Genomic DNA, 65590 nt, shown 5'->3' on the forward strand with positions numbered 1-65590 from the left:
TGCAGATGGCCTCTCCCACACCCCAGGACCTGGAAAGGCTGCAGGCAACTCTTAGGGAACTCACTGGCAGAGGCAGCTCTCACGCAGCAGGGATCTGCAGCCTCCAAGCCTCAAAGGGAAGTGAAAGGAGGAAGGGGTAGCCAGGGGTGGGGTATGGAAGGTGACTGGGTGGCCACTGGACAGACAGGCAAGCCAGTTGGAGGAGGAGGCCCTCAGAGGCGGGACAGCCACCCTGAGTGGGTGTACTTAAGCCATGAGACACGCTCCTCCTCCAAGCCCTTATCAGAAATATATTATGTGGAATGGAACAGATAATTAAGCACACCTTCAAGGGTCCTGATACTAGTTATTCATGAATTGTGAATAATCGCTCAGGTGAGAGTTCAAAGTTAGCTATATGCTAGCCTCCGTCCAAGCACCAGATCTGAGCAGTTGCCTTCTAAGAGCTGCTTCAAGCTGGACCTTCTCTTCCTCATAGAATTGTTTTGCTCCTTGCGCTCAAGAGCATCACAGCTGCTTGTTTTGAACTGAATACTTATCTCCCCTTTGTCAATCTTACTAGCAATTCATTTTAATTCATTTTAAATGTTTACTTAATTTATACCCAAGTTTTGATTTGATTTTTAATGTCTAGGTCCCTTTATTATTATTTTTCCAAATACCTGTTTTAGTTTAAGTAGTAGAAGAAGAAGAGTTGGTTCTTATATGCCACTTTTCTCTACCCAAAGGAGTCTCAAAGGGGCTTACAATCGCCTTCCCTTTCCTCTCCCCACAACAGACATCCTGTGGGGTGGGTGAGGCTGAGAGAGCCCTTATATGATTGCCCGGTCAGAACAGTTTTCTCAGTGCCATGGCGAGCCCAAGGTCACCCAGCTGGCTGCATGTGGGGGAGCGCAGAATCGTACCCGGCATGCCAGATTAGAAGTCCACATTCCTAACCACTACACCAAACTGGCTCTCTCCAAGTAGCTTGGAACCCCTACTACATACCTGGATGGTTGCTAGTATCATCATGCCATTAAGTTTGAAATTTGAAAAATGAATACTTGTGCCTATGCAATAGTATAGTGGTTCCTATAAGCAACAGACATTTGAAATCCCCCTCCAATGCACTGCATGATTTATGTATTTTAAAATGTTAGATTTTTTTTTACGGGGGATGGACACCTTATAATTTTGGTTGAAGTCAGCCATCTTCCATGGCAGGGATGTTTCCACAAGTGTCCCACAAAGCATGTCATCGACATAGGGAACATGGACCCAAGGATCTTGGAAGCAGTGGATGGACCAGGCCTAGTAAATCCCATGCTTAAATCCCTATTCAACAGAGAAGTTGGATTGGTACCTCTTTCAGCCTCACCTATTGCTCGGGATTGTTAATGATTAAACAGGGGAGGGGAGAGCCATGGAAGCAGCCTGGAGTTCCTTGAAGGAAGGGGAGGATAGAAGTAATCTTGTTAAAAAAAGGACTCCAAACTCACTTACATGTAGGAAATTTGAGGTGCTTATTTCCTATATACAGGCAAGGGAAACATTACAAGGAACTACACCACCTCTTCATCCTTGAGGGGTAGAATTTTACTATCCATTTCTGTATTAATGAGTAGATCCGTTTGGTTACTCAACTCAATCCTGGCTTGTGCTGTGTGCATCCGTTCTGTTTTTGTTTCTGATGGACAAGTTTTGCACTGTTTCTAAAACGTCTTAGAGCAGAGGCAACAGTGTTCAGGCTGCGGGGAACCAGACATCCCTCAGACTACTATCTCTTGCTCCAGCTTTTATGATTAACTTGTTTGGTGGGCTGGATGAAGATAATGTGCTCATAATCTATTCTAGAACAGCTCTAGAGAAGAATCAAAGCTCCTAGGTTTGCAACAGCACAAGGAAGCTTCAGCACAATCTAGGACTGATTTCCTGCCCCAGGAATTCTTACGAAGGGACTTGGGGCATCCAATCCACATGCCTCCTTACCAGCCTTTCTCAACTTTTAACTGTTGAGAAACCCCCTGAAACATTCGTCAGGCTTCAAGAACCCCCGGAAGTGGTGCAATTGCACAAAATATGGTTGGTGTACACACCCACCCAGAGCCCCTCCCCTCAACACCCCCTCCAGGCCCATCACTGACCATTTGGGGGGGGGAGGCAACATGACCATATGTGGCCATATCGCCTGATAAATGTTTGATATATATATATACCCTTTCGGAAAACCCTTCCAGGACTGTCAAGAAGCCTCAGGTTTTCATGAAACCTTGGTTGAGAAAGCCTGCACTCGACAGTCTGTTCCTAGTCAAGGCTCCTATTGTCTCCAGCTCCAGTACTGCTTCGGCTGCAGGAAAATGAGCATTACACATACTGCACAATGGGAGTCACTTGCTGCTTAGCACTTTCTAGCACAGCAGGTTGCAAATTCACACATGGTACATTTCCCTCAGCAGTTTTTGGTTGCCTAAGCTGTGATTCAACTTGAATGTAACTTTGAAGCGGAAGAAGGGATGGTTTTTATATCCCAGTTTTCACTGCCCAAACAAGTCTTAAAGCAGCCTACAATCACCTTCCCTTCCTCTCCCCACAACAGGCATCCTGTGAGGTAGGTGAGGCTGAGAGAGCTCTGATATTACTGTCCTGTGGAAACAAAACTAACAGGACTGACTAGCCCAAGGTCACCCAGCTGGCTGCATGTGGAAGAGTGGGGAATCAAACCCGGCTCTCCAGTTTAGAAGCTGCTTCTCTTAACCACTACACCACACTCATTTGCGATTTCTGGAAGTCATCCAAGTATACTTTTCAGTATTAGCAATCAACACTGTCAACCCTAAATATAAAACGAAGTTGGTGGGGATTTTAAGCAAGTTTTCTTACCCTGAAGCATAATTTTTAATTTGGGAGGGGAATCAAGATAATGTAGCACAGATGCTATGGCTTGGGGATTTCAGAAGACAAAGTCACATTACTGACATATCAAGAATAGCAAGCTGATAATTTAAAAAAAACTGTCATTTTCTTTAGAAGAATCCCTTGAAAGCTACATTTCAAAAGAAAATGAGAAAAGTGTCAAAATTCTAGTTTGCCAAATGTGTGCAAGAAGGGTTAATGTCCTTATTCAGAAACTAATGAAAGGCCATTTTGTTGCATTCAGATTAGTCACAAGCAGGCTATAGACTGCTGAAAGATGTTTGAAAGAGAGCGTTATATGCACGGTACATATGTCCATCCCACTTTTGTCTGGCAAACAGGTGAGGCAAGGTTTTATAGCATTCTATAAACTTGATCTGAGGCAGCAACTGAGTGTGTGCGTGCCCCCATTATGGGAAGCTGCATTTCCCAAAGTCTTAGCTTGTTTTGGGTATGCTCCTTACTAACAGGACCAAAAGCTGAGGCAGGGGGAAAGAGAGGAACTCCATTTCCCTATAAAGGAGACTCCAGTTTCAACAGCTTGAATTACTCTTGGCATGTAAGCGGATCTCTGAGGATCAAGCACAGAAACAAGTGGATTAGAATTACATCTACTCAGGGTAATTTTTTATTCAATATATTAAATATATATATTAATAATTGAAAAGTCACATACTGGAAATTGGAAAGCGGGGGATAGACAAATATAAATGTCAAAAAAAATTGATGGACTTTACAATACAAAGTTTATATACACAGAAAGACAGAGGGTGTCCTGCAGGCATCGGCCACTGCACAATCGCTAGGCCCAAGAGCCCCTTTCCCCCTCCCGTGCTAACCTCTGCTCTTCATTCACCTGTATTTACAAGACTGCTGTTCTCATATTTATATATAGATATATACACAACTTTTACAAAAAAAGAATCCGACGAAAACTCGACTGCAATTGACAAAAGCAGCAGGTGGGCAGGAAACCATCCAATGGACGGGGGCTTATTTACGACATAACCACCCCCATTGCAACAAGTGCCCCCGGATGCAAGGGGTTTCCATGCGGGGGGTGTGTGTGTGCGCGCTTGGTGGGGGGCGGTGATGAAATCCCAACTCCTGCATCGGGGAGTGAAGTCTCAGCCAGGCTTGACCCAGGGCTGGCGACTTGTGGGTTGGAAAATGAAATGAGAAGGCAACTCTTTGCATGTTGAGTTCCTTGCCTGCAAAGCATTCCAGAGAGGCGACTGGTGCAGTTGTATGGAATTTTAGTGCTATATTGCACAAGAAGCCACTAGCAGGCCACAAGGAAAGGCAGCATCAATTAGGGATATTGTGCATGTAACTCTAGAAGGCACACTGAGATTTCCCCCCACGGTTTAAAAAAAAGTTGTCCCAAGTTCAGAGAGAACTTCATGACGATTCTGAATGTCCCAGGAGCCTCTACGTTTAAGGGGGGGAAGGGGGGCACTGGGTCTTCCATGGTCTTCAGTCCTTAACTACTGGCGTTCACCAAAGCTCTTCCAATGTCTCTGGGAAATGTTCCTGCAGCCTCCCTTCCAAACAGTGGATGGCAAGGAATTTCTTCTGCCAGTTGCTCTTTACCAAGGGAGAGGGATGCAGTAGAGAAGGAAAAATCTTCTGTCTCCCCTAAGGGAGCACCCAGGGCATGGCAGCATCCCCAGTCGAGTCCTCAGAAAGGCAAAGTGTCCATGAATATTTTATCCACGATGGGAGGTGGGGGCACCAAGTCCTCCAGCTTTAGGTAGAAGATGCGCTGGAGGCCTTGGGTACAGAGGGTGCGGAGTTCCGGGAGTTTGCCCAGCAACTTGGAGAGGCAGTTTGGGTGCACCTGCTCATTGGTGGTAGAAGTCACATGGTCTTTAAGGCAGCTGACAATGCGGTTCTGGAGGTCCTCAACCTTCTTGAGCTCTTTTAGCCCATGTCGGTCTGGTTTGGAGATGGAGCAGAGAGGAAACAGAAAAACAGAGGAGATGAGTCATTAGAAGGAAACCACCAAGTTCTTAAAGAAACTTATATACTGGGAACAGCATGTGACACTCTGTGCCAGTGATTCAGAAGCCAGTATGGGGACCACAACAGGTGCTGCCCAGAACAGATATATGCCATACAAGCCCCTGGAACACACCATCGTCTAACTCAGAAGTCACGTTTGAGAACTAATAAGGAGTACATAACCTCAGAATGGCACCTCCATATCACAAGAACAGCAGTGCATACGTGATTTCCTCTAGCAACTAACACTGCCAAATCAAGTTGCTCTCTGGAAATCAGTCAAATATTTGCCACCAATATTTATGCTCATCTTTGTCTCTCGTGGCCCTTCCTTGCATACCCCGGGAATTGCTGATTGCTAGTGTGGGATGGTAGGTGAATTTTCAGTGTTTGTCTCTTGTGTCCTTTCCTTGCATACCCTGGGAATTACTGATCACCACTGTGTGATGGTAGGTGAATTTCCCCCAGGCCAGGCTGAATTCTGGAGATTTTTGGTGGGGGGGATTCTCTTGGGCATGAAACTGGGGTCACTGTAGGTGGGCAGGTAGTTCTGAGTTCCCGCACTGTGCAGGGGGTTGGACCAGATGACCCTGGAGGTCCCTTCCGATTCTATGATTCTATGACCATTTCCTCAGTATCTGGGGAGCATCATGAATTACAAGCATACAGCTTCTAGACATCTTTAAAAAGCATGGTGCCAAAGGTATTCAATATGTGGGTCTACAGTAAGCAGAAGACAGAATGTCTTGGCTCCTGCCTCACACCTGTACTTCCCGCTTCATCCATCCCAGAAGCCCATGTGTCCACCTACCTGTGATTATGACAAGCGCAGCAAGGCAGGAAAAGGAGGGTACATCAATGTTCATGCGATGGAGGCTCTGGGAGAATTCTATAATGGAATCTATCCATTCCCCAAAGCCCCGGACGCATTGCATGCGATGCAGCACCACTCCATTGCAGAAGATCAGCTTGCCCTCTTCTGGCTTGGACCTGTGAGAGAAAGAGAGGAAGTTTGTCTTTAAAAGAATCCACACTGTCAAAAGACCACAAGGGATAAGTAAGAAATGTATGCACTCAGCCAACAGGGAGTAAATCTATTGCATTGTTCTGGTGGTAACAAGGTTGTGCCATGGGCAACCTATATGTCTTGGGGGCTAGGACTGTGATGCTTGGTCTTCTCCTTAGCACTGTTGCTGGTCTCAACAAGCAGGACATCTAACTGCTGCCACTTCCCTGAAAGCTTTTGGTTCCAAGGACAGAACTCAGACCAGTGACAGAAATTACCTGGACAGCCTCCATCTTTCTCATAGAAAGCTTCATAGCTCAGCAAAGATTTGAGCCTGGGAGTCCCAGGGTGATGTCTGAAGCTATGCTAACACTTACTCTGGGTCTATGGGGGGGGGGGGAGAACAACAATTCCTGCCTTCCATGAAGTAGTTCTCACTGTTTTCTTAGGGTGTTTTCTAATTCTGTAATTATGGTCTTTGACACGGTTTACTGGATGTCTTATGCTATCTGAATTTAAAAAAAATGCAATCCATCTCAAAACCCAGCAAGAAAGGTGAGCTATAGATGTAGTAAATAGATACATAATTTCTCTCGGTCTCACCAATACAGGCTCCTTTCTGCTTTTCTCACCAGTTTTTCAGAACCAGCATTATAAACCTCCTCCCCGGACCCCAAGACAACATGAAGGTTCTTTACTTCCGGAGATGCAAGAGAGATTCAGAGAAATCTCAAGCCACTAATGCTGTTCTCCTACTTGGCAGAGTAAACCTACTGTCCTATTAGAGACCAGAGGTTTGGAGGTACAGAGCAGAGCTTCAAACTAGAATCTCTCATGCCCACAGAAATATATTTCATATAGCTGTAATCTTACTGGCCTTGTCTTACCAACCTAGAACTGGATGCTTCTAGAACAAGCAGGACTATAATGGAACAAATCCTGCCTCCCTTTGCAACTAATATATTTAAGGTATACCCCAAAAATCGAGGCTACACTCCCGCCATTTTTAATTTACAGCCACAATTGACCATCCTCTATCATTCATACAGCCAGATGGATGCATCCAGCTACCATTTGCCTTGGGTCAAAAGATCTCTTCCAGAAACCAAAAAAGCTCTGACCATTGGTTTCATGCTGCAGTCGCCGCAGGCTACCTGTATGCTAGTCGGAGAATGAAGAGTTCGAGGAACGCAGACTCCAGAAGCAGGTCCTGATCCTCTTTTGGAAGTTCTAGGAAACCCTGGATCTTCTCTGCCCATTTCCGGATCACATCCATTGAGCCTGTCAATAGGTCATAGAACTGCTGCACATCCACACAGTCTTCCTTCTCAAACTGGTAGGAGACACTTTCCTGGAACTGAGAGGGCAAAATATTGGAACATATTGGAACAAGAAGAGTGGGGTTTCTTTCCTTTTCACAAAACAGGAAGAGTTGCAACTACAATAGCTCTTTCATGGTTTGTACTTTCACAAAAGAAGAGTTAAGAATTTAGTCAAGACTGCATATTCGGACAGTGAAGTTGTACAGACAAACAAAAGCTCACTTCTGGATTCTCAGGCATCGTTGTGTTCTCTGAACAGTTGTATAGGTTGGGTGTATATTAATGAGTGTTACAAAAAAATTGGGACTAGGTGGCCTTTCAATTCTATGATTCTATTCAACATAAATATACATGTTGCTTTCTCAGCCTCACCTACCTCACAGGGTGTCTGTTGTGGGGAGAGGAAAGGGAAGGAGATTGTAAGCCGCTTTGAGACTCCTTTGGGTAGAGAAAAGTGGCATATAAGAACCAACTCTTCTTCTAGATGAGAGTCACGGCTACCTAACTGCACTGATTCACAACTGTAGAACATGGCTGCTTCAACATGATTGGGACACTATGTACAAGATCCAAAGAGATCTAGTTAAGGGCTTAAAAATCAGTTCTGGTTACATGCTGCTGAATGGCTCACACCAAAGAGAAGAGGAGTCTGCTAACCAAAGCTTCATTAAAATACAGAGTGCTCCACAACTGGGGGAGGGGGAGTTCTCTGAGGAGTGAAATTTCCCCCCATAGCTCTTCACATCATTAAAAGTTGGGCAGACGATCAATGTTCCAATAAAAAATTTCAGTGGTGCTAGCCGTGCCTGCAGGCCACTGGCTGAGCATGGAAAAGAATGTGCATGGAGAAAGGAATCTTGGCTATAAATGTAAAGAAAAGCTACCAAAACTCTTGGGTGACCTAGTGAAAGTGACAGGCAGTAGAACTTGGACAGACAGAAGGAAGTGCACAATACTAAATCAAACGTATGTTTGCCTTCAGTTACAATGTCAGACAGCAGCACAGATGGGAACTGGAAAAGTCTGTAAGGCAGGTCTACTCGTGGGTTTAAGCAGTGACCGCTAAAGGGAGCCTTGCCGTTCAGACACCTCCAGATGTCAGAGGCTGAGACAGACCATGTTTAAGAGGTTCCTAGAGGCATCTGAAAACAAGCTGTTTGAAACAGAGCCCTGGACTAAATGGATCTTGGCCAGACCCAGCAGAGCAGTCCTTCAGTCACCCATCCCTGTTTTATGACCAGAGAGTCCATCCTAGACAGTCTGTGCTGGCCTCCTTCATTGAACCTCGCAGCTGACACAGGCCACACAGCCTGTGCTGTCCACATGGCCAGTGTTCCACGGCCAGTCCAGAATGTTCTGAAGTGAAAAGGAATCCTCTTTCCTTAGGATACTTCTTGGACTACCAGTTGTGAGCTACAGCGCTGAACTGGAGGCAAAAAGCCACCTGTCTGGTTGTGCATCTGGGACTGGCATTAGAATTTGGGCTAAGGACATTCAGCAAGTTGCCCCTGCCAGCATACCACGCCCCATCTCTTAGCATATCACTACTGAGCTGGCTCACCAATAAATGTTAAAATACATCGCAGGTCCAATAAAAGTCAGCAATAAAACCCAATAACCTCCATGGAAACCCTCATCAGACCATATAAAACCATCACCGAGTCAGCAGCTTTTGACAGAACCTTGGAACTGGGACAGAGAGCCCAGAATGCTTCCCCAGACCTCTCTCTGCCCTCCCCATCACCCGCTGCAAGGCCACAGACGGCAAAAACGGAGGCAAGTACCTTGGAATAATCCAGTTTAGTGGCACTGGGGATGGAATCTATGTGCGCTCTCACAAGAGAGGAGATGAGGCTGACTGGGGAAGAGTCTTGCGCTTGTTTGGGTTTGGAGGGCAGCCGGCCCCGACGGCCTTTCAAGCTGTCTGTCCGCACCACTGAGGAAAGAGGGGGAGAAGGGGGAGAGGTGAGAACACGAGTTTCAGAAATGCAACAGCTACTGACAAGATTAGTGGTGAAAGCCTTCCCGAGGAGCTTGGTCTGACTCCTAGCCCAGAAAAGCAACTGCTGACAGAATTAACGCTAAGCGTTCTGAGAAACATGCATGGCGGCACTGGGCGCCTTGGTGTTCCGCACTTTGTGAACGCATTAGGAAGTGTGGAATCTGATCCTGGGCACACACAATCCAGCAACCCCAAGTGCAGCGTTGTACTCCGAGAGGAAGCCACAGCAAAAGACAGCAACAGAGGCTGATTCTTCTCCTCTCCAACTGGCCAGGCCTCCTCTAAAGACAGGCCAGAGGGACAGCCTGTCCCTGGATGGGAAGAACACATCTCTCTCCTTAGAGCGATGACACTTGTGCTCTCTCTGTCTCTCCACTTCTTTGGAGCATCTGAGCAGGCTGGAAATAGCTCTTTGTGCCGAAATAGGTAAACAAGCCTCGCAGGCAGAATACAATAGTGACAGCTACACTAGCACCTGTTGTAGCCTAGTAGCCTATATCAACCTATCTCAATTTTTTTACCACCGAGAAACCTCTGGAACATTCTTCAGGCTTCAAGAAACCCCAGAAGGGGCACAATCATGCCGAATGTGGTTGGGAAGCATAACTGGAAGGGGTGGGTCGGTCGGCATGACCATATGTGGTCACATCATGATACATTTTAAACAATTTTCGAAAAGATACATAAAAATTACCTCCCACCCATCTAGGAAACCTTTCCAGAGATGCCAAGAAACCCCAGGGTTTCATGAGATCCTGGTTGAGAGATTCGTCTTAGCTGTGTGTGAGCATGTATCTGACACACAGTCTAGCCACATCACTTTGCTCAGCTGAGCATCAGCACAGGGTAATGCTCAGAAGAGCCATTTCTTGCATTTAAATCTTAGCTCTTTCTTCAAGGAAGCTTGGGGTGGTATTCATGAATGGGAGAGTCCCATTGACAGTTAAGCAGAACCAATGCAAACCATTAAAGCTTCCCTTACCCTCTCTTGTTTCCAGCAACCTCCAATTGACTAAGTATCAAAGATCAGGTTTAAGTGTTTTAGGGACCATCACTGTAGGGTTTGGTCCAGAGGACTGTGAGTTTAACTCATGAAGTGGATTTCTTTCCTCCCCCTTCCTGTTGTAGCCCCCCTCCAAAGTAGCTCCTAGAAGTTATAGACCTTCAAAACATGGAATACAATGAACAGGACCTACGGTGGGAAGGAAGGGGGAAACAGCAGCCAAAACACCATTCTCCATGCTAATGGAAGTTTGTTCCTGCTCAAGGAAGACAGACTTTGGATACTTTTAAACCCCCTTATATTTCAGGGCCCATACACCTAATCAGAATTATTAGTCACTTCTTGATTATCTCACCACACACAGAGAATTCATGGCTGGAGACCAGAACGCCCCACTATTTAATGTTTATGGCTGAGAAGTGAATCCAGCTTACTGATTTGTCGGCACCAAAGCAGGAAAAGGTGGAGACTGCAAATAACTTAACACAGGCTTTCATGGGTGTGGTCTTTTTTGCAGACCAGTGTTGTAATATCACTTTATTAGTCACCAAAATCCTTCATTCTTAAAATGCATCCAAGGGAATGAGCACCTACCCCTGGACAGAGGCTAGTCATCACAAACAGGATGGGACATGCCTTACCTTCTTTGACCATTCCCACGGCAAGGCACTTCTGGAAGCGACAGAACTGGCACCGGTTTCTCCGTCGCTTATCCACAGGGCAGTCTTTGTTGGCTAGGCAGATGTACTTGGCATTCTTCTGTACTGTGCGCTAGGGAAGAGAATTAAGGGGCGGATGTCACCCTCGTGCAGAGATAATGCAGTCCGTTTTCAACCTTGACGGTGGCAGGAACAAAGGCCTGCCTGCCAGCAACTGATTTATTGCAACATTCCCACAACCTGTGGTTTTGAGTGTCATAAGGGCCCTGTCCCAAGGGCATGGCAGAAGACATCTCATATTCCACGTGGGCGCACTTTCCAGCCACAGCTGAGCCGAAACATTTCCGCAGGTGGGTAATGTTACTGTAATGCCACAGAAATGTGGGGATGAAAGTCAGAAGAGGGACTGAACAAGCTGTGGCACCGGACAGCCCGAAGCACCCTGGACCAAGACCTCCAATTGCCTCAGCTCAACTAGAAAGTGTTAAGGGAGAGGTGGCACACGCTCTGTCTGAGTAGCTGTCACCCAGTGTGCACTAGTAAACTACGAAGACCTGGATCCAGGTTAGCACTTCTCCAAGCACTTCTGCCTACAGAGTGCAATAATCCCACAAAAAATACCCAGCCCTGTGAAGTTACATTTCTAATACTTCAGAAAAGTGAGGTATTTCTTAACTATTAGAATATCATGGTTTTCTCCATCAGAACTGCATTCTAATTCCTAGTATGTATCAGGTATCTCTTCTGGAAACACGCAGGTGCAGAACCCTCACAAGTCACCGAACACATATTAAGGGAACATGTTTGAGTGGCTGGATTCAAAATCCCACCCATACCCATCTTATGTCAAATCTCACACCCAGATCCCCAGATTCAGAATGCAAGCTGGGAGAACCTGTGCTGCAACCTGCCTCTCCAGAAGCCACGGCAAGATAGGCCCCTGCATGCTCAGACCACCCACTGGGCCTGATGCCCATGACAGGCCACTACTTCTGCCTGCTTTGCGGGAGCAGGCCAGCAATGGGCAAGAAAGACACACAGGTCACCTGGGAAAGAATGGCTGGGCTGCTTCCCTGAGTGCCAAAAGCTCAATATGGGTCTCAACCATTCCATTTTGTTCCCATGAGCGGGTTCGTAAGATTCACAGAATCAAAGTGGATCAGAAAGACTCAAAAATTTCACTACTGGCACATGCGCATGACTGCATCAAAGCCGTTCATCACAACCCTGTTGACTGTGGCCACGTGAAGGGGACTATGATCTCTCAATACACCTCTCTGGATTGTCTGGATGATGCTTGCAGCACAGGTTTGCAGCAAGCTTATCAGTTTCTGAAAGTTCAGCTGTTACGTTTACATGCAAGACCTCGCCATCTGATACAGGCAGGGGTCCAAAAATATTAATTTGGCTTCCCAACCCACCACTGTTGGTGCTCACTAACAGCTCCCCTCCCCAAGTCCTCTACCTTGGGGGACTCCAGTACTCTGTGAAAGAGAGTAGTCCGTTTGCTGCCATCTGCAAGCTGCAGGGCAGGTGTGTGTGTGTGTATGTGGGGTGTGTGTATGACTAGAGGCGCTGGATTCCAGTCACCGGGATCTACAAGAAGAGAGGAAGTTGCCAGTTCTATTTGGGGACAGCCTCCTGCAGAATTCTCACATGTGCATCAAGGAATAGTCTAAGAAAGGGGCATTTTCCACCTTGCCAAGGTCCATCAGTTTATAGTCTGGTTGGAAGATCTCTCTTTCCTTTTATGTGGCCTTTCCAAGTTTCTGCTTTAAGCTAAACAGCAAGTGGAGTGGAGCTACAGCACCTGTGGGCCAACATGCTTCATGGCAAACCAGCAGCCTGCCACATCTGTCAGGGAGATACCACAAAGAAATGCTTTTCTGGCACAAAACAAATGGACAAGGAGCCATTTTGATCAAGCAGCAACCAGAGTGTGGGATTGCTGTGTGCCACGAGAACCACCCATCTGTACTAATGAAAGAATCATTTCTGGGCACTGCCAGCTTGGATGATTTTGAAGATTTAAGTTTTGAGGGAAGGAAGAGTCCAATCTTTAGTGGGCTCCCCCCCCACTCAAAGATGTCCTTGCCAGACACTCATTATGAAGGGAATAATATCTCCCACAATGACTGCCTTTATTAGGCAAATTCAAGTGGAGTACCATGTTGGTCTGAAATAGCTCAACAATATTTGACCCAGGTGCCTTGTCCGAGGAAGTGAACACGCACACGAAAACTCACTCATGCCTTGAATAAATCTTTGTTGGTCTTAAAGGTGCCACTGGACCCAAATTTTGTTTTATTAGGCATCCCTATAGCCGTCAACAGCAGAACCTCCCTCCCCAGCAGACCTTGAAGCCTCAGAAGTTTTGGCCTAGGCTGCTGACAGCTGTGCACCTCATGGTACCCCTTCCCTGCAGAACTCCTGAGGCAGAACCAGGGAGTTCTGGGTGCAACATAAGAAGTGTAAGAAACCTGCTTACCTTGAAAAAACCCTTGCAGCCTTCACACGTCCGGACTCCATAGTGCTGACACGAGGCATTGTCCCCGCACACAGCACAGCGCCCCTCGTTGGAACCAGGACTCCGAGCCTTCGTTGGAGAGAGCGAATTGTCCATCAGGCTAGGGCTGTCCAGGGCGGGGGAGGCCTGGCTAAGTGGCAAAGGGGAGAAACTCACTGAAGGGGAGGTCTGTGGGAGCGAGAAGACGTCTCCATCCACCAGGTGTTGGTGGGCTGCTGACTGCATCTTCAGGGGACTCTGAGGGGGGATGGCAGGGCTGTGAGCAGAGGGGCCAAAGGAGAAGTAGGAAGGGTGGGCAGAACCGGATTTTGGAGGCTCCGTTGTCGTTGCTCCTGTCACCCACGGCCTCATGCCCTCGTACGTGTGAGGGGGGGAATAGGCCCCGAAAGAGTTTTCCCAAGGCGGCCCCTGGGATGTCTGGAAGGTTGGTGTGGAAGGAGAGGGGACGGAGCAGGGGCTGCCGTAATAGTCTGAGCCGCTCGAGGACAGGGTCTCATCCAGCTGGCTGCTGAAAGAGCCAGGGTAACAGCCGTACACTTGGAAATCCTCCAGCTTGAAGGATGCGGTGGTAGGGTTTGCCGCTGGGATCTGGTAGAGGAAAGCGTCGAATTCGCCGGTGTAATTGTCCATGAATGTGCTGAAGCTGGGCAGAGAGGTGGTGGCAGCAGTGATCTCCGTGTTCATCAGGTCCATGGTGGATTTGCCAAGCTCAGGGGTCAAGAGGTCTGCCGGGTAGCGTTCACAGGGTCCTCCGCTCTGAAGCAAGGTCCCATATTGAGTTTGGATACAGGGCATCTCTAGGAAAGGGAGGGAGGAAAACAGGCCAGTTATTGGATATTCGGTCATAAGATCCTCCAGTAAGGATGCTAGCAGAGCTGGTGGTTATAACCCAGAGATGGGTATCACTGATCACAGTTTATTTATATGCCACCTTTCCTCTTGGTTCAAGGGAAGAAGCTGTCCTTTAGATCAGTGGTCCCGAACCTCTGGTCCGGGGACCGGTCTGTGGATCAGTCGGTATCGAGCCATGGCTCCTCCTCCTCCTCCTCCCTGGCTGCTGCCCCAGGGGCTGCCCTGCCACTCTGCCACTGGCTCACCTTTGGTGCTCTCCAGCGGCCGCCATAGCTGGGGCTCCCCCTCAGCGTGGCACTGTGCAGCTGCTGCTGGCAGCGCCCCCCAGTGGGCAGCGGGAAAGCAAGTGGAACAGGGGCTCAGCTGGTGGTGGTGACATCCCTCGGCAAAAGACTACCTCCCCCCCAGGCCTCAGTAAAATTGTCAAGCGTTGACTGGTCCCCGGTGATTAAAAGGTTGGGGACCACTGCTTTAGATATTAGTAAGGAAAGAAGTGGCAAAGGGTACCCTACCCATGATCATTTTGATGTCAAACAAAACCATGCACAAAGAAATCATCTGAAGTTCCCATCACAATTGTTAATAGTTTCCATTGCTACTTTCCAAATAAGTGAGTTCATTTATGCTATTTAAAAAATCTTTTTATGAACAGTAACTTAGACAGATTAGTTAGATCAGCCTTTCTCAACTTCTTCATCATTGAGAAACCCCTAAAACATTCTTAAGACTTCAAGAAAAGCCGGAAGTGGTGCGAATATGGTTGGGAAGCATAGCTGTGTACATGCCTAGCAAGGACCCTTCCCCTCCCCACCTCCTCTAGGCCCATCAATGGCCATTTTGGGAGGGGTGGGTGGGTTGACATAGCCACATATGGTCAGAGCACCCAATAAATATATTTAAAAATATATTTAAAAATTAACTCCTCATCCATTCAGGAAACCTTTCCATGGCCAACAAGAAACCCCAGGGTTTCATGAAATCCCAGTTGAGAAAGCTTGCGTTAGATGATGGCTGCTATAGTGAAGCTGGTGTGCAACCAGCGTCGTACTGTGGTCAGAGACTTGCACTAGAATCTGGAACACCCAGAATGACTACTCTGTTAAGAAATCTTGCTATGCAACCTTGGGCTCACTGCATAGCCTCATCCTAACCTGCCCCACAGGGCTGTTAGGAGGATAAAGTGGAAGAGAGAAGAATGAACTAAGCCAAGCTGGGAGAAAGGCAGGGTATAAATGAAGTCAATTAAGGAAGCAGAAACTGAAAAATTACAAGGGCAATGGAAAAGAGAAGAGCAATGGAAGAGCAATACAGTTGACTTGAGCTTCATTTCATGGGGATGTGAACAGGCCAAAGAACCAAGTATAAATTCAGGGCAGACCAGATTGCAAAGGAGGGTGGATGTAGCAATACCCAAACAGGTATAAAAACAGCCAAGTCTCCCCAAGAACCTGTCCTGCTTCTATAACTCAGACTGCCCATTTTCAAGGCAAAATTCCTGAAAGCCAGATCCTCAGTTTGGATTAATTCCAGATTTTGCTTTAAATTATGCATACAACAAGAAGCTTACAGTTTACAGAAGACATATACTTAGTAAGAGTTGGGGCTAAATTGCTCATAGAACCACACTATTTTCATCACATGAGAATGTGTATAAACTGCAGATTAGATGGGTGCTCCTGTATCCCTGACACCACCCTCCTGGGGACCAGGGCATTCATATTATTTTATTGTAGTGACGCCTCATAAGGACATCATGCGCACAGAGCAACAGGGGAAGCGCTACCATGTTCTTTCCTGAATGGCCACCGGAAGGGAACAGCCCTGAGCTTTAACCCTCTCCGTGCTTTCCATGCAAGATACACCGAGGAATGATACCAAGAAGAACAACTGTCAGGTCACACCTTGGCCCAAAGCACTCCATATTTAGCTTTTTAAAAAGGCCTTCTGGAACGAGCAGCTTCCATCTCCTGAGACTTGGCAAGGCAGCACAAGAAGCTAACAAGCAACGCCACAAACAAGCTTCAGTCATCGAGACAGTGGCCCATAACTGGCTCTCAGGGAATGCCATGGATTTTAGCCACTAATGTCGCCCTGTAAAAGGGGAGACGTAACCAGAGTCTTGGGCTGAGCTGAAAGCCAAGACAGTAGTAACTCTTGTGGCAAGATGATAATGTCATTCATGTTACAGGCCTTTAAAGGCTAGGTTCTATTAGTTGAGGAGCTGCTGCTTTAACAGGCAGTAAAAGACGGGGAATGACAAGATGCACAAAATCCAAGCCAACTTGGCAGAGCCCGGCCACTGGAGAAAAGCTAGGGATACTCTTCTTTGTGCCACCGAGTGCGTGATTCCATCTTCAGCTCCCCGTGCCTTTGGTAGGGAAGACCCCCACTTTAGACCTACTGTCATAGCAGAATAATCAAACCCCACAAAAGTTTGGACCGGGATGCATCGCTGCTCCAGGCACAGATTAGCCAACTAGCGGCTAGCCAATCTAGTTTGTGACGGGGAGAGAAAGGGGGTAGGGTGGCCTCTGGGGAAGGGCGAGCGAGAAATATAAAAAAGAAATAAAGTCACCACGTCCCAAAGGCAGAATTGGGCTTTGCTCCCCAGCATCAGATGGCGCTTAGCCACTGCAGCAGAGCAGGGGGGATGGAAAACAGCTGGAGGAGCCCTAGACAACAGGGATGCCTCTATTGCAGAAACAGGGAGAAACAAGCAGATGTATGGCTTCCTTCTGTGCTCTTCTACATCTCAGCTATTACCACAAAAAATCCAAGGATTTTGCAGCAATGACCCCCCCTCCAAAATATTTTGGAAATGTCAAGTGCCTCATTTGCTCCATCCTTCTTTCTCCTTCCAAGAGAAAAATCCCCACAGCCTATTGCTCAGTGACCCCAATACTTTTGCTATCAGGGACAAATGTTCTGCCTGCCCATTGGGCGGGCTGGCCCAAGCCCATTCCTCTCCCGAAGGACAGCCACCTGATCTTTCTACTTTGGCATCGTGGTGCATCAGTTACACATGTCTGTTCCCACTGCTCTGTTGGCCAGTTATTCCACATTTCTTAAATCGGAACTCGGAGCTTAATTGTTAAAGCTTGTAGGAACTGCAGCTAACAGATGCTCTTCCTTGTGACATGGTATTTATTAGCTCTTTCCCTGGAGGAAGGCCTTGTCTGCAAATGCAAAGGGGCCATCTCTGGGAGTGGTGTAAATCCAGCTGGCTTCTTGATACCAGCCAGTGATCTAATCTCAGGATTGCCACTCAAGATTCAGTGGAAGAGTTCTGGCAGCTACGGAGCATCCACTACTAGTACTTGTCAGACATACAGGAACTCCCTCTTGTTCTGACCATCCCAGGAGAGATTCAAAACAAAACAAAGATAAATGGCTTGGCTGCTAGTAGAAACTCTGCTTCTGCCTCAGAACAGGTATCAAAGAAGAGCCGAGGGAATTGGGTCCAAAGCAGATACTCACTCTTAAGATCCCTAGAGCTGAAAAGCAGCAGGGATCCATGCAGGGAAACAGAATATGGTTGGACCCCACAGAGCTGTCAAACACAGAGAAGGACCCCATAGAATCACTGAACACAGACACGACAGAATTGTCAAAACCAGGCATGATTCCTGATGCTCTGAAGGCAAGCATGAACTGGGCTACCAGAAGGGACAGGTTCACTCTTCCTACTGTACTCTACAGCAGGGATAGTCAACCTGTGGTCCTCCAGATGTCCATGGACTACAATTCCCACGAGCCCCTACCAGCGGTTGCTGGGAATTGTAGTCCATGGGAATTGTAGTCCATGGACAACTGGAGGACCACAGGTTGACTATCCCTGCTCTACTGAAGTCAGTACCTGGAGCTACACACGCTTTTTTGGGAGGGCTTACAAATTTTTGCTTACTAGCAACCTTGCCTGCAGCATAACTTGCTCTTGGGAATAGAATAGACACGCTGAAGACAGAACAGTGTTGTCACTTACTGCAATTGTAGCTATGCCTTTAACTGTTTGCTATGCAAACATCTGTATCTCTGTTCTATGGGGAAAAACGTTTTCCCTGCAGAAAAGCAAGCCAAGCTGTTTTCTTTCCCTATCAGTTGGCAAACCCACTTGCAAAGGATTGAATTCAGACTAGTAAAATTACAAGCCAGTGTATGACCACTCCTGGAGTAGCATTTCCTCCCAAAAAACAGGTCCTTGCTGCATTTCTACTGGTGACATGCATGCCCCTGCACAGTGGTTTTCAGACAGAGGTACCCAAGTATGTAAATATGGAAATCTAAATTTGCAACAGTCAGCATTTCAACTGTACCCACAAACTGGTTTTGCTCAATACTCAACGGAATACAACAGGCCCTCTCTGGTGCACCTAGGAATCCATCTACCTGTTGCATGCTGCATATAAGCAGTCAGTTATGGAGGGTTATTACTTGTACCTGCTTGTTCCAAAGACCATATAATGGAGATACACAAGAGTCAGCATGAGGCCTTTTGCAGCAAGGAACTTATGACATCTGGAAGCCCAGTTTTGTGCAGAGGCCTTTAAGGAGCTTTCTACGGCTTCCTACCCTCTGCACTTCCTACAGTCCTCCAAGTCACGCAAGAATGGCAATGACACAGCGTTGCTCTTAACGCTACATTCATCTCGCCAGCTACCCCTTTGAGATACTTTTTAAACTCAAATGGCCTCCAGAATGCTCATCAAGAGCTAGAGATGCACTGCCATCTCTTAGGTCTGGAGAGAGACTTGCACAGGGAAGTTATCCACATTTGGGCTGCTTACTCTGCAATGGGAGTAGGGATGTCTTTTTATTTTTGAGCAGGAGTGGCCAAGCTGCGACTCCCCAGATGTCCATGGACTACAGTTACCATTAGCTTCTGCCAACTGGCCATGCTGGCAGGGGCTCATGGTAATTGCAGTCCATGGACATCTGGAGAGCCACAGTTTGGCTACCCCTGCTTTATAAAAGGTAAAGGTATCCCCTGTGCAAGCACTGGGTCATGTCTGACCCTTGGGGTGACGCCCTCCAGCGTTTTCATGGCAGACTCAATACGGGGTGGTTTGCCAGTGCCTTCCCCAGTCATCACCGTTTATCCCCCAGCAAGCTGGGTACTCATTTTACCGACCTCGGAAGGATGGAAGGCTGAGTCAACCTTGAGCCGGCTGCTGGGATTGAACTCCCAGCCTCATGGGCAAAGCTTTCAGACGGCTGCCTTACCACTCTGCGCCACAAGAGGCTCATACCCCTGCTTTATAGCCTCGCTCAAATGCTAGTTTTCCTTCTTCTTCTTGTAAAAATGTTGAATTCTTGAAGGACAACTGGAGCAATCCTCGTGATTTCAGTTTAGTTTCTCTAGAGTTAGGGCCTGAAGTATTTCTGCCCACAGGATCTATCAGGGGTGGCCAAACTGTGGCTCTCCAGTCGTCCATGGACTACAGTTACCATGAGCCCCTGCTAGTATAGTCCATGGGCCTCTGGAATGCCACAGTCTGGCCACAACCAATCTATATATTCAGCCTGGGTCATCCTGCTTCCTCTGTCTATGCCATGCAGAACTGACATGGGTCTGGCCAGTGGCCAATCAAGCACAGTATTTTTCTGACAGTGGCCAAAGCAGCCAGATGTTTCAGTGGGTACTATTCACTGTGGCTCACATAGTACCAAAACGCCCAGCCTTTTGGCATCAGGCAGTGCTCAACAGCACCCCCTGCTGGAGAATCAGAACAGCAAAGATGGACCCATTTTAATGTACTGGAGCAAGTTTCAGGGTTTTTAAAAGGAAAATCCTTAACTCCGTGAGCAAGAATACAAGCTGCTGCTCAGATTACTGTGCCCTGTGCACTTTCACAGAGACAAAGAGCTTACAGCAGAGACCAACAAGTTATTATTGTCTGTGTGAAAAAGCAGGACCTTTACCTCCACATTTATGGGGATAAGAGATTTCTCAGTGAAAGGCAATTTCTTACCTGTTTAGCATAGAAAGCAACGGCTAATTTACCACTGAAAATAATTACTTGTGTTCATGCCAGATTGAAAGGAGTTTGTGTGCTGGCTATGTCCAAGTCCAAACCTGTTTTGCTAGACAGAGGCAGAATGGCCATCTTCCCCCACCCAGCAGGTCTCCTGTGCTGTTAGCAGCTGCGTGACAGGTAGCTATCAAACAGGTTCAGCTATCTTTAGCACACAGATAGAGCCATGGGGAAGGCTTCACTGACTGAATTTCTGACCTCTGGAAGGAGGTGAAGACTGACAGGACTGTGCAGACCTGACATGGGCTAGAAGAAAAATATTTCAAATTCATTAAAAAGATACGCTTAACAAAAATGAGAGGTTATCTAGGTGTTGTAATCCACCTTGTGTCTCAACAAAAAAGGCAGATGATAAATACAGTAAGTAATAGATACCAACACTACATTATAAGAAGCTGCAGTGATCAATTGCCTAGTTTTCCAGCCCTCTTTGGTGGACAATTCAAAGAATGTGTAAGAATCCATTTAACTGTCTTTGTGGTAACCTACTAATCAATAACTCTCTTGGTGGGTATTTATTTAGTGGAAACAGGTTCTAATGTAACCCAAGTAAAACAAACTGTTCACTGGAAGGGCCCCAGTTATGGAACCCCATTTTGCAAGGGCTGCTTGGGTTACTCTAGAATGAAATCTCCATTTTGTTACCACAATGAACACATTAAAAAAAAAAGACCCTGAAAATAAGTTAAAGATATGACCCACCTTACCCAAACAGCAGCCACTGTATGTTTAGAACAAATCTGTAGCAAGTTGACTTTGTCAGTCTTTGAAGTCTAGCACACACCAAGGAAACTAAAGGAGCCCTGGTCGCTGCAAAGGAACAGGCTGCCAGGTGCTTGAATTTGATGCTGCACCTGTTGTTTGGAACATGCCAGGAACTGCAAGCCCCCAACAGCCACATGAAAAGGAGCCACCATGAAGAGCTTCCTGATTTATGCCTTTCAGCACCAGTGATGGTACAGAACTGCTTTGCAAATCAAAGCTCTTGAGTTCTATTTTTTTTTTTATGTTCCTCTCTCTTTGACAGGGGAGACCCCCAAATACCTAGACAGTCCTTCTTTTTAAAAAAAGGAACACATACCCTCATCGTGGAGTGATCCCTGCAATTGGAAACTGATGCAGAGTCTGCTGGTGGTTGCCCATTTCAACAAAATGCTCCAATCTAATTAGGACCAGCTGTCCCCCAGAGGACCCATCAGGCATGGCTGTATTTTGTAGATGCAAGCCTGGCACCAGCAGCTCTCATCGAGCCAGCCCCACAGGCTGAGAGATCTGTTGCCAAGCAGACTGGGAACGAAATTGCTGAAAGCTTCCCAGCTATGCAGAAGTCTTTCCTAAGAAGGAGCTTCATGAAAACAACTTCCACATCACTTGAAAAGTGCTATCTAGCAAAACATCTAATTCAAGGTCGCTGATAAAATATACTGCATCTATTTTTTTCTCCACTCTACAATATTTATTTATTTATTAAATTTATATGCCACCCTCCCCGGAGGCTCAGGGCGCTTTACATAAAAACATATAAACAATACATGAAACAGACTAACATAAGCTTCCTAGATCATCTTGGAGCTAGATGGTTTTTATTAAATCTGTATTTTCTCACTGCAGACTGCTGCCATTCACTCTGCACTGGACAGAGGCTGCCTGTCAGTCACTGGGCTAAACTGGTTTCCTTGCTAACCAGACCAGCTATGAGACTCTAGCCCAGCCACGGTGGCACCCCTTGTGTGCTGCTGCCATAATCAAGGCTGCAGGGAAAACAGGGGGAGGGAATCCACTCCGCTGCTTAGCATCACTCAGACACACCTGCCAAAACTCCCACAAGCTCAGGTTACTGCAACTTCATCCTTCAAAATGCAAATGTGGACTTTGAAAGCTTCCATTTGAAACAGGCACCCCATTATCAGTTTGGCCCACCCAAACCAAGCCCCCTAGGCAGATTCTCTTGCACTTTTAGTCTTTCAAAGGAACCAGCCTGTCCCTAGTCCTGCAATGGCATCAGCCCCTCTTGCACTCTGCAATTTCCCACGTTCAGAGAGCAACTCATTTTCCCGAGCCTTATGGGCATGAGAATAAAAACAGCTTGCAATGATATTTCACAGCTACTGTGTTAGATGTTACGGAGTCTCATGTAAGAATTATGCAATAAACCCATTATTAAAAGTTTGCAGCTGCTGTCTGTAAGCAATGATAAAGGCGGCGCAAATGCGTCTTCGCTTCCATTCCATTTGTGGATCCGATTTTGTGAAGCTGCGCTTGCAGCCCGTGTTCCAAAGTTGCTCCCCTAGTCAAAATGAGCAGATTCTGGTCGACCGTGCAGATTACCTCCGGTACAGTCCGAGGCACCGCGCCTAAGGCATATTAGGATCGCGGAGGCTTACTGCCGAGTTAACCTGCGTCAAGCGAGCTGCAAGAAAAACGCCAGATGCAACCTTAACAACAAAAAAAGTTACTCTGCACGGCTGGACTGGAAAGGGGAACTGCAAACTCATCCCAATGCATTACTAGAACCGACTGCTCCCGATTAGCAGCCCCGCCAACCTGACATCCCAGGCAGAGCATACTTCCCGGAGTGCAAGCTTCCCGCACAAAGGTGCACAGCGACCATGTGCCCCCCCCCATGCATATCAACTTTTCCACATCTCAAGTTACTCTGGCTAGAAACGCATTCCAAACAATCCGCGCGCGAAGCCTCCCCGAAGAACCGCACGCCCCCCACTCCCCCCCCCCGACCTTCCCAGGCGGTCCGGCCGACCCTCCCTCCGTCCCATCTGTCAGAGCGCGCGCAGCATGCTTGCAGCGGCCGTCCGTCCGGGAGCCGCAGGAGACCCACGTACCCAGGCGCGCTCCGGGAGTCCTGCGGCCGCTCGGTCCACTCGCGAGGTGGGCTGGGCTGCACAACGCCCCTTCCCTCAGGCGCCTTGCGCCGCTCCAGCCCGGACAGAGAGAGAGAGGCGAGGGAGCTCCACGCAGCGCCGGCACCAAGAAAGCCACTGGGGCTCACCAGCCCGCGGCCGGGAGATCCTCTTAAGCTCTCTGTGACGCACGGGCGGCGGGGCGGGCGGCGAGGGCGGGGGGATCCTCTGACGCACGCGCCCGGCTGCAGCCTTCGCCATACAAGGCGAAAAGGGGCGGAATGTTCCGGCGCCCGCGGCGCGAGGGGAGGGGTCGGAATGTCTGCGCGGGTGACGCACGCGGGGTTCCATTGACGCACGCCTTGGAATTGTTTGATCTAAAAATAGAACGAGCTGCCCCCGGCTAAAAATAGAGCCTTTTCCTAAGCGGGGGGAGGAGGAGGAGGAGGAAGAGTGTCAGAGGAAGAACCAAAAACGGGGCGCCGGGGCGCGGAACTGCAGGGGCGATGGCCGCCAGCTGGGGACGCGTGACGGGCGCGCCGAGCCCGCAGAGCCGTCTGTTTCCCTTGCCGCTGCCGCCCGGCGCGCGCGAACTCTCCATCCCGGGGCGCTGCTCGGCGGTGCCCGCCCTGCCTGGTGCCCTCCTCCGGCCCGGGGGCTCCCGGGAGAGCCCGGTCCGCCGACAGTGGCGCCGCCCGCCCGCCTGCCAGGGCCTCCCTACGCGCCAGCAGCAGCAGCGACTCCTCCTCCCCTTCCTGGGCGCTGGCCCACGGACGTCCAGCGAGGCCTCCAGGCACACGCGGGCAGAAGAGCGCCACCCCGCCTCCGGTGCTCGCGGAAGCGTGGCGCGGGCGCCCCGGCTGGGACCGAGGAGGGACGCCCTCCCAAGCCCCCTCCCCACCCCCCTGGCTGGCGTCTGGGCCCAGAGGAAAACTCTACGGAACCAACCTGGTCCTGGTCCTGGCCCGGCCCTCCAGGGCTTTAGCAGCTGACCCCGAAAGCGCTGGCGGGAAAAACTCCGCTTGCTTAACCTCCCTGAAGGGGGGCTGCTGGGTCAAACGCACTGGAGGGGAGCCAGCAAAGAGGTGATCGCCCTCAGGAGAGGCAGGCTGTAGCCCCCCCCCCCCCCCCCCCAATCCCATCACCTTTGAGCAGAGCTGGCTTCCTTCTGTCTTCCTGCAATGGGCTATTGTGAACCCAGCATTTACAGCACTTCCTGCATGCACCATTATACTATAAAACATGCCCTGTTAAGCAAACCCTAGAAAGTGTCCCGTTTGTCAGACAATATAAGGGGTGTGTGCATGTGCAGGCACCTTTGAAAGACCTGAGTCGGCACCATTTCATAAGCACTGACACAGACGTTTTAAGGACAGCTCCTCTGAGGGAGAGAGGGGGAAATGTCATTGCTGGGGAAACTGATCTTTGTCAAGATAAAAGGCACAGCCCAGCCGAGCTGCAGGAAACATTTTTTTTCTTTTCTTGCCGGTTGTTTAGGGAAACAGCCATGGTGGAACCCCGTGTGAGCTTGCTCAATGGAGCAAGGGAAACCAGAGATGTGGGTGACGAAGGAGTCCAGAAAATTAGGTCAGCCTCCAGCCTGGACCTCAGTGCACTTGTTGCTGACTGGGTGGCTTCCCTTCCATGTCCCACCCCTATTGTGGAAGCGTTTCACCAGCTTCTAGGGAGCCTTGTTTCTTTTCTGATTTCTTTCAGAAGTTAGCATGGCTCCCTCTCCAGAGCCCTTGGAGGCAGCTCACTATAACAATTACAAGGACAGAGAGAATTAAAGCAAATCATGCCAACAAAACAAGGCAGGTCAATAAACTGAGAATGAGCATCGCAGCAAATAAGACAAACAGAGCAGATATTGATAAAACAGGCGAGGGCCAGACCATAGAACAGCTTTCCAAAGACAGCCAGCATGGTGCAGTGGTTCCAGTGTCAGACTAGGATCCGGGAGACCCGGGTTTGAATCCCCCCTTTGCCAGGTGAGGCTTGCTGGGTGGCCTTGGGCTAGACACACAATCTCATCCTCACCTCCCTCACAGAATTGTTGTGAGGATAAAATGGAGAAGTGGAGAACAACATAAGCCACTTTTGGCCCCCCTTGGGGAGAAAAAGGGGAGAGAAAGAAAGGATGGTATCCTTAGTTAAACGCCTGGGGTAAAGACAAAGGGTTGGGCCTGGTGCCAAAAGGAGAGTAAAAGGCAAGTCTTGGGTGGTGGGGATGGTGGGGTTCCCAAAGGCAAGGCACCATCCATAAAAAAGCCTCCCCCCCTGGCCACCCCCCTTCTCACCTGTGCAGACAGGAGCAGAGAGACCAGGAAGGTGTGGCAGAAGGATCTTCCTTGGTGGGCCGGGCACTACTGGATGAGGCTTATGAGAGCTGTCCCTCTGACGCAGGGCTCCAGACTCGCATACCACCCCCCCCCCTGTCCTTGGAGCCAGCTTTCCAGGCCAACTGATCCCCTGCAGGAGATGGTAACAGACAAGTTCAGACTCTGGGGCTCCAGTTTAAACTGGACCAGTTGCCAGTCTCCGTTCCACGTGAATCAGTTCAGCTAGCGAATCTATATGCCGTCTGTCCGGAGACCTACTCAAAGCAGCTCACGAAGCGAAGTGTGAGTTTTTAAAACTTTCAGTATTAAAACAAGCTATAGAAAGAATCATGTGAGCATCTTAAACATCTCAGCGGTGGGTACAGCAGCAGGGTTGACCGTAGTTAGACGACATTTTGCAGATGAATAAGTCCACCCTTCCCAAGCCTTCTCAACCAGCATCCTGCATTCCTCAGGGGAATACTCAGGGGAAGACTCCTAAGAAAACTGTAATGCTCAAAGGACTCAGTCCTCTGCAGGCAGGAATAGTGAAAGGCTTACTAGATGTTCACCTGACCACCTGTCCCGTACAGTTCTGCAGTCCCACTGGCCACTGTTCTTCCAAGCACTTAACATCTACCCCCCCCCCCAATCAGTGCAGTCAACTCTTGTATGCTCAGGAAGCTCCATCCTCTTAAGGACAATGCTGCCTCAAAAGGAAGTCACTAATCATCTCTTTCCCCTCCGCACTGACTAATCCACAAGCCACCATTCTATTGGCTGTGACAAGTAAAACCCACAAAAGAATTGGGGCGGGATTACTGAATTCCATGCAGTTCCACTGAACCCTGCCCACTGAGGTCCTGCAAGATTCTTGGAAGGATAAAGCCCCCCTGCGTGGCACAGGGATTTGCCTTTCCGAGTTCCAAGATTCGCACGCTGCATTTCAATTACGTCTTAAGGAGCGCTCCCCCTGCGCCGTATGTCTTCACTGCTGTCAGTTCCACTCAAAAGACTAGAACAGGGGTGGGCTGGCTTCCAAGTCTTGCTCGGTCTACTTCTTAAAACCAGCTCAACTTCCCATGACCCGCTGTTATGTTTTATGCTTTCAAGGCAAGGATGCCTACTCAGGACCTCTTTAACTATCAAGGCACAACTAGACTTCTGTGTTGAGCAATGGGATGACCCAGCAATGCGGCATATGCACTGAGTGGGGCAGGTTCCAGCTTCACTTCCTGACATTTCTTAGGAAGCAGAGGCTAGGAAAGTGTTTTTCTCAGCCTAAGACACTGGAGAACTACAGCCAGTCTGCAAAGACATTGCTAAGCAATATGAGCCAATGGCCTGCCATGTTATAAAGAAGTGTCATTGGAAGAGACTCAGCATCTTGCTTAGTACAGTAATGCTTTGCCAGATCAGGCAACGGGCCAAGAGCATCACTTTTTGCAAGAAACCCAACACTAAGTTTAGGGGGGCACCAGGAAGTAGTCAGCAGACTCCAATCAGGGTTCTGCCAACCCTGGACTACATGGGCATAACCCATTCAGGTTCAAGCGTCTGTACAATCGTGAAGTGGTTGGTGCCCTTGGAGAGCTGCCATTTCCCAGCAGCATCCTAAGCTCCTTAGTGAAAAAAAAGGGAAGCGCCCGCAATAATTTCCCAAGCATTATCTGAACTGATAGCAGAACCAAGAGTAACACTGAGAATAGCTACACCCCCACCCCAACTAGATGCTTCTTAGAGAGAAAGCTCCCATTTACCAAAAAGTCATGTGAAAATATCTCACAAGACTGCTGGGGGGTGGGGGGGGGGTTAGGGGAAGGAGGCCAACTTATTGTAAACACGGTACCTTTCATAACAGCCAAACACAGCAATCCTGTGCATACCTGGAATGGCCTTCTGAATAAATCTGCAACAGGCTCAGTTAAGACTACCCTACCAAAAGCTTGATTTCACAGTATCTACAATTTAAAGAGCATCACTATTCCCCGTACCCCACCCCCAGCCAGATCTCCAGTACCTTGTAGAATTTAGCCACCTGAGGGGGGCGGAGAATTCATTCTCTGTGGGAATTAATTGTCTGTCTAGAGACCTCGGTTCTAGTTCTACAACTTAGAAATACATCGGACTGCACCCTCAAAGTGGAAATTTGCAGGCCAAGCATAAAACACACTGGTAACTCACCCGGAAAGACTGAGGCATTTTCCTATTGTTAAAAATATTTTTAGCGTTGGCAGCCTCTGGATTTGCTTAAAGGCTGTATGTTTGTAAAACCAACTACGTAACAAGATGCGTTTTTATTGCATGTTTGAGCAGAAGCCCTGGCGGGCATCCCAGAACTGCTGGTGTGGAGAGGAATGCTGGTAGTCAATTGGATGCCTCCAGCAGGTTTTTTTTAGGGCAAGCCCCCAAATTTAAGGAATGTCATACTGAGGTTGCCTTGTAAAAAAAAATATTAAAATGAACCCATATGGTAAATGTTTCTCTATGAGACTATGATTGCCCAAGAATGAGGGTGGGAAGCCCCGTTTTTTTTAGGTCACGCCCCCAACTTTAAGGAATGTTGAACTGAGGACGCCCTGTGAAAAAGAAAGAGAAGAGCCCATTTGGGAAATATCACTATGAGACCATGAGTGCCCAAGAACGAGCATGCATGACTGTTCTTGGGTAGCCAAGATCTCAGCACAGTCCCAAGATAGACAATGGTCATCTTTATATAATCAGAAATAACTGAACTTTGCCATAAATTTTCTTTGTGTACGGTGGCCTTGGAATAGGTTCCTCAGATTAGAAGCACAGACTCCTAGGGCTGCTTGGAAATCTAGATTTAAATCCAGGTCTCAGCAACCATTTTGTTCATGTTCATGTCTCAGGCTCCTCCTGCAATGATAGGATTATGGGAGGAACACCAAATGCCTTATATTCTGCAGAATGTTTGGAATGGAACTTTTAAGAACAGTGCTTCTCTACTGCTGTTGTTTTTAATCTCTGCTGAAAGTTTGTAAATGGGTTTTAACTTTTGTAATCTGCCTTCTCCTTGACTTGGATGGCCCAGGCTAGCCCAACCTTGTAAGATGACAGAAGCAATGAAGGTTGGCCCTAGTTAGTTCTTGGATGGAAGATCACTAAGGAAGTCCAAGGTTGCTCCATGGAGTATGGAAATGGCCAATGATTTCAGTTCCTCTCTTGCCTTGAATGTTGCCGTAACCCAGCAGTGACTTGACAACACTTTCCACCAACAATCTCAGTCTTCTAGAAGAAAGGCAGTAAACAAATAAAGACTGCTGTCTGGTCTTAAGCAGATAGACTTGGCCTGAAGTGATATGCCTCCTCGGCCATGGAAGCCTCCTGGGTGATTTGGGGCTAATGGCCATTTCTCTATGTAATCTACTTCACAGGGTTGTCGTGTGAAGATGAAGCAACTTCTACGTTCAGCAGAAGAATACAAAAGTAACAAAATGATTTTTGGGGAAAAGATTGCTCCCAAATCCTGCCTTACTGGATTCACAAAATGAATCTACTAACAATTCCATGACAAAGGGGGGAGGGGAGAAGAGAGTAGACTTCAAAGAAGAGCTATGTAACCATCTGTTTGAAAGCTGTGTGCATGCAGTCACCCAATCCTCCAACAATTTCAAATGGAAAGTTCCACTGAAATGAATGTGGGGTATTTCAGATGTCTAAGAAACAGTAAAGATCTTCCCTGAACTCATGGAAATATGGCTTGCCATTGTGGGGGTGGGTGGGACCACTCAGATCTCTGTGCTTTATCTATGGGTGGTGAGCCTTCTTTCCTCTCTCATATTCAAGCAAATGTCTGTATGGTACCAAGGGCAGCAGGCTGTATCAGCACATGGAAAACCATGCCACTGTTGGCTCCATTCCTAGCCAACATGTTGCTACCAACCGTAATCACATAATTGAATTTTCAGTATTTGGCTGCAGAATGAATACACACATTCCAAAAAGAACGAAAGCAGCTATGATGAAAAACAACCTAGAATTCAAATAGCCTATGAAGAAAGGCTGGAAGAGTTCAGCACATTTAGCATATAAAAAACAGGAGGGAGGGAACTGTTTTTAAAAATAAGGATCTTATTAAATTTGTTTATTCATTCAAATATGTGTCTGTCACTCCCAGACAATTTATAGTTGCATAACCTCTGAATTATTGCTATCAATTATTTATACTTTTGTTTAAAAAAAACAGTATCTTTTTCATAGTTACCCCAAAATGCCTCTATAATGAGAATGAAATTAAAGCTTCGTGTATTCACATACACATCCATGAACAGCCTTGCAGGCCCTCCTGAGACAGATGCTACGTCCTGCTCGTCTCAGTGAAATCTGCCCATGGAAGAGAACTAGAGGAGTGCAAATAATGCCAACACATTGTGGGTATAAAGTAGTGGTTCTCAAACTCTGGGGGTCGGGACCTCTTTGGGGGTCGAATGACCCTTTCACATGGGGTAACGGCAGGGCAAGCAGCTCAGGGGGGGGGGCTCCACCCACACAACAGCCTTGCAGGGTAGATTGAGATAGAGCGTTTGTCTATCTGGAGCAGCAGAAAAGAGTGAGATTGGCATGGTGGGAACTGAGAAACCCCGGGAGAAAAAACAATGTATATACAATCATGAACAATGGAGCTTTCCGCCATTGGTCAATTTCGGTTTAATTTCTGTGGAAGAACACTTGCATAATTTTATGGTTGGGGGTCACCACAACATGAGGAACTGAATTAAAGGGTTGCAGCATTAGGAAGGTTGAGAACCACTGATATAAAGGAATAATGCTTGATAGCCCACTCGCTCCTGACTGCCTGCTGCTTTCCTTTTACGAAGCCCATTGCCCCTGGGGAAGTGAACGTGGCAGCAGACCCCGCCAGAATCGGTGGACCAAATGGCATCACTTAAAGGCCTGTATACGGAGGGTCAAGAATTGTTTTGTTATACTGCAAATCCCCATGCGTTTTCAGGATAGCACTTGGAAAGGTCAGCCATACAACAATTTGAAACTCATCTCAGATGTCATCCTTCTTCAGGGCTCTACTTCTGGCCCTGGCTGCAAGAAACCGACTGCTGCTTGGCAAGGTGAGGTATTTACTCACAGCTAATTCCCGTGCTGCTTTCTGTAAGGGCGGACTGAGAAAAGGCAAAGAGCGACAAAGGAATCTTCCAGACCAGACTGAAAAAACAAAACAAAACAAGAAGGCAGCCATCAGAAGTGACAAAGCACTTGAGCCAGGGAAGTCGCCGTTTAAATCACACCTTTATTTATATTATTTATTTATTTTTGAAGTTATACCCCACCTCTCCTGACAATGTCACCTCGAGACGGCTTACAGAATAAAACAATAAAGCAACATATCCTATACAATTACATTAAAACATAATAACAGTCATAAAATCAAAACAGTTATAAAGATGGCGGTACAAAACAGTATTCCCCAAGCCAACTCAGCTGGTCCCAAGCCGAGGGCCAAAATCATAGTAGTGTAACTATAGGTCCTGATCTTCCACATTCAATATGGGACGTGCAGGATAAGGCATCTTTAGAGCAACTCCAATCCGGTTTGCAGTACGGCGACAATATTTACTCCTCACACACAGGATATTGGGTACGGAGGAGACACATTGAATGCTCAAAAAGTAGCACAGAAGAAGAGTTAGTTCTTATATGCCACTTTTCTCTACCAGGAGTCTCGAAGTGGCTTACAGTTGCCTTCCCTTTCCTCTCCCCACAACAGACACCCTGTGAGGGAGGTGAGGCTGAGAGAACCCTGATATTACTGCTCAGTCAGAACAGCTTTATCAGTGCTGTGGCGAGCCCAAGGTCACCCAGCTGGCTGCATGGGGGGGGGGGTGCAGAATCGAATCTGGTTCACCAGATTAGAAGTCCGCACTCCTAAGCACTACACAGAACTTAGCCCTAATGCTAAGCCCTAGTCAACAGCCCAACCTACTAGACGGTTTCTCCAATCTTTTGGACCTGTTTTATGAGTTGTCTCACATGTGGGAGACGGCCATCCACTCCCCTCTCTCACTGGAGACCCCCTGCAGGATATGGATAGTGGCCAATAGTCTACCAGGAACAGGATTTCTGGGAGTGGGAAGCTAGGGGTGAGGAAATTCCATTCCACAAGTGCTGCTACCGAACTTACAGGGTTGAGGAACTCGTTCAGTGCTCTGGACCAGTGGTCCCCAACCTTTTTATCACCGGGGACCACTCAACGCTTGACAATTTTACTGAGGCCCGGTGGGGGGGGGGGTAGTTTACTCCTCTACTCTCAACCACTGCCCTAACACTCTCTGATCGCTATGGTAATGTTTTAACATCCCTTTAAAATAAGATACAGACACACGACAACAATGAACATAAGGAACATTTTATTTTCATGGAAATTTTAACTCATGACAATGACAAATCAATGGGAACCCTGAGCTTGTTTCTCTGCAACGATATAGTCACATCTGGGAGTAATGGGAGACAATGACACCTGAAGTGTGATGTAAAGGGCCGGGGGGGATGAAGTAAAGGGCCAGGGGGGGGGAGAAAGCGTCCTTCGCGGCCCACCTCCAATTAGTCGACGGAACACATGTGGTCCGCAGCCCACAGGTTGGGGATCGCTACTCTGGACTACATGAGGGTCATCCAGAACAAGCAAGTCAAACTTGGTGCTCTTTCTGATACTACACCACAAGACTTTTCATCCACGGTTGGGTGAGCAGAGTGGCTGCAAATAAATCTTCCATGTTCCCAAGCAATTCCTACCACCAGCGGAGCAACAGACAGAATGAGAACACTCCTCTGAAGTAATCTTCAGGCCTCCTGCTAAAGCACCTCAATCAGATACCAAAGACTACCCCATCAGAACAGCCCAAGACCGCTGGGAAGCTTCTCACAGCCCAAGTGATTTGTGCAAAGGCCAGATGTGTCCAGAGTAGGCAGGCAGGTAGATGTCAGAAGGCACATATCAAGTGAATTACTGTTTCAGGGTTAGCAATGCCCTATTGGCCTCATGCACAAAAGTAACAGAGAAAGCGTCCTGCCGGCAAACTTGTCCCTTCTCCAAGCCTGAGGCAAGAGTGTCTGAAGAGGAGACAAGAATGCTCTACTCCAGGACAGAGATAATCCATGAAACATGAAGCGCTGCTGGAGGTTCCCCAAAATCCAGAAGGTCCCCTGGCTGGGGAAATGGAAACATTAAATATCTACTGGCAGTGACCACACAGCACACAGTGGCCAAGGCCTGGGATGCAAGAGACTTTTGGAAATACTATCTGGCATGTGTGCTCAGATTTGGCCTGATTTCACCAAGCTGGAGAAATCCCCTTTAGGATTGCCAGCTGAGAAACCCAGACATATTCTGGTTCTGGATTTTTCCTCATTAATTCAGGAATGGATGGGGGCAAATGTGTGTGTGGGGGTTAAGTCTGCAAAGTATTATCTGTTGCAAACAGGAACAGAAGACAGGGAATTTTTATCAGGTCATTCCCCAAGAATGTACATGTCCCCATCAAAGACTCCACAGCATCCCGGTCAACAGCCTGTGCAAACATTCAGGAAAGCATGCCAAACCAGGGATTCCCAGCCCAGGTTCCAGAGCTCCCCTGGGGTTACACGGCCTCACCCAGGAGTTTGGATGGCCGCTGACATTACGAGACATCACTGGAGCCCCCTTCCCCTGTAATAGGCCTAGTCTCTTTCTCAACGCTGGAAATGGTAAATGATGGATTGTCTGGCTCCTGCATCTTACTTCTGCGCCCAATTCTCTGAAGGGGCATCTCACCCCTTCCGGGGTTCCCCCAATCCTGAAAAATATTCCAGGGGCTCCCCCATGGTTGAAAAAGGCTGCTTTAAACTACATTCTCCCCCCTCAACAGCCAAAGGACCTGGATACTATACCTAATATAGCCACCTAGAGATGCCGGTTGTCATTTTAACACAGCCAGCAAGTTTAGCACCTGGACTCTTTGACACTTTAGTCTCTAGATCTTTCTACATATACTCTTGTTCCGACACATGAAAAGCTACCCACCCACCCCGAAACAAAAGTCCTGGAATTCTGCTCTGCCAACAGCTGTCACCTCCCCTTCCTCATTAGCACCCCCCCCCCCCCCCAATGCATTTGCTTTCCAGGCATCCGGCCTAGAAACAGAATGGTATCTGTCTGAGTCTGAAGCTTCGGGAACGTGAAAGAAGAGCTAAGAAGCAGATAATCGTGCCCCCCCTCCAGCCCAGGTGCACAGCAGATAAGCACAAAGCACAGACTCCCCCTATCTTATTGCTGAGTGTTCTGGACAGGAATGTGCCAAGGGGCTCTGAGTTCCTGCCTAGGAGCGTGGTATGCTCGCTAGATCACTGAAGCAAGTGACACTCTGTTTGCTGTGCCAAGAAGCGTCTGCAAACCCTCAAAACTCCCAAACGAGCTGGTCATTCCCAGGGCACCTGGCACTGAGGGCCACACAGCCTAGATTTGAGTAGAGCTTCCTGACTATACCCCTTATTGCAGATTTCCTGCTCTGGAGAAGGAGAGGCCTCCGGCCACTGAACACGTGTCAGGACCTCTTAAGGGAGAACTAATTTGACACCCACTTTAATACAGGTCCAAGCAGAACATCGACTAGAAAAAGAAGAGTTGGTTCTTATATGCTGCTTTTCCCTACCTGAAGGAGGCTCAAAGCGGCTTACAGTCACCTTCCCATTCCTCCCCCCACAACAGACACCCTGTGGGGTGGGTGAGGCGGAGAGAGCCCTGATATCACTGCCCGGTCAGAACAGTTTTATCAGTGTCATGGCGAGCCCAAGGCCACCCAGCTGGCTGCATGTGGGGGAGCGCAGAATTGAACCTGGCATTCCAGATTAGAAGTCCGCACTCCTAACCACTACACCAAACTGACTATTCCCGGATTGCAAAAGTATTCTAGGTTAAAATGGTGTTGGCAATCGGTTGCCCCTTCCAGGTTTCCACCCCCCAGCCCCTCTCTCTGACGACACTCTTGTCTGTGACATTCAGCCACAGGAGGTTCCACAGGCCAGTTACTTGCTGCTGGAAGGAATGTTTTCTTGGATCCTTTTTGGAATTTCTCTCAAATTCCTTCTGTGCTGCAGGTGCAGCGAGCGGCTCGTCACAGGGCTGTCCGGAGGCTTCCTGGCTGCGCTGAAAGGCGGTCTCCACAGATGGTTCCAATCAGCAGGGGCTGGGCCAGAAACTGCTAGCGAGGTTTGGCAAGCGGCACGCTCGATGCACGCATGTTTGTGTTGAAGGGGAAGCCAAGCCCACAGGAGCGTCATCAGAGCCAGAGCGTAAGGGGTGTTCCACCCGCCACTGGACGTCAGCAGCTGGACGGGCCGAAGCTCGCGTCAGCAGATCTCAGGAGGACATGCCAACTGCCATATATAGGCCATGTGGGGAATCCCTTCGAAACCTGGGATCTTCCCTTTCCAGCCCCCGTAACTTACTCAACCACACTTAATAGTCAAAGCTGGAAAGGAATCCTCAAAGTTGCCGGGTGCCAAGACACTGCTGCAATTCTGAGGAAGACTGGCTGAGTCCTAGTCTCCCGCAGTTATGAGGAATATGATTTGCCAGAACTAAAGGCAAAGCCCTGCAAAGTTTAACTAAATCATGCACGTTTTAGAATGTTTAAAAGGCCATCGTCCTCACAAATGAGTCTCAGTCCCCCCCCCCCCCAAAGTCTTACAATTTTAAAACAGGTGATTTTCACAGTCTCCTGCAGTGGCCCTGATACATCAAGAGATTGAAATATTTGCAAGCAAATGTCTCATAGATTGGGAGACATGTTTTGCTAAGCATAGCTGTTCCTTGGTATGGCCTCCATTAAACACTTGTAGCATCTACTGCAGGCTTTCGTGAAACCCTGGGATTTCTTGATGGCCCTGGAAGGGTTTCCTGAATGGGTGGGAGTTAAACTGTTTAAGTTGCTAAATGTTTATCAGGAGATATGACCACATATGGTCATGTCAAGCACCCTTCCCCCAATAGCCAATAATGGGCCTGGAGGGGGTGGGAAGGGGAGGGGTCCCTGGTGGGCATGTACACAGCAATGCTCCCCAGCCGTATTATGCACAATTGCGCCACTTCTGGGGTTTCTCAACAGTAAAAAAGTTGGGAAAAGGCTGGTCTACTGGAATGTGACCACTAAATGCAATTACAATGATTTCATGTGTATCCATTACAACCTGGGAAAACGCCAGGCATTACTTCATTTTTAATTTTATAGATACCTAATTGCAGCCAGTTAAAAAAGGGATCTGTCAACATGATGAGAACCACCTGGGAAAAGACAGCTGAAACTAGGCAACAAAGACCCAGTTTGGCTTCCACGTGATAAACAATGAACCACTGCAAATTTATCTCAGCCACCATTAAAATAAAGATTACCAAATGATTCTATCTGTTCTCAACCTGCAAAGATCTGTGATTCTTGCATGGGTCTTAGGTAAAATGTGGACCCTGCAAGAATCTGTTTTTCTAAATGAGACGAGTCTACTATTTTGTGTCTTCTTCCCAGAATTCCACTGCTGGACTCTAACATCCCCAGCAATCAACGGTGGGCGCGCCAGTATCCAGCATCTAAAGCTGGCATGACAGGGACATCAGATCTGGACAAGGAAAATCTGCTCCCCCCACCCATTTTGTTACCATCTGCCTGTTGAAGAGTTCTATAGAACTTGAAAGCTTGCACTGTGTTTAGTGTCGTTCGGATTGGTTTCAATAAACAGACATTAAATGTTTTTGTTTCTTTTCCAGGTAAAACGGATGCTGTTCCTTGTACCCAGGAATAGACTGGGAAGTTCAACTAGCCTTGAACAGCCCCTGAGGGAAGCAAGCCAGACTCTGGGGGCATGGAAAGGTGGAGGCTGACTCACAGCCTTTTGCAGGATGGGAGGAGACAACGGGAGAGCTCCAGTTGATCCCTGCCATTGCTAAAGGGTTCAAGGTCAAAACAACTGGCCCCTGTAGCACTGACAGGTCTTTGGGGGCATAGCTCTGCTGGCTCCTGACTGCCAGGGACCCACCAGGAGCCTTCCCTGCAAGTTCAATGGTCACCCCCCCTCCCACTGTGCCAGAAGGTGAAGAAGCTCCTTCTTGGGTTAGTTGACATTTTTCTGCAGCCTGTATTGGGCCAATCTTGAGCTGCTGCCACCAGCCATTCGATTTTTAGCATACAGTTTCTCTTCCCCCTATTTGGTTAGAGCCACCCCCTCAGCGAGGCCAGGCCAGACGGAAGGAACAGGGTCTGGTCTAAGGTCATTTGGAGGCTAAGCTAAGCAGAGGTTTGGAATTGCCCCCCCCCTCTTGTCGGACAGTCTAATCACTTTGCCAGGCAGTCAAATTTGTACAAGGAGCCAACATCTGACACAACATTCAGCAACTGTCCTGTGGGGAGAGGGGACAGTTTTGGGAAGTGGGGCATAATTGCCAGCCTTGCTTGATCATACTTTCTCTTTATGAGGCATCATTTCTAGGCTGAAAACAACCATTCAGGAGCAGGGTAAGAGGAGAGGCCAGGCAGAAAGTCCATGTAGACCATGTGGATAGTTCCCTTTAATACTTTTTTGGTTGCACCAAACATTCTCTAGCAAGACAAGCCACATTTTGCAAACCATGCAAGGAGCTTGTTTTGTGCAAGTTCCCCAAGCCACCAGGAAGGAGAAATGAAGGAGCATCGCGATTTGTTCTGTGGCCCCTGGAACTCTGGCTCCCTGCCATTTGGCTTCACTGGTCACTCTTGACATGTTTCCCACCACTCAGATTTGCTTTCTAGCTTACCCGTGTTTCTCCGAAACCCTGCCTATACCCCAACCACACTGATTGCGGGGGGGGGGGATGCTGGTCCTTTGCTGGGCCAGGGACAGATGCCACAGCGTCATCCGCTCGGAGGCTCCAGGGGCTCCCTCGCAAGCGAAGAGGTCCTTGCATTCTCAACATGGCTCATGCTGATTTCGACTTATTTATACCCTGTGTTTCTCCGCCTCAGGGGCCCTAAGATATCATTCTCCAACATCCACTTCGTCCTTCTAACAACAGCCCTTTGCAGTAAGTGAGGTGGGAGGGACTAGCTGGCCCAGTGCTGCCTAGTAATTGTCCACAATAGAGCAAAGCGTTAAACCTGAGTCTTTGGGTCCTCCTTCAACCAGAACACCATGCTGGCTCCAGCCCCAAGCCCCAATTCTTTAGATTTCAGGGGGGATGACTTCAATTTGAGCCACCAGGAAGGGCAGGATACAAACTCTGTAATAACTAAACCAGACATGCCTAGGATTGCAGTGGAACGCGTAAGAGTAGACGTAACCCATCTGAGACCAACCCTTCCCAGGAAACACGCAGGGAATAAGGTGGGGACTTCAGGCTGAGAGCCAGCGTGGTGTAGTGGTTAAGAGTGGCGGCCCCGGGTTTGAGTCCCTGCTCCTCCACATGCAGGCAGCTGGGTGACCTCAGGCTAGTCACAGTCCTGATAGCGCTGTTCTCATAGAGCAGTCCTGTCAGAGCTCTCTCAGCTTCACCTCCCTCACAGGGTGACTGTTGTAGGAAGAGGAAGGGTAGGTGATTGTAAGCCGCTCTGAGACTCCTTCAGGCATAAAAATCCATCTTCTCTTCTATTTCTAGTCAGCCTCCCCATTCACAGCTCTCATTTTTTTGCATTTTGCACGACTGGGCTCTACAAAGGATAATTCTAGCAAGCATCAATTCAGGGGACACAATCCTGACCCCCAGGCTCATTTTCACTCCCAATGAGACTTGCTGACAACATGCCGTCACTCTGCTTGCAAAATATCCTGCCCACACCGAAGGAGACCCTGGCTCAGGCCCTGGCTGTCCCACGTGGGGATTTGATAAGGGGCAAGGAGCAAACAGGATGAAAGGAGCACAGACTGTACGTGCAGACTCCAATTTACAATAAAGGAGAGTGGGAGGAAAGGCATTTCCATTTCCCTGACCACAACAATCTTTGAACCTTGATACCAGATCAGAAGCAGCCTTGGCTTGGGCGAAAGAAAGGAAATCAGAATGGAAATGGGCAGATCGCTTTGGAATAGAATCCTCGTGGGGGAGAGACACCGCCCTAGGAATGCTTAAAAACAGCCCAGGCAAGGCCCACCCACCCGCCCCTCACAACATGGAAGGGAGCCCAGGGGAAGCTGGGCCGGCGGCCTTCCACCACTCATTGCCCTCCAAGATTCAAAGGAGTAGCCGTGTTGGTCTGAAGTAGCACAACAAAATCAGAGTCCAGTGGTGCCTTTAAGACCAACAACGATTTATTCAAGGCGTGAGCTTTCGTCAGACCATGCACCGCTTGGAGAAAAGCAGTTAAGAAACGGTGACCTGAACCTGAAGAGTTTATGGGGAGAAAAAGGGCAAGAGAGCCTCCTCGTCCCAGCCAGCTCCTGCCTCCGGACCCACCACGGAGTAGAATCCTATATAAGCAATCCCTGTCTGTTCAGAGACTCATTCAGAGAGGCAGAAGCGTGTGAAGCAGCGGGACACGGCGGGAACTTTCTTCGGTGAGGTCGCCCAACCACTAAATGCACCGCTCCGCCGAATTAGGAAAGGATGCCTCCCAAGCCAGCCCGCCACCCCAGGCCACTCGGAGGCAGAGCAGCACTTGGAAGCGGCAGCCCCGCGGGGGGGGGGGGCAGGCGGGCGTCGGGGCAGAGCCGGCTCCCCTCGAAGGGACCACACAGCGCCCCTCCCTCCGGAAGACCACGGCCGCCAAGCCGCCAACTTCCTCGCAACTCTTCGGCGGGGCGGGGGTCGCCCACGCGGCCACCTGCGCCTCCCCGACTCACCTGAGGCTCACCGGCGCGCCTCCCGCCACGCGGCGCCCCTCGCCTTCGTCGCCTCCGGGGCAGGATCGGGGCCCTCCCTGCTCTCCTGGAGGGGCGGCCTCACCCTCCCCCGCCGCTTCATTTTCTGCCACTCCCGCCCCCCCGCCCGGCCAGAAGGAGCCTCCATGACGTCAACGCCGTGCTCCATTGACGTCGTCGGAATCCCAGCCATCAATGGGGCTAAAAATAGACGCCTCCGAACCCGAAATACAAGCTCGCCGCGCGCGCCCGCCTGGGAAAGAAAGCGGCTCCCCCGCGATCGCGGCCCTGCCCTGACCCGGAAGAGACGCCCGCGGGGCCGCCCTGGGCATCGGACGAGGAGGAGGAGGAGGAGGAGGAGGAAGGCGGGCCCGGCTGCTGCTGCTGCTGCTGGCGTGCGAGGCCAGCCGGGGCGAGGGCCTTCCGAGCGGCGGCAGTGGGCGCTTGGCCTTGGCTTCTGCAGACGCGTCCCGTGGGAACGGCGGCCCGGCCTTCTCGGTGGTGGAGGTGGGCGGCAAAAGCTTTTCCGGGCCTGGAGGCCAGTGGCAACACGGGGCGCCCCTGGCAGGGAACTCTTTCTCCAGGGCAGTTGGCAGCCCCGTGGCGGCCACGCCCAGGTCCTAGCGCCGCGTTTTTCTCACCAAAGACAGACTCGCCGAAAGGAGGGGGCTGGACTGGGCGACCTGACCAATTCGGAGCCTGCAGCCAGCTGCCTTTGCATGGCCTTTCTGCTTCCCACGCCCGCCCCCCGCCCCCACTGTTCAGGGGCGGGCTGTGGCTCAGTGGCCGAGTTCCCAAGGCCCGTCCCCGGTCTCTCTCTCCGGCAGAAAGGGTCAGGCACTGGCATGTGTGAGACCTCGGCCAGTCTGGGGCCCGATTCTTGCCAGGTGGCTACGCTTGCCCAGGTGGCGTGCTGAGGAAACAGTACTGACGTGGGGAGACCAGTGGTCTGAGCCAGCGTGAGACCCTTTCATGTGTTCTCTTAGGCCCAGTTAAAAGACCTCCACTTCTCCTGCAGACACCAGTTTATGAGCAAGGTGCTTAGGAATAAATCCCGGTGAGACACCAGCAGGGGAAGAAAAGCAGCCTTACAAGTACAGCCCCAGGCACAGAGCAAAAGCTCAGGGGAATATCTGGGAGCTCACATCCTGCTTCAGGTTTATCGACTGATTTACTTTATTTATAATCCACCTTTCTCACTGGGACTCAGTTCGGATTATGCTGAGACTATATAATCCACAAAATGGGACCCCCAATAAGCAGCAAATTAGGCTGGTTTGGGTTGTAGAATCAGACAGAAACCTAAAAACCAGAACTGAAGCAGAGTTCAAGGGTTAACACTGCACATTAAAAGAGGTCATGCATGACATTAAAAGATGCAAAATTACACAAACTGGTTCATACATGACATTAAAAACCTAGTTTTCAAAGGACTGGGAAGTAAGTTCCACTGGACTCCGTTTCCTTTTAGTTAAGCAGACTGGGTTGCTGGAGCACCCTCCAGGGTCTCTGATGCTGTTTTGAAACACACAACTGTTGCTAATGTTGCAGAATGCAAATAAAGCATTCCAGCCTAATGTAGACGTTACATTCACATTACAGGCATTTCAACACAAGCCAGTTTTAATTCACATATGAGAAATGTGTGGCTCAAATCAGCTTTTCTTCAAGTTGTCTTGTAATATGAATGTACATAGTACGTTGTCAGCAGAGAATCTCCGTGTTCAGGGGCACTGTATACTAGTTGTTGGGTTCAGCTAGATAGCCATGCCCTTTTTGTGGGCTTTCTGGTGTTACTAGGTTGACCACTGTGGGGAACAGGATGCTAGACTAGAACTTGAGGCTATCCAATGAAGTTGATGGGCAGTAGGTTCAGGATGGACAAAAGGAAATACTACTTTACACAGAGAGTGATTAAACTGTGGAATTGGCTGCCAGAGGATGTAATGATGGCCACAGGAATGAATGAGGGGGTGGAGGGACTACTAGATGAGGGGGTGGAGGGACTACTAGACTACTAGATCTAGATGAGGGGGTGGAGGGACTACTATCTAGATGAGGGGGTGGAGGGACTACTCATCAAGTTTGCAGATGACACCAAATTGGGAGGACTGGCAAATACTCCGGAAGATAGAGACAGAGTTCAACGAGATCTGAACACAATGGAAAAATGGGCAAATGAGAACAAGATGCAATTCAATAAAGATAAGTGTAAAGTTCTGCATCTGGGTCAGAAAAATGAAAAGCATGCCTACTGGATGGGGGATACGCTTCTAGGTAGCACTGTGTGTGAACGAGACCTTGGGGTACTTGTGGATTGTAAACTAAACATGAGCAGGCAGTGTGATGCAGCGGTAAAAAAGGCAAATGCCATTTTGGGCTGTATCAACAGAGGCATCACATCAAAATCACAAGATGTCATAGTCCCATTGTATACGGCACTGGTCAGACCACACCTGGAGTACTGTGTGCAGTTCTGGAGGCCTCACTTCAAGAAGGACGTAGATAAAATTGAAAGGGTACAGAGGAGAGCGACGAAGATGATCTGGGGCCAAGGGACCAAGCCCTATGAAGATAGGTTGAGGGACTTGGGAATGTTCAGCCTGGAGAAAAGGAGGTTGAGAGGGGACATGATAGCCCTCTTTAAGTATTTGAAAGGTTGTCACTTGGAGGAGGGCAGGATGCTGTTTCTGCTGGCTGCAGAGGAGAGGACACACAGTAATGGGTTTAAACTTCAAGTACAACGATATAGGCTAGATATCAGGAAAAAGTTTTTCACAGTCAGAGTAGTTCAGCAGTGGAATAGGCTGCCTAAGGAGGTGGTGAGCTCCCCCTCACTGGAAGTCTTCAAGCAAAGGTTGGATACACACTTTTCTTGGATGCTTTAGGATGCTTAGGGCTAATCCTGCGTTGAGCAGGGGGTTGGACTAGATGGCCTGTATGGCCCCTTCCAACTCTATGATTCTATGATTCTATGAATGGCTTTTAAAAAAGATTAGACAGATTCATGGACGATAAGTATCAGTGGCTACTAGCCATGGTGACTGAGGGAACCTCCACATCCAGAGGCACTAAAGGTTTAAATTGGATCTCTATTCCAATATACATCCTTTGTGACATGAGTCCTTTTTAGTAGTTCCATTTCTGGCACTCCTGTCACTTGGAATTGGGATGTGTGCTGTACAAAATCATCTTCAAGTGCATAGTCGCCATTTTGTCTGAATGGGTGTTTATTCCACTTTGCCCAAAACCCCCAGGCTTCCTGACCTCACATACTGAAGCCGGAAGAGATGGACATTGCCCTGGTCAGACAAAGGGGCAGTCATGAGTACTGATGTCCAGCCTTGACTCTCCATTATACAGGAGCATTTGCCTCATTATATTCAAACATTAACAAGGATGGACTCATTGCCACTGACGAAAGCCAGACTGAAAACGGAAAACAAATGAATCTAGAGACCATTTTGGCAGATAAATAAATGAGATAAGAGACTTTTTATCCTCTTATACTTGATTAAGCCACTGGACAGATTCTGTCTCTCCTTTGTTACAATTTTGGAATCGTCCACTTTTTTCGTGCAGCAATGAGTACTGATGTGGCCTGTCCACCCAAGGATGTGCAGGAAACATAACAACTGGAAAGGGTTCTGCTGAGCCGCCAGCTGCTCCTCCCCTTGTGGTTGGGAAAAGGCCCTGCTGGGTGGTGCCAGGGGTCAGGTCTGGGGCTAGGATGTGGGAGGCCTGGGGTGAGATTCCGCGGCTGGTCACACTCCCTCAGCTTAGCCTGTGGCAGTAGGTGTGATATTGCTACTAAGCTTGCCCTTGCTGAGTTTCCAAACCCCTCAAGCCCTTTTTAACTGTGAACTCGGCCTCAAGGGACTTTCATTTTAGACAGGTGGTGGAACTAGTTTTGGGGCAAAAAAGGTAGAGAGTGGCCATCACACCTTGTCTTGCCAAATGTAGCTCAAATGCATCAGCAGGTTAGCTTATACATTGCTTATCTCGTATTGAATTAGGAACCAATCAGTTATTTTGATAATATCAGGCTGGTGTAGTGTTTAAGCTGCTAATCTGGAGAGCCAGGTTTGACTCCCCACGCCTCCACATACAGTCAGCTGGGTGACCTTGGGCCAGTCACAGTCCTGTTAGAGCTGTCTTGACAAAGCAGTTCTGTCAGAGCTCTCTCAACCCCATCTACCTCACAGGGTGTCTGTTGTGAGAGAGGGAGGGAAGGTGATTGTAAGCCACTTTGAGACTCCTTTGGGTAGTGAAAAGTGAGATATGAAAACAAACTCTTCTTCCAACTGAGCAGCATTCATGTTGCTTGTCTCTTATTAGTTATGAACAAATCAGTTACCTTAATAATATCACATGATTGTGATAGACAAGATTTAGAAATAAAAATAAGAACTGATATTTCTCTCTAAGCATGGATTCCTCTGACAAGCAAATCAGATTTCTCTGGATGGAAGTTCTCAGGAGATAATTGGTGAGTAATCTGGCCTTTTTGATTATCCCTAAAAGCAGATATTACAGCTAAAGCTCACTTACTTTGGACACATCATGCAATCAAACTTGCTAGAAAAATCATTAATACTCAGCATGATCAGAGGCAAAAGGAAACGTGGTCACCAAAGGATCCGCTGACTCGACATGAGCTGATACAGGGATGACGATGAACCAACTAAAAGGAGCAGTCAGAGACAGGGGCACATGGCGAAGACTTTCCTATAGAATTGCCGAGGGTCGGACACGACTGAACAGATAACATCATCATCCAAAGCAGTGAGGTAAACAGATGAAAACGGATTTGCTTTTTAAACTATTACTTGCTAAAAACAATGTTTGGTACTTTGATAAGTTTACCGTTTGTTTTTGCAGTAATTGTAGGGTGAACTTTTTCATGCTTATATTTTGCTCTCTCTGGCTCACTGAAGAATTAATTTATCTGTAACCACTCCACGGGAGCGGTATAAATAAAACACTAAGGGCCTTTGGGGTGGGCCCTGTCCGGGATGGGGAAGGGTAGCCATTGGCCCCTTCCCCCTGGAATGGGCCCTCTGCTTGCCATTCCGGCCCCAAGGGGCCAATCAGCCCCGTGGCACTGAGCTGACGAGTTGGGAGGCGCTTTGTGCCTCCCGCCCCGCCCACCCCAGCCAACTCCGCCGCCTTCCACCCACGCCACCATTACCACACTGACCGCCACATCAGCCAGCCGCCCGCCATGGGCAGCCTGCCGGAGGTGCCAGCGGGTGGAGGTGGCGACGGGAGGATGCTCGCGAACAGGCAGAGCCGTGCAGCCCTCCTGGAGCCAGCCCGGCCCCGGGAGCCTTCAGCTGCTGCCAAGGAACAGCCCTGCCGCGTCAATGGTGTGCCGGGCCTGTCCCTTCGCCGCTCCTGAAGGCCGGAAGCCGCCTGCAGCCAGCCTTTGCGCCAGCCAAAAGGACAGCCTCACTGCGGTAAGCAACCGCGCGGTCTAACGTCCCCTTCGCCCCTTGGGGGGGGGCCGTGCTCCGCCGTCGCTTCCCCCCACACCCACCCAATATGCTCTTCCGCCACCCCCCCGCAATCGTCCCTGCGACCTGCAATCCCCCACCTCTCCGCCAGCGCTTCCCCGCACACAACCACACACACAGCCAATCAACCAATGGACTTCCCCAGCCAACCCCCCCACGCCCCCCCACTGCGACCGCTCCGCCGATGCTTCCCCGCACACAACCATACACACACCGCGCTCTTCCACCGCCCACCCCCCTCGCCCCCGCAATCCCCCACTGCTCCGCCAACGCTTCCCCGCACACAACCACACACACACACACACATTTCCCCCCTTGTCCCCACGACCACCGGACCCTTCACACACACCCCTGTCCCATCCCATTCCACCTACATCCCTCCCTGCCTGCCTTCCTTCTTTCCTTTTGACTTCCTCTCTTTCTCAATCTCCTTCCTGTCTCTCTGTCTCTCCCTCTCATTTGCTTCCTGTCTTTCTGCCTTACTTCCTTTCTCCCTTCCTTTCTTTCTCCCTTCTACCCATCCCTCCAACCACCCCTTGCCCTCCTTTCTCCCTCCCATTCCTCCTTCCCTCTTCTACCTTCCTTTCCTACATTCTTCCTCCCCATCTGCTAGCGCCCGCTGCATTTTTTATACTGCGGGCTTAATTTCTAGTATCTCAATAAAAGATAAAAGTTGCTGGCTTGCTGGTTAAATTCACAGACATGAATCCAGGAGAGCACTGTGTTAAACAATCTGTGCAGGCAGAGCTGCAAAAAAGTGTTAAGGTCAGGTGTTCTCTGAGTGGTTGTGGGAGGGAAGCTCTCACTACAAGCCTACCTCACAAGGTGATGTTAAAGGGAAGAAGGGACAATGATGGAAGTTTTGAAGGAAAAAACGGCTGGCTCTCTCAGTTCCATCATTAGCAGTATCCATTGAGGGAGTGGTGGCAGGTGGTGGGGCAGTCCTCTGTATCTGCAAACTGGCCAGAGAAATCTAAGGTATTTATGCTATATTTGTCGTCCCTCTTTTTCACTGCAAAGCAAGGCGGATTACCTAACGTAAGTCAGTACAGTGAATGGGGTGAGGATGTCTGAAATCTGAAACAAGGTGTAAGTACTTAAAGGGTAAGAGGAAGCAGTGCAAAATATATCCCTATAACCAGGCATGTGCTTTTAAAAAACAACCCGCAACTTGCACTAAGGTAACCCAAATTGTGCCCACACAGACATTCAGCCTGATGCAGATTTATGCAGCCATACCTCGGCTCATTAAAAGCTTAGGATCAGACGGTTTAAGTCCTGCGACATTGTACTCAGGCACAGACATTGCAAACTGTGAACATTTATACACACTCGATCTTTGCATTTGCTGATTATGGGAGCAGACAGTGGAAGGCATTGAAGTCTTCACCAGCCAGTTTTTCTTCAGTCTTAAAATCGAGACAAATGACCCCCGTGCAGTACTAATCTCTGTATTTTTACAGCAATCTCACCTCTGGGTAGCAATTTGGCAGAGAATATCTCAGTGCAGACTCCTCTGTAAAGATGTAACATTTCCAGAAAATTTGAAGCAAGCCACAGAAAATCCCCCCCCTTGGGGGGAAATTGAGATACATGCAATATATTGTCTATCAATCCTAAATGGATTTTACTGCCTTAGCAACATAAAATGCATACTTTATGAATTACTCAGCATATAAAATTGCAGTATTTGACATATTTATGGAACTGAAAAATTGAAATATCTTATTTTTCTATGAACAAAATTGCAAATGCTCTCATTCCTTAGAGAACTGCAAAGCTGATGTAGCCTGTGCTCCCTTCCCAGTTTTGCTATCTGGATAGAGCAGGGGTGGTCAAACTGTGGCCCTCCAGAGGTCCATGGACTACAATTCCCATGAGCCCCTGCCAGGGCCACAGTTTGACCACCCCTGGGCTAGAGGGAGCTCAGTACTCAACAAAACATTCATAATTTTCCTCTGAGCTTGGTGCAGTTCCTGTTCCATCTCCTGACCTTTTCTAATCTCTATTTCCTTCCAGCAAGATAGGGCAAATAGGCGACTTGTAATTCAATCTGTGGGCCCCCATGTGACAGTGGTTTGAGGGAAAGTGAAAAGATCAACCACAATGGGAGAGCTGGGTCAAAAGGATGGCAGAAGGCATGCAGAGGTTAAGAAGCAATGAAAGCTCTGCACGCTTCCTTCCTTAGTTATCCTTCCAGGCAGAAATACATCCTGGATTTAACAGCTCTCTATGCCTCCAACTTGCCCATCTTGTCTCATTTGAAAAGAAAATATTTCACAGGAGGGCGTTCCCCTCCCCCTAGTACTGTCCCAAATTTTCAGTTTTTCAAACTGAAAAAAGATCTTGGGATTGGGGGACACAGGGAGAAACCCTCCAAATCATTTCCCCTGAATGTTTCCAGTCCTCCCCTCCCCCCGGCATCTGCATGTCTACTCTCAATTGTAGCAATGGCTTTGGCCATGCTAGGTGTCTACTTGTTGTCAAGGGCAGGTGAAGAAATTCTGAGGCCTTGGACCAGAGGCCAGGATGGGGTTCCTGAATCACCATCCTTCGTCCCCCACTGGGATCATGCAAGGGGATCCAGCTGCCCTAACTCCAGATGTGGGTGGGCATGAGTAGCGGCAGCAGCTGTATGCTGCACCCTGCAGGCGGCCCCAGACAGCTCCCTGGGTGGCCCATTGGCTAAGACTTCCCCCGCTACTTGTTTGCAGTGTGACTCCGGCAGCTTGGCCTTAGATCAGGCCATGGGCATGTAGGGAAGGGGCTTCCAGGCATGAGGCAGATTCCACAATACAGGAGCTTGTCTCATTGTGGCTTAAATCATCCTGTGACTTTGTGCTTGGATACTTATAGCCTTGGCCACTGCAATCTGCACCCAGGCTTTCACATGTCAAAAGCAGAACTGTCAAATGGCAGCCCACTAAAGCTTATGCCAGTCGAAGAGAGCCAGGTCAGAGAAGGGGGTTCCTCTGCAAGGAATCTCTCTCCGTGCTTCCTGAAATCATTTTTCTTTAAGGATGTGGACCAAGCCATACATCTGGTGGATTATGCCCTGTATTAATTTGTGGGATGTGACAGCTGCAATTAGACCTTTCTCTTTCAAGCAGCAATAATGTTTGGGGCTATGGCAGACTTTCTCAACCAGGGGTTCATGAAACTCTGGGGTTTCTTGATGGCTCTGGAAGGGTTGCCCTGATGGGTGGAAGTTAATTGCGCTCTACCACCTCCAGCCTCCTGGTGGTCCCTGGCCCCAAGGAAGCCCGCTTGACCTCAATCAGGGCCAGACCTTTTACCATTCTGCCCCCCACCTGGGGGAACGAGCTCCCAGAGGAGATCAGGGCCCTGACAGAATTAAAGCAGTTCCACAGGGCCTGCAAAAGGGAGCTCCTCCGCCAGGCATTTGGTTGAGGTCAACCTAATCCATCGCTCCCAATCGGCCCCCGATCCCCCCCCCCATGACTGTTACAAATCCACCCAGCCCCTGGGGCTCAGTAGGAGTTGAGCTAAGGCTCTTTGCAGTTACACCTTCCTTTAATGTTATTTTTTATTGTTAATATGTTAATGTTATTGTTGTTACCACCTTACTGTTACCAGAATGATGTTACCTGTACCATTTTGTTGTTTCATGTAGACCGCCCTGAGCCTTCGGGGAGGGCCTTATACAATAAACAAACAAATAAATTAGTTTTAAAATATATTTTTTAAATCTGTCAAACATTTATCAGGTGATACAACCATATATGGTCATGTTGACCCTGCCCTCCCCAATTGGCCAAAGCTGGGCCTGGAGGCGTGGGAAGGAGAGGGGCCCTGGGTTGGCATGGGCCCAGCTATGCTTCCCAACCGTGTTCTGCACCATCACACCACTTCTGGAGGTTCTGGAAGCCTGAAGAACGTTTCAGGGGTTTCTCCAAGGCAAAAAAGTTGAGAAAGGGTTGCTTTGGGAGGCTGGGGCAGGTCAGGGGGATATAGATTTGTATGGGGAGAGAAGCAGAAGAGCAGATAATTTGGAGCATTCAAGGATATCATTTGGATTGTGCACACAGTATCTCACCAGGGACTATTGATGCAAGGGGTTGTCTTGTGCCGCTGGGTGGTTACTCTTTTGCAGCGAGCGGCAACGGGACTTAAAAATGGGATTCCAGAAAGCACTTAATAAAGTGCCGTATTCCCCTTAACAACCTCTCCCGGAGGGCAAGATCCTCCCATCAATCTTGCTCTGACAAGGTTGTGCTGGGGTGCCCTCGTCTGGTCAGAACCAGTACTACAGTGGGATGTCACCAGAAGCCGTGCATGAATTATGGCATTCTTGTCTGTTCAGGGTGTTTTATCTTTAGTAGTGGGAAAGCCAGCCAGCCAGGAAAGACTTTGATAACATGACTGGAAAGTGTTTCCTTCCTGTGCTTGTTCTTGGCAGAGAGGTCCCGGAGGGTGTTAATGGGTGAGAGGTTGTCATCTCCCTGGTCCCTTGGCGAAGAACACCCCTCTTTCTCAATAGGTACATCAGACTGTGGACAAGGGTGATTGTGCAACTACATGGAGAGAAAGAAACCCGCTTTTACTGTGAATTGCTAAGGGGCTGGTCATTTGATTTTAGTCCCCTTTAGACAAATTACAAGGGGCTAAAAGAATTTTAAAAGAATTGAGGGGAAGCCTCTTGTGGCGCAGAGTGGTAAGGCAACGGTCTGAAAACTTTGCCCATGAGGTTGGGAGTTCAATCCCAGCAGCCGGCTCAAGGTTGACTCAGCCTTCCATCCTTCCGAGGTCGGTAAAATGAGTACCCAGCTTGCTGGGGGGTAAACGGTAATGACTGGGGAAGGCACTGGCAAACCACCCCGTATTGAGTCTGCCATGAAAACGCTGGAGGGCGTCACCCCAAGGGTCAGATATGACTCGGTGCTTGCACAGGGGATACCTTTACCTTTACCTTTAAAAGAATTTTGTCTCCTATTCCTGTGTATGTTGACGTCTGTGCATTAATACGCATGTCTACTAAAATAAGAAGTATTAAATAGTCCACAGCTGTAATTTCACATATTGTGCCAGGGTATGTGCATATATGTTCATTTCAAACTGTTGCTAATGTGTGGTGGGGTCATTATTTCTTTTAACCCAGCACCCAGCTTGCTTTTAAGTCAAGACAAGGGAAGGTTGCTGCATCAGCAGAGTCGTCTGAGTTTAGTGAAGATGCTTCAGCAAAGTAAAATAGTGGAAGGTTTCACAGCGAATGATTCTTGGGGTCAGCCTGGGTGGGGAGTTACATTTTCCTGTGTCTCTATTTTCACCTGCAGAAGGTAGGAAAAGATGCCATGCATAAGCTGATGATGGAGATGCCATTAATCTGGGGTGTTTTCCATGCAGACCTCAGCAGAATTATGCCCTTCTAAGCCTGTTAACTTTAGTGGGCATCAAAAGATGAAACTCTGCTTAGGTCTGCACAGTCAGATGCGGGGAGCGAGTGGTGTATAGCCTGTTGTATTTCATCCTGTCCTTCCTCTGAAAGCATCATATATGGTCTCTCCTTCATCTTGTCCTCCCAAGGAATTTTAGGCTGAGAAGGAGTGCGTGACCCAAGGCCTTCCAGAGCATTTCATGGCCCAGTGAGAATCTGAACCCAGGATTCTCCAGCCGTGGTCTGGCTTTCTCCACCCTGCATGGGCTTGCATTTCCCCCGAAGATACAGGGTCACAGTTTCTGGATTCAACTCAGGTCAAAGAGATCAAGTGGCATCTATGGAGTCTCTTGCCAATTTTGGCTGATGTGTCAGCTCTCCTGTGAAAATAACCTGCTTGGTCCTTGAGATCCAGACTCTGCGAACATCACAACTTAGTCTGCTATAGCGAGATAAACAGAAGTGCCATGGCACCTTAAAGGCAAGCAACTTTTATTTCAATATGCGCTTTTGTGAGACACGGTTTGCTCACTCATATGTCTTTCAGTTCTGGTTCTGTGGTTGTGGAGGGCTTGCCCAGCCCCTGTGCTCCTTAATTCAGTTGCCAAGTAAAATCTCTCTTATCTACTGGCCCTCTTCCTGGATTGCTGGTGCTTTTATAGCAGTTATTCATTTGCTCCTTGTTTGGCGTGTTGTTTCTGTTTTATATTATGTTTATTTATTCAAAATATTTATCTAGCTTTCTCCCTCCCTCCCCGCTCTTTCTGAAGAAACTCACCTGAGATAGTTTCCCAAATAACCATTAAACATCACAATAAAATGGTCTTTCTGTAAAGAGACTCCCTAAAAGAGCTCTCCCCAAGACCCTGGAGAGCAGCTGCCAGTCAGAGTAAACAATGCTTTGGTTAGAATGATGGTCTGACTCCATGCCTGTGCCCATGGAGAAATATGAGCCTTCCTTGCAGATATTTAGAAGACTCTACAAACCAGTGCATTTTCAGAGGGCTTTTGGTTGAATGGGTCCAAGTCTGCTGATATTGTGCTCTGTGTGGGTGCTAATGTTTGGCAAGCAGCTGTGCGATAGAGTGTACTCTTTAAAAAACCCAATGAAATCAGAGTCCAGTGGCACCTTTAAGACCAACAAAGATTTATTCAAGGCGTGCACTTTCGTGTGCGTGCACACTTCCTCAGACGATGGAACAGGCATCATAAGAGTACAGATATAAAGAGGAAGTAAACATCTGTTAAGTAAATTAGTAGCAAATTAGTAAATGGCTTGAATAAATCTTTGTTGGTCTTAAAGGTGCTATTGAACTCAGATTTTGTTGCGCTACTTCAGACCAACACGGCTACCCACTTGTCTACCTTTTCAAAACTCTCCTACTATAATGTGCATTTATATATCTGCTAGCTTTTTCTTTTTCTGGGGGGGAGGTAGGGTACAAATATTTCAGATAAACCATATCCGAACCTTTTGGGCCAACTCCATTGCACTCACTACTCTGTCCAGTAGATGGCGCCAGCACAACCACTTAATCTTAGCATCCCCTTGCTTTGAAGAACTGCTTAAAGGTACAGCATCATATATTTTCAGCTAAGCATCTGATGGGGAGGTGCTAGTTGGGTATTATCTTCTTATCTCTGGTTTGGCCCAGTATTTCTCTCAAAGGACACACATGTCCTGTTTGTAGACACAGAGAGCCAGCCCAGGGTAGTGATCAGAGTTTGCTGAGCGACCTAAGGCTGGCCAGTCTCTCTCGGTCAGGCCTTCATTGCAAGGCTGTTGTGATGATGAAATGGAGGCGAGGAGGGCCATGTGCACCATACTGAGCTCCCTGGAGTAAGGGCAGCAGAGAAAGGGGCCAAACAATGCCAAAGGCCACAGAAGGACTAAAAGTGATGGAGGCGAATGGGACCGTTTGTCCAGGCCTGCAAAGGACCCGGCATTGTGCCTTCTGCCCATCCTCAGATGTAGAATAGTACAGAAGCACTGGGAAACCAATATGGCAGTAAAAAAAATTCCAAATTGGACTTATATAGTGTTGTATTTCTTCAGTTTCAAAATTATTTTATTCTATTTTTCACAAGTCCCGACGCGTTTCACTTTTATATTTGAGGAACAACTTGAACTTATTTGAGAAATCTCTTGACAGAGTATTTTATATTCGAGACGTCTGAAACGCCACAAGCTAGGTTTAGCCATTGTATGACCTTATACTCTGTCAAGAGATTTCTCAAATAAGGTCAAGTTGTTCCTCAAATATAAAAGCGAAACGCGTCGGGACTTGTGAAAAATAGAATAAAAGAATTTTGAAACTGAAGAGAGACGACTCTATATAAGTCCAATTTGGATATTTTTTATTGCCATATTGGTTTCCCAGTGGTTTTGTACTATTCTATATTTGTCTCTTGACTGGGACTCACCCCTCCCAGCTCATTATTTTGCATCCTCAGATTTGCCATGCAAAATGCAGACTTCAGTATCTTCTTCCATCTCAGGCATCCCAGGAAGTTCAGCTAACACTAAAAACGAAGCCCCAGTTGTAGAGCCGTGTGTGGAAGGAAGGCAGGAGCGGGGAAAACTGGCCAGGGCAGCCGTGTGGGGTTTCAGGGCTTCCCCCCATCCCCAGCCCCACGGTCTGCACAGTTGCTTTGCTTCCTTGCTTTTCCTCTTCATCCTTGCATCTGGCCACATCAGGCCTGCCGAAAACGTTAGGCCTGCAGCGAAGAGGTGTTTGATGAAGCCCATTCATCCATCTCAGCCTTTCCAAACAATTTCGGAAGTGCTGCTGGCAAGTCAGCCCAACCCCCTTGGAAAGAGCCAGCCCCTCGGCTGAGACAGAACAGAGAGTCCCGGCTTCTTTGGACATTGGTTGGTACTTTGCTCATATCCTGCTCAGAGTACATGTTGTTAAAGAGCGGGTTGGGGGTGACATCAGAACCTAGCTTCTGCCTCTCCTCCCTCCCTTTTCCTAGAGACTCTTTCAGCCCCTCTCAGAAGGTGGACGGGTGCTTGACAGGACGAGGAGGGGAAGTTTATATTGGAGCGGCACGGCTGGTTCCCTCCTTCGCCTCTAGGAGGGAGTTGGCACCCAAGGAAGGAAGAGGATTGGCCTTCCTCCCAGCAGGCAAGACATTTCTTCAGAGCAGGTTGCAGGGCTGTTGCTCCGCTAGTTTCCTTGGGAGGAAGTCCCCTTGCAACAAGCAGCCCTGACTGCCTGCCGGCGGGGAGCCTTGTCCAGAAACATGCCGTTTCCTTCAGTTTTCATAGATTTGCATGGCCATTAAGCCAACAGGTTCCATGAGCATGCAGATCGAATCGATTTTATAAAGCTCTAATTGCTGAAACAGGTTCCGCAGGCAATCCCTAAAGAGCTTGCTCCCTTCTCCCCCCAAAGCCACAGCCTCTTCCAAGGCCCTAAGAATGGGGCCAGGGTGGGGCCTTCTGGCGTCTCTTGACTACTGACTTTCCTGGCTGCTGTCCTGCCCTGCGTGTGAGGGGTGGCCAGGAAAGGCCTCCCCTGCTGCAAACAGGCCGGGTTTAAAAACAAGGGGGATACGTTAGAACCTGAGCAGGCTGCAGTCGACTTCCCGCAAAAAAGGGAGGAAAGAGAAGAGGCTGTCCTTGGACAGCGAGAGGGGAAAGGACAGCAGATTCCCGGGAGCTGGAGCTGTTCTTGAAACAGCCCGGGGCCTTCACTGCCGCCGGAAAGACTGAGTTGGGAGTTTCCAGGCAGGAACGACGCAGGATCCCACAGGAAACCCAGGCAGGAAAGACTCTGGATGAACCTAGAGTGCGCCAAGCTCAGCTCAGCCCTGCGTCCCTTTGCAGTCTGCAGCAGAGCAGGCCCCTGCCCCTCCCAGACAGACTGTTGCTTGTTCCTCGTGGACGCTTGTGCCAGAAGCACTACGTAGCAAACTGGGGCTGAGGCACCTCGGAGGGTTGCACACTGACCCAGGCCCCGGTCCTGCCTCATGGGGATCGATCAGAGCTACAGCCGAGAAATGAAGAAGAGGAGAAGAAGAGTTGGTTCTTATATGGCGCTTTTCTCTCTCCGAAGGAGGCTCAAAGCGGCTTACAGTCGCCTTCCCATTCCTCTCCCCACAACAGACACCCTGTGGGGGTGGGTGAGGTTGAGAGAGCCCTGATATCACTGCTCGGTCAGAACAGTTTTATCAGTGCCATGGCGAGCCCAAGGTCACCCAGCTGGTTGCATGTGGGGGAGTGCAGATTAGAAGTCCGCACTCCTAACCACTACACCAAAGTGCCTCCCGATGTTGGCTTTCTGGGCCATGAGAATGTCTGGTCCCAAGTGGGGTTTCCAAGCTTCACGCTGGTGAGGAAGGGCAGCATGACAATGCCCTGAGGACATGGAAAGAACTAACTTCGGGTCCAGCGCATGAGACTGAGTGTGTCTGTACATGTTTAGAAATGCCTGGCTGTAGCTATGGGCTTGGATGGAGAAGCCACGCAACGGTAAACCCACGGTCTTTTTTCAGTAAATCTGCAGTTTTAAAAAATGCCAAGTTTCTAGGCATCCAGACTACACAAATAGAGGGTCTGTCAAAAAACGGAAAGCCTGCTAAATACACCCCCATGCGCACGTATGACTTGTCAGCCTGGAGTGCAGTTTTTCCTAACATGCATCAGACTCGCTGGGTTTATACTGCCGGAAAACGCTGTTGTATTGTTGGAGACACCCCACTCACTGCTTTATGCCGGATCAAGGCCCTGGTCTCACCGAGGACAGCTCTGTCTCTTCTGACGGGTAGGTAGGAGCTCTCCGGGGTCTCCAGCAGGGGACTTCCACATCGCCTACTATCTGATGTGGGGACTTGAACGTAGACTCCTCTGCGTGCCAAGCAGATGCTCTGCCCCAGAGCTGTGCCCCTTCCATGTGCCCCCTCCCTGCAGGCTCTTCTCCAGCTGCCCTCCTCCAGGGTATGCCAAGGCCAGTCTTGATGTCTGCCGCCTTGAGGGGGATCTGTGATCGTCAGTTCTAGGTGAGCCCTGTGTGAGGATCCCCGCTCATCTCCAGAATACAGAGGTCAGTTTCCCTGGAGAAGAATGGAGGGTGGATCCTGTGACACTGGAGCCCCTGCCCCCCCCCCCCACACACACCAGGCTCCTTCCTCAAACCTCCAGGAGCTTCCTAGCCCTTCGCTGGCGGTCTTTGAGCAGCGGCTGGACAGATACTGATCCTGAATGCTTCAGCGTGATCCTGCATTGAGCGGGAGGCTGGACTAGATGGCCCGAATGGCCCCTTCCAACTCTACAGTTCTATGATTGTAACCCCTTCCCCCCTCCCCTGCTGGTGACCAGGGGGGAACGTGGCCACCCTACCCTTGGGCTTTCCTGTGTTATAATAAGAGTGCTGGAAGCTAGAGCAGCAGGCGGGACTTGACTCTTTCCAAGGCTGTCCTCCACTTGATACCCGGGCACACCCAGGGTGTTGGGTGCGGAATGCTCCCTGGCGCTAGATCCAGCTGCCTCCATGCCTCGCATGCCATCGTAATCCAGCTCATCCTGAGCCCGCTGGCCTGTCACAATCGGTTTGCGTCTCAGGAGAGTTGGGCCTGTGTTGACAGAGCTCAAGCCCCCTGGAACGCAACTGTTGTTTCTGCCTGGGCCGGCTGTGGGAACCAAGCCGCTAGGAAACACACAGAGCAGGTGTGACACGGCCGCTGAGGCAGATGCACATTGGCTTCTGCGCACACTGGGGACGGAGAAAGGCACAGCGAACCACAGGCTCAGAGGGCTGTGTCCAGACAAGCCATAGGTATGCACACTGGAGCGGTGCTCGCATCCACTGTGACTGCTAGAGACTCAATATGCAGCAGGAGGCGGTAGGGAGAGACCAGCTTCACACTGATAGAAGGCAAGCAGCCACTGGGGTTTACCCGTGTCCCAAGAGTCCAAAACTCCACAGCTCACAACTTGTTGGCCTTTGGTCAGAGCAGGAACAAGCAAGTCTATCTAGGAGGGGCAAGAGCAGCCAGACACCTTCCTTTCCCTTCCCTCCCAACAGAATTTTGGTCTTTATTACTCAGTCCATGACTGTGTTCAGGGTATCAGGGGGAGGAGCCAAGGAAAGGCTATCACAGACATCTTGTGTATGAGGACGTTCTCCCTGGTCTGGGTTCCAGGGAAGAGAGGGACAAAGTGGTCTTACCTTGTGGCAAGGCAAGGCAGGCTGTTGAAGGGGCATTAAAGGTAAAGGTATCCCCTGTGCAAACACTGGGTCTTGTCTGACCCTTGGGGTGACGCCCTCTAGCGTTTTCATGGCAGACTCAATACGGGGTGGTTTGCCAGTGCCTTCCCCAGTCATGACCGTTTACCCCCCAGCAAGCTGGGTACTCATTTTACCGACCTCGGAAGGATGGAAGGCTGAGTCAACCTTGAGCCGGCTGCTGGGATCGAACTCCCAGCCTCATGGGCAGCCCTTTCAGACTACATTTCTGCTGCCTTACCACTCTGCGCCACAAGAGGCTCTTTTTGAAGGGGCATTAAGGGTGCCCAAAAGGCAGCTGGGCAGATCTGACCCAGAGAGGACGACCCAGCTGGTCCACCAGCTCCTCGAAAAGGAACCTGAGCCACGAAAGCTTCATGGTTGACTTCTCCTGCAGAAGAAGTCTGGAGTAAGGGGTCATTCAGATTTTTCCAGGGAGTGGAGTACCTAGATTCAGACCTGCCTAGGGAAGATTTTCTCTGCCAGCCATTCCAATTGCTACTTTCCTTTTCCGCTGGTCCCTGTACATTTCTGTGTGGGGATCTGCTGCTAAAGACACCAGGGCAGAACCCGTCAAGAACATTGGCAAACCGACTGGGGAGTGGAAACATTTGATCTCTGATGGGCTAGAGTAGCGGTTCCCAACCTTTCTCAGGTCAGGGACCGCCTCCGGAGTGAAGGGAGAGCCGATGGTCCGGGTGCTGCAAAAACGTGCACATTCAGTTGCCGTGCATGCGCATTTTCGGCACCACGTTGCACTAACGCGCATGCACGCAGTTGCCACACGTGTGCGTTTTCGCCACCAGGAGGCACTAACGCGCATGTGCGGCAACTGCGTTCATTCACATGTGCGTCACCGGCGTGCCGGCAGCTGCGCCTGCCTCTTCCCTTCCTTCTTGCTGTGGGCAGGGGGAGGCAGGCGCGGCTGCCAGTGGCCCGGTACTGTGGCCTTTGCGGCCTGGCACCGGGCCGCAGACAAGGGGTTGATGACCCCTGGGCTAGAGGTCAAACATTTGGGAAACAGCAATCTAAGTTTCCAGTGCCCTTACAAGTTGTATCTAATTATCCAATTGCCAGGAGAAGCAGCCAGGGAAGCACAATGTATCTGGCGATTTTTGCTCCATCTAGTAAAGAGCCTCTTGTGGTGCAGAGTGGTAAGGCAGCAGTCATGCAGTCTGAAAGCTCTGCCCATGAGGCTGGGAGTTCAATCCCAGCAGCTGGCTCAAGGTTGACTCAGCCTTCCATCCTTCCGAGGTCGGTAAAATGAGTACCCAGCTTGCTGGGGGGTAAACGGTGATGACTGGGGAAGGCACTGGCAAACCACCCCGTATTGAGTCTGCCATGAAAACGCTGGAGGGCGTCACCCCAAGGGTCAGACATGACTCGGTGCTTGCACAGGGGATTACCTTTACCTTTTAGTAATTCAAAGAAGCAAAGTCATTTACACGGGGTTTAGAGTTATTTTTAAAGCAGAGAAACTCCCCATCACTGAATGAGCCTTACTTTGTACGTGAAAGTCTATTTAAAGGTAAAGGTAAAGGTATCCCCTGTGCAAGCACCGAGTCATGTCTGACCCTTGGGGTGACGCCCTCTAGCGTTTTCATGGCAGACTCAATACGGGGTGGTTTGCCAGTGCCTTCCCCAGTCATGACCGTTTACCCCCCAGCAAGCTGGGTACTCATTTTACCGACCTCAGAAGGATGGAAGGCTGAGTCAACCTTGAGCCGGCTGCTGGGATTGAACTCCCAGCCTTATGGGCAAAGCTTTCAGACGGCTGCCTTACCACTCTGCGCCACAAGAGGCTCTTTGAAAGTCTATTTATGAGCATGCAAATGCAGTCTCTCGATAAATGCACAAAACATATCAGAGCACAAGTCCTATTAATCCTTGAATCATAGAATAATGGAGTTGGAAGAGACCTCATGGGTCATCTAGTCCAGGGGTAGTCAACCTGTGGTCCTCCAGACATCCATGGACTACAATTCCAATGAGTCCCTGCCAGCAAACACTGGCAGGGGCTCATGGGAATTGTAGTCCATGGACATCTGGAGGTCCACAGGTTGACTACCCCTGATCTAGTCCAACCCCCTGCACTATGCAGGACACTCACATCCCTGTTGCTCATCCACTGTCACCTGCCACTTCAGTCTTTTAATGCAGTGTCTGGGGATCAGAATGCTAAGGATCTGTCTATGACTGTGATCAAGATCCATACGACTTGGTGGTGGACACAGAAGAGAGGCTCATGTGCTGAACAGGCCCAAATCAGAGTGTTATGCAGATCAGCAGGAGAGGGAGATGTTGAGCATGTCCCCCTTTATGTCTGAGTGACATGGAAATGGCGTGCTCCCCCCACCCAATGCTCAACCGTGAAATGTTTACCCCACTTATTTTAGAATATTCCTCTGCTGGCTTTTCAGACTCACTCTTCAGATGCGTAATGATGCGGCCCACACATGGATAACTTGTGGGGAGTGGGAGAGAGGGAAATAAATATATTTTAGTATCTTTTAAAAGCTATGGTGTTCACTGCATTAAGCAATTCACCATTGTTTCACTGTTTCCTACAAGCTTCACACTGTCTTTCAGTGCCAGCCTATTACTTCAGCATACAACTGTACCCAAATCGAAGCTCTAAGAAGAAGAGTTGGGTTTTCTACCCCACTTTTCATTACCAAAGGACTCTCAAAGTGGCTCACAATCACCTTCTCTTTCTCCTCCCTCCCTCCAGCAAACACCTTGTGAGGTGGGTGGAGCTGAGAGAGCCCTGACAGGCCTGCTGTGTGAGAACTGCACTATCAGGACTGTGACTAGGGCAAAGTCACCCAACTGGCTGCATGCAGAGGACCGGGGAATCAAACCGGCTTGCCAGGTCTTAACGTGATAACCCCCATCAATTCAATACGCTCTGCCGCCACCAACCGGCTAACGATCCCTGGCCCTAAAGAAGCCCGCCTAGCCTCAACCAGGGCCAGAGCCTTCTCTGTCCTGGCCCCCACTTGGTGGAATGAGCTCCCGGAGGAGATCAGGGCCCTGACAGAGCTAAAACAGTTCTGCAGGGCCTGCAAGAGGGAGCTCTTCAGACAGGCATTTGGTTGAGACCGACTGACCAGTAACATCCTCAGGGCCCCTGCTCCCCCCCCCTCCTGAAAAATCCACCCATGTGTTCTGCTCTGGACCTGTTCGCATTGTTATAGTTGGTACCTGCATTACAATTAATGTTCATGTTATTCATGTATGAAAACTAAGTTTTATGTATCGTTTCTACGTTTTATGTGAACCGCCAGGAGCCTCAGGGGAAGGTGGTATATAAATATATAAATAAATAAAATTATAATATTTTGCCTCAGAACTAGACTATCAGGCTCTGTGGGCCTAGGCTCCCTAACTCATCCACTTGCCTCATGCTGTGGCTCGGCCCATCACCCGTCACACAAAAATGTGGTAGACCTGGCAGAAGAAAGGTGGCAATCCTTTAAGTCTATGGCAGGGAGATCAGCATGGCAAATGCTTTGTGCCAGCACAGTTCTCACTCTATCTCAAAACTCCTCACGTTCATCATTGTTCATCATGGTTAGGGGCTCCTGCTGTACAAAATAAGCTAATTTCCTTTCTTGAGAGCCAGCTTGGTGTAGTAGTTAAGAGTGGCGGCTTCTAATCCGGCAAGCTGAGCTTGATTCCCATTCTTCCACATGCAGCCATGGACTAGTCACAGTCCTCTTAGGGCTGTTCTCACAGAGAAGTTTTGTCAGAGTTCTCTCAGCCTCACCTCCCTCACAGGGTGGCTGTTGTGGGGAGAGGAAGGGAAGGTGCTTTGTAAGCCACTTTGAGTGTCCTGTGGGTAGTGAAAAGTGGGATATAAAAACCAACTCTTCCTGTTACATAACATATTCAGGTGTAATCTTTTTTGTGTTAAAGGGCAGTGCCCCCCCCCCAACACTATCAAATCCCAACTAGTTCCTAATGGGTAGCAATAGTTCTGGGGGTCTGCAGGCCACATGCTGGTATGTCAGAGCTTTGGAGCAGGCCTACAGAGATTCAAGTTCAAATCCCCAGTCGGAAACTCACTGGGTGACCTTGAGCTAGTTGCTGTCCTTCAGCCTCCCCAACCTCACAGGGCTGATACAAAAATCCAGCAGAGGAGGGGAGAACCATGTCTGCTGCAGCCCTCCCCCAGCACTCCCTTGGGTCAGGCTGGCTGTTTCCAGCCCTCCCCCCTCTCGTGTCACGGTGGTTCTACTCCCTGCTGCCACTTCCTCTTTGCCTATACTTAGCTTTTCCTGCCTCAGACCGGACTCTCATGACTTCTGTTAAATCATTTGTTGTGTGTCATCAAGGAAGGGGGAACTGTTAGACATTGATGATCAGAATGACAAATGCCTGGTTACTACTCCAGAAGAAGAAAAAGGGATCACAAGGCAAGATAATGTAATAGTCTTCTCTGTATTATTAGTAAAAGTCCAAATAATGATAAAGAGTCAACCAAAACAGGATCCTAGGTAAATAACCCGCTTTCTGTGTATCTTCATCAGTGGTTGCTCTTCCAATGTAGTGATGTTATAGTAATATGTATCACATTGGCGAATGCTCATCACAGTCTGGGGATTTCATAAAGTGTCGTATTACTCCATGCAAAAGTTACGACCTATTTTAGAATGGTGTGGCAGTGGGTGAGGACAAAACTTCCAGATGCAACTTCTGCCCTCTCTGCAGCCTGGTTGAGGAAGCCCTGGGAGAAGCTGCCCCTCTGGGAAACTCTGAAAGGTATAAGGGTCCTAGGCCCAAAATTCTTAGTGTCAAGACACAAGGGCGAATGAAAAGCAGATGACAAGAAAAGAGCAGCAGAAGTGCACGTAACGAAACAGATCGAGTTATCCCCCTCCATTACTCCTTCGTACATTATGCACGCACACACACACAGCTTTTCTAACTATATCTCATTGTTCACATTAGTCATTTGGTGTTTGGCCACCTACACTTGGTAACACAGTTTCCAAAAAGCCAAGTGACGGGGGTTTTAATATTCATGCCAGAACTGCCACAAATAACCCTCCGTGATGCAATTTTGTTTGTGGGCATGGCTCATTCGAGCAAAGCTTCACCTTTCCTGCATCATTTCACTGCAGGGCAAGGGATGCGCCGGCCCTTGACGAGGGCGTGGACAGAATGAGGAGGAAGAGACAGAACTCAGGAACCCCCCCTCACCTTCCCCCCTTTCTTAAAGAAGCCACCAGCTGCACAAGGGACAGAAGATGGCACATGAACAACAAACAACTGAACAGTTGCGTAGTGTTCCAGTCAGAGGCCCTGATCCAACAAGACCACCCACCCACATCATCTTGCAGAGCTGGGGGAGATGCAGAAAAGCGTGATCCAAAAGATAAGCCTATTGGCACCTTTTCAGTTTCAGGGTTAGAATTGGGACTTTTGGAGTAGAGCTGGAACTCTTTACTCTCTGCTGCATATTACTCAGGGAAGGCAGAGTTCCTTACTGGCCACTGGGGACAGAACTCTCCTTCCTGATGTTGAATGAAAGTTGATGTAGCCTGTGGCTGACTAGTAGCATATACTGTGTGTGTGTGTGGGGGGGGGGGGGAGAGAATCAGGAATGCATAGAGAGATCTCTTTATGAGATTTTGAAAATAGAATCTTGTGAGTTTCTTCTCCTCCTCCTCCTCCTTTGCCATTCATGGCCCACCTAATTAGCATTTAGAGGAGGAAATCCAAATATTAATACAATAAATCAGGGCATGGTGATTCCTTAAACTTTTTTCAGCAGGTAGTGCTTCTGATCACTTGGGGAGTTCCATTTGTCCACATCTTCAAGATGGGTCCAGAACTTTCTGCACTCTTACAATTCATGAGAAGTCTGAGGAAACTAGACACATGGTCTGGGGCTCTTAGCCTATGGGTCTCACTGCCTCTGGCTCAGCTCTCCAGAGATCCAGTATCTTGGATGCAAAGAGAAAAAGTGTTGGGGCAGCAATGCTGCTTTGACGTTTGTTGTACTAAGGCCTGGGTAGCCACCCGGAGAGACGACTGGGACCTCTAGGCTCTTGGAACCAGCTTGGTGTCATGGTTAACAGTGGTGGCCTCAAATCCATAATGCCAGGTTTGATTCCATGCAACCAGCTGGGAGACCTTGGGCCACAGTCTTGTTAGAACTGTTCTCACAGAGCAGTTATGTCAGAGCACTCTCGGCCCCACCTATGTCACCGGGTGTCTGTTGTGGGGACACCCTCTTGGGTAGTGAGAAGTGGGGTAGGAAAACCAACTCTTCTTGTTGTTGTTCTGGGAGTGGCACGATAGGAGTTTATAACATTACGCAGAGAGAGGAAATTTTCTCATCCCATGATGTCAGAATTTAAGAGCACCCAATGAAGCTGACAGACATTCGGCAAGCTTAGGAATCCCTTACCTCAGAATGTAGCGATAGCCAGTAACTCAGGTGATCTTGAAGGAGATGCACAAAGGGATGCTAGGGTTGACCCTTTTGATTCTCAGAACAACTTGTGAGGTAGGTTACCTGAGGGGTGTGACCAGCCTGAGGGTCTCCAGAAAGCTTCCATAGCAGAGCGAGGCATCAAACCTGAACCTCCCAGATCCTAGTCCGGCACTAGGATTATCCTTGCAGTAAATTGGCCTTCAGACTCTTTGCTGTTTTGCTCCGTTTTCCTGGCTGTGCCAAGTGGATTGTATTTATGAAAGGAATGGACCCTGGGAACAGTTTTACAGAAGCTGCTATAACCTCTGTCTGAGAGGTGGAGAGTTCTGCTCAGTCCATTCTATAAAATAGAGGGGATGTCTACACAGGACTCTATGTTTTCAAGGACATCAGTGAAGCTGTACAGTACACAATCAGAGTGCTGCTACAGAGGATCCTGTACAACATCAGGGAATGCGGTGGGTATAGCTAAAATGAGAACCTGGGAAATGGGTTTGAGATGTGGGGAGGGGAGACTCCAGCCTGACAGCCAAGATTACTCACTAAAATATTGCTACAAAAGCTAAAGCAGTGTAATTTTCTGTCCCTGGATTTCCTTCTGCTCACCAAAAAACCCTGGAGGAACTTTTAACACCACCTCAGCACTCTGGCAATATTCCAGAAATTTACTGGAATCACAAGGTAGAGCTGGGCCAGTTAAACTACTTTGAGGAGGGTCGTAGCTCTCAAGGGGTGAAGTTTGTGCCTGACCATAAGCGGGTTCATTATTTACTACAGTTTCCCACAGAAAGCCTGAAAAAAAAGCCAATGAAAACAGCTCAGGAGCAGAGCCAAGCCAGATTCAAAACTGGGGCCTGCAAGCCCATGGGCACTTTTAGGTGATGGGTGCCAGCACAAAAAACCATGGTCATGGGAGGTGAGACCACTCACAAAACAGATGCCAGACAGGCACCCACCAAGACTAGAAGAGTGTTTGTCTTGGAACCTTCTGTGATGGTAGCTACCTATTTCTGAAAGGGGGGAGGACGGCTCCCTGCTGATTCAAAGCTGAATCTCCTTCCTGGGGCCATTGGAAGCATCTCCTACTTTGGGCAAAAGCCAAGACTGGTTCTTTGGCTTGGGAAAATGAGCACTAGGGAACACTTTGGCAAGCCCCACACTGGGATCACCAAAGGGGCACTAAGGGTTCTCCATCTTTGCTTATTGCAAGAGACTACTGGTCAGCCAGGCCCTTCTTTTCTGGGTGGTGACAAAGCTTGAAGAACATTAGCACATGTCTCTTCAAAGAGGCAAGAAAGGCAGTGAAACACCTGGCTGTAGAAATAAATGAAAAAGGCAGATATGAACATCTTAAGTATGCACTAAAAAGGTGGAAGGAGGCCATCATACCCTCAGACAGAAGCAGTTCAGCAGCCGATCCCTTACACTGCATGGCAGGCCAGTCCAATTTCCCCCTCCCAAATTCTGTTGAATATCACAGGGCTCAAAGGGGCTGGCCAGAAGCCCTTCCTGACCGACTAGGGAAGCTCAGTTCAAAGAAGCACTTGCCAGGATGCAAAAAGAGACATCACCCTGTAGTGAGGTCAAATTCATCTGAGGATTGTGCACCTTGGTTAGGCAGGGTAATGGAGACGAAAAGAAAATTACTTAAAAATCAAAGTTGCTAGGAAACTCAATCTAAATGTAAAGCCTCACTAGGACAGTTACTTCCACCCCCTAGCTGAACTTCCACAGCATACAGCTGCATCTTTTACTGAGATGTGCCATTGGGGAGGGCCAGGTCCAAATCCCCACTCTCCTAAGGAAGCTCACTGGGTGACCCTGGGACAGAAGCCTGCTGTTGGGAGGATAACATGGCGGAGTGGAGGATGCAGTGACCAGCTTGCATGGCTCCCCTCATGAGGAGAAAAAGCAAGGTACAAATATCATCAAAGCAAAACATAAAGGTGTTTTTTCTGCTGCACTGCCTCATCATGTAACGCCTCCAAAGCACAAAAGTCCAGTGAGGAAGGAGCTGGCATCCCTAGGCTGGGGAGCCTTGGCCCTTTCACCACCCTTCCTCCTCCCCTGCTTGTGTTTCTCTCAGCCTGCTGCAGGAATATGGTTGACTAGAAACTACCAGCCAGGTGCTCAGGCACTATGGAAACCAGACCAGGTGAGTGTTCTTACCAGCAGCATCTGCTTGGCCCAATCACTGTGAGTGCTATTTACAGACTCCGGCCCCAGCCTCCCATCACCCAGCAACAGTCAGGCCCACCTTCTGCTCTCCTAATCTTCTTCACCAGCCCCGACCCCTAAATAATCTCCTCAGCCAATGAAGCACCAGCTGCTCAAGGGTGCCAACAGGACTCATACAATAACCAAACACGAGGCAGTCCTTTGTTTCCAAAAGCCACAGAGCTCCATTTCCACTGTGTGCTGGGCTCCAAGTCTATTTTGTTTATTTGATTTGCATGGGAGGGAAAGTTTGGGCAGGAGCAGAGTTTTTCCTGCTACTGGAGCCCTGTAGGAAGAAGTTAAATCCTGGTATGTTTATGCTGTAGGAGAACTCTGGCAGATGCATGTTATATTTAAAGTATATCAAGCGTAGCTCAGTAGGAATTTTCCAATTTAAGCTCTAAGGTACAGTCTGATACACTTACCTGGAAGTAAGCTCCTTTGAACATAGTGGGGGTTTCTGATATGGAACA

At 48.9% G+C, this 65590-nt stretch overlaps 1 protein-coding gene across 3 annotated transcripts; it reads right to left on the reverse strand.

Annotated features, from left to right (window-relative positions):
• Window positions 1–3500: 3500 nt before the first annotated feature.
• NR4A1 (nuclear receptor subfamily 4 group A member 1) lies at window positions 3501–39423 on the reverse strand. 3 transcript variants are annotated; one of them, XM_077328603.1, is made up of 8 exons: window positions 39297–39423; window positions 30589–30665; window positions 13380–14215; window positions 10874–11003; window positions 9012–9163; window positions 7060–7262; window positions 5711–5889; window positions 3501–4833 (listed from the first exon to the last, which is right to left on the reverse strand). In XM_077328603.1, the coding sequence occupies exons 3-8, from the start codon at window positions 14211–14213 to the stop codon at window positions 4577–4579; spliced, it is 1755 nt and encodes a 584-aa protein (XP_077184718.1). In that variant the 5' UTR covers window positions 14214–14215; window positions 30589–30665; window positions 39297–39423; the 3' UTR covers window positions 3501–4576. The 3 variants fall into 3 exon arrangements, with proteins under 3 accessions (XP_077184718.1, XP_077184719.1, XP_077184717.1); XM_077328604.1 differs by lacking the exon at window positions 30589–30665 and having other exon boundaries at window positions 39297–39412; XM_077328602.1 differs by lacking the exons at window positions 30589–30665; window positions 39297–39423 and adding an exon at window positions 23143–23321.
• Window positions 39424–65590: the final 26167 nt, after the last annotated feature.

Source organism: Paroedura picta, chromosome 3 (genome assembly GCF_049243985.1).
Source record: "Paroedura picta isolate Pp20150507F chromosome 3, Ppicta_v3.0, whole genome shotgun sequence".
Taxonomy (NCBI): domain Eukaryota; kingdom Metazoa; phylum Chordata; class Lepidosauria; order Squamata; family Gekkonidae; genus Paroedura; species Paroedura picta.

Excerpts from the sequence above, each read along its gene's own strand:
- NR4A1 (XM_077328603.1), bottom strand. The coding sequence starts at position 14,213 with ATGCCCTGTATCCAAACTCAATATGGGACCTTGCTTCAGAGCGGAGGA. Across the intron at positions 5,890-7,059 it reads ATTCTCCGACTAGCATACAG|GTCCAAGCCAGAAGAGGGCA; the intron begins GTAGCCTGCGGC and ends TTTCTCTCACAG. Across the intron at positions 4,834-5,710 it reads TGCGCTTGTCATAATCACAG|ACCGACATGGGCTAAAAGAG; the intron begins GTAGGTGGACAC and ends TCTCCAAACCAG.